Source organism: Rattus norvegicus, chromosome 15 (genome assembly GCF_021556685.1).
Source record: "Rattus norvegicus strain SHRSP/BbbUtx chromosome 15, alternate assembly SHRSP_T2T, whole genome shotgun sequence".
In the NCBI taxonomy this organism is placed as follows: Eukaryota; Metazoa; Chordata; class Mammalia; order Rodentia; family Muridae; genus Rattus; species Rattus norvegicus.
This window is the reverse complement of record NC_141548.1, coordinates 21,814,699-21,885,883: the sequence shown is the minus strand read 5'-3', so window position 1 is coordinate 21,885,883 and position 71,185 is coordinate 21,814,699. Positions and strand designations below refer to the sequence as shown.

General features: G+C 42.9%; 4 protein-coding genes across 5 annotated transcripts in view; all 4 read left to right on the top strand.

Annotated features, from left to right (window-relative positions):
* LOC148000889 (uncharacterized) overlaps positions 1 to 1,887 on the top strand; it is a 7,438-nt gene extending 5,551 nt beyond the window's left edge. The window contains exon 5 of the mRNA XM_087587194.1: positions 1,289 to 1,887. Coding sequence (XP_087443320.1) covers positions 1,289 to 1,373 — 85 coding nt within the window. The 3' untranslated portion in view covers positions 1,374 to 1,887. The remainder of the gene's footprint in view (positions 1 to 1,288) is intronic.
* An 11,961-nt stretch (positions 1,888 to 13,848) lies between these two features.
* On the top strand, positions 13,849 to 21,283 carry LOC134481950 (disks large homolog 5-like). Of its 2 annotated transcripts, XM_087587195.1 has the most exons (5): positions 13,849 to 14,020; positions 14,758 to 14,920; positions 16,061 to 16,192; positions 16,852 to 17,028; positions 20,692 to 21,283. In XM_087587195.1, exons 1-5 carry the CDS (start codon positions 13,870 to 13,872, stop codon positions 20,774 to 20,776), a joined length of 708 nt encoding a protein of 235 aa, XP_087443321.1. In that variant the 5' UTR covers positions 13,849 to 13,869; the 3' UTR covers positions 20,777 to 21,283. The 2 variants fall into 2 exon arrangements, with proteins under 2 accessions (XP_087443321.1, XP_087443323.1); XM_087587197.1 differs by lacking the exon at positions 16,852 to 17,028 and having other exon boundaries at positions 13,870 to 14,020.
* Positions 21,284 to 33,234: 11,951 nt separating this feature from the next.
* On the top strand, positions 33,235 to 37,803 carry LOC148000888 (disks large homolog 5-like). Its single transcript, XM_087586745.1, has 5 exons — positions 33,235 to 33,392; positions 34,136 to 34,298; positions 35,470 to 35,601; positions 36,060 to 36,236; positions 37,794 to 37,803. The coding sequence occupies exons 1-5, from the start codon at positions 33,242 to 33,244 to the stop codon at positions 37,801 to 37,803; spliced, it is 633 nt and encodes a 210-aa protein (XP_087442871.1). The 5' UTR covers positions 33,235 to 33,241.
* A 22,660-nt stretch (positions 37,804 to 60,463) lies between these two features.
* Positions 60,464 to 67,112, top strand: LOC108349347 (disks large homolog 5-like). Its single transcript, XM_087587193.1, has 4 exons — positions 60,464 to 60,614; positions 61,357 to 61,519; positions 62,669 to 62,800; positions 66,996 to 67,112. The coding sequence occupies exons 1-4, from the start codon at positions 60,464 to 60,466 to the stop codon at positions 67,078 to 67,080; spliced, it is 531 nt and encodes a 176-aa protein (XP_087443319.1). The 3' UTR covers positions 67,081 to 67,112.
* The last annotated feature ends 4,073 nt before the right edge of the window (positions 67,113 to 71,185 follow it).

Sequence of the window (71,185 nt, the reverse complement as noted above, 5' to 3'; positions counted from 1 at the left end):
GCCTTGTGCCCTTGCTAAGCAGTCTTGGCTAACAGGCCTAGATGTCACATTTCTAATTTCTGATTTTCAGGGGAATACACTTTATTGGCTGAGCTGTCTTTAGGCTATGCTCACTGTGTACTTACCCCATTCCAGGTTTTTTTTTTTTATGCCACAATAGTAGACTGGGTGATCTCTTCTATTACCATTAACTGGGAAACTAAGCACATTCTGCAAAATACTCTGCTTGTATGTGTGAACAAATATATTTGGGTGAGTTCAAAGGTGTGTATGTATGTCTGTCTGTCTGTCTGTCTGTCTGTCTCTGTATACATGCCTGTCTCCATGGACAATATAATCTTCTAATGACCAGGATGAGGAGAGAATGTAGGAAAGTCTGTAGGACGCCCTGAATCAGAACAAACTGTTCACTGAGCAAAAGGCCTTGGCTGGGAAGATGCGGCATCATTTCGGTGTCACTGAGATGATTTGAAAGCACAGGATGAGAGGACCCAAGTAGATTCCCTGTACTTATGAACTGTCTTATTGGGTGTGTGACTTTCATCATAGTTATCAGCATCTGTCAGCTAGGAGCAGCTCAGAATATTATTCCTGTCCATTTTAAAAGAAATTCCATCCATGAAGGGTATGTGATCCATAGAGATTCTGGCTATGGTGTACTGATCCCTCCAGTCTGAGCTCTCTTGTATTATCTGAGCCCAGTGCCTTTAAGTCTCCCCACAAAGAGTTTTTTGATACCCATAAACAAAGGAGTGGTATAGTTTATTTTCTGCATGAGTATCTCCTTTAGAGTTCAATGCCTACCCTTGGCAAGATTTCCATGCAGCATATTCTTGCCAAATATAATATCACTTCAGTGTGCATGTACTTCTTGAGATATTGTTTCTGTGGGTCTTTGCAGATATTGAGGTTGTAAGTGGACCCCAGGCATATTCCTGCACTGGAGGAATAATGATAGTCTTCATTTCAGTGATGGCCAGGCCTCCAAGGCCTTCCTATTGTTTTCTAGGTTGTTCACATGTCTCCTCATCTGACATTGAGACGCTGCTACATGATTTTAAAATATAATATATATGGACGATTGGAATTATCTGCTGTTCACTGTTCAATTTTTAGCAGTTTTAAAAGCTGGGAAAATATGCAGGCCTGTGGGGTCTCTTACCCTTCTCTCTTGGGCATGAGAAAATGACCTCAGATGAAAGATCATCCTGGATTATCCTGCTGAATTGTGCGCTATGTATGGGAGAAGTGACATGGCAGGTCCTCACCAGGCCTTTTCCACCCCTAGGTCTGAACACTCCAGCAGACGCTTGCCCATGGCCCAGACCAGGACTACAGCTCTCAGAGACAGACCTGTCCACCAGGAGCACTGAGGGTGCAAAGATTGATAACACCTCCCGCATCTCAGTCCTTGTAACCGTTCCAATCTTGGGCTGAATTTGAAAGACCTTGAGATGTGGCATGGAACACGCCTCACGTTTAACCCTTTGACGACTTGTCCATCAACAACCAACCACCCTGAATGAGGCGTCTACATTCCTCTTGAAGAGATTTTACCATCTTACCTGCCGTTCTGCTGTGTTTGCAAGGCCAGCAACAGGCTGGAGTTATATGTTGAAAAATCAGCAGGAATTGAATGCTGACTAATTTACTTGTTCTATTTGGTTTTTAGTTTGAAGTTTGGTTGTTTTATGCATTTGGTTTTATTTGTTTAAGTTTGAAGTTTTGTTATTCATTTGTTAACTTTAGTGTACTTAATTAATATTAATTAATTAATATTCCTAAGGCTATATACATTGAACTCATTGACTCCCCAATTTAAAATGTTCTTGAATAAATTAATGTTTGTCTATAAATAAAAATGTGACCTTTAACCCTTCACTCACAAGACCGTCCTGAGTCGTGTGTGGTTCTTCCTCCTGTAACAGCACAAGTGTAAGGCAACAGTGGTTTTCTGCAAGTCTCATGCAGCGTAGGCTTCATCATCAGTTCACAGCCAGCCAGAGCTGCACAGGAAATTGTGCTCTTGATGTAGACGGTGTGTCATGCTCTGTGGAACCCACCTTCATGATGAAAAATATCCTTGCTTTATCCCTGTACTCACAAATTTAGCTTCCTTTATAATGACAAAAAAGGAGAAACACAGAAGTATTTCTCTAATACATTAGAGGAAATAAAACAATTCAGTATGGGAATGTAAAATGTTCAGGACACACAGAGTTTGATGCCTATGGATTCCTTGAAATATAGCATCAACTATGACTGCACATTTAATGAATTCCACCAATTGTAGAGGAATGAACATTTTTAATATTTTTGTTGTTGGTTTGTTTGTTGTTATTGATAATGATGTTTTGCTGAGTTCATTTTGATATATATCATAGCTTCTTTTGGGTGGAGGTCTTACAGTTTTGAATTATTTCTTTTTTTGCAATTTGTAGTGGATATTTTTATCTATATTTCAAATATTCTGTCCCTTTCCAGGTTCATCCCATAAAATCCCTATTCTCTCCCCAGAATGCCTACCTCTATGTGGGTGCTACCCCACATGCCTGTTGTCTCCCTCCCACCTCCCCATATTCGTTTTCATGCAATTCTGCCAGCGGCCAGCAGAGGGCAGTGGATTTCACTGGGATGTGATGTGACAGAGAATTGTTAATTGCCCCTTAGGTCCTCTGGGATTCAAATTCTCAAACAGATGAGCCATGTCTCCAGTCCCTGTCCTGGACTTTTGTAATGAATTCTATTATTTACAACTTGTCTGCCAATTCTGTGAGTTCATTGAGAGAGCATTTTCTAATTTGTCATTAATGATTTTTTTAAATGGCCATTTACAGAAATTGTTAAACATTATTTCCCTGTGCACATTCACTAATGGGCTTATATTTGAAACAGATTTGAAAAACTAAAACACTATATTTAAAAAAACGTAATTCAAATGGGCTATATACATAAGCATAATACAGTTGAAGAAACTTAAATGACTTAGAAACTCATATTAAATATTTATCATCCTTGGACACTACAGAAATGCCAATCAAAATTATTCTGAGATATTTTTTCATACCTTTCATAACTTAGTTCAGTAACACATAAGAGAATTCCCTCCTACTGGGTATGGAGCAAGGGGAACATTGAGAGTCTCCTGTAGATTTGCAATGCAAATTTCTGTAGCAACTTTGGAAACCAGAATGCAGTTTCTTCAGGAAGGTGGTAATGGGTAAACCTCAAGATACAACACCAAGACCTATATCCTAATGTTGACTCATCCTAGTATAGACACCCTTTCTCCACCATGTTCAGTGAAGCTCTCTTATAATATTCAGAATTTGGAAATATTCAAGTGGTCCCTTACGAGATGAGTGCATAAAGAAAGCATGGTGCATTTCCAGACAGGATTGCTGATCAATAACTACAAAAGGAAAAAGGAAAGCATGTAATTTTCAGGACAATGAATGGGTCTTGTAAAATCATCCTGGATGAGGTGATCCAGATCAATGAGGACAAATGGGATACATATTCACTGTAATCTGAATGTTAATTGTTCGACCTGTGTAACTGTATGATCAGTTTAGTGTAAGGGTCAAGGGACGTGGGCCAGACTGTCCCCATTTCGGTGTTGTTTGCCTTAATCATACAGTCGTATGCCTTTCTGAAAGAGAAATGTATTCATTTTTATTTATATTGGTTAATTGTTCTTTGGCTGACTTTTGTCTGTGGTCCCTCTGCATGCAGTTCTCTCAGTGGCCAGGAGAGGGCAGGAGATATCCTGTTATAGATGATGGGTAAGAGCCCTATAGGTCCTCTGAGTGAGCAGCATATTTTGCATTGGATTCTGTTGTTTATGGTCCTGAGTTTGCCTCTCCCCAACTGGTTGTCTCTGGTGTTAATTGTCATGAGTGTCTCTGACTGGATCCAGCCTCATTGGAGGAATATAGAGCTCTGTGAGCTGGGTGACAGCTGATCTCCTGGGAGTCAGGTAATACTGTCTCTGTTTAGGGTGGGCCTCCTGGGTCTCTGGTTTGAGCAGGCCTCCAGGGTCCCTGGAAGTACAAACCCACAGGCCTCATAGAATTTTGAGAGAGTCTGTACTGTTATTTTCTAGCTTCCCTTCCCATTTCCTACATCTTCAATAGAGCACAGAGTTGACAACTATGAATTATATTTCCTAGGTGCCTCTCAAACCAAGAGTTTGCATGTGACTAAGTTTTGTTCAGAAACATATGAACGGAATCTATAGGCAAAATGTCTGCCGTTTTCTTCATGATGTTTACCCTCCGTAGTACTGAGGATCAAATTCCCATATTCTTAAAGTTAGTTGATTTATTCAATATCAAGAATGTATGTGTAAAGTATCAATATCCGGTGTTCATAATTGTCTTATTTTGGCTCCCAAAAAGCTGCACTTCCAGACCTGAGCGTCCCTGAGGGCTCCGAGTTGCCATTGCCAATGTTTGGACAGAAAGACAGAAGGACAGGGCAAGGGATTGGGAGGGAGTGGAGGATGAAGGGAATCACCATGATCCAGACTTAGAAGGGTCAGAGTAAGAGCTACAGGAGAGAAAGCAGCCTACAATGTAGGTGGAAGGGAATAGGACCCTATTGGGGAGTGGGGTGTTTCCCAGAAGGTAACAGGCAGCAAGATAAAACATAGATATAAAAGGTGTTAAACCTGGGATGCTGGGTGGAAGGGAGATGTATGGTAGCTGTCAGGAGGATTAGAAATGTCCAGACATTGATTGTGTGTGTGCCTGTGTGTGTGTGTTTCATTCTCAAAATCAGAGAACTCTTGGGCAGGTGCCATGACTGCACTAAGGAGCCAAAGCTGTTTAATTAATTCACTGCCACAGTCTGGTACATTGAGGTCCCATGTTAGGGAGGTATTAACCTGGACACGGGGTACACAGCCCAGTCAGCCAATGCACAGTTTATTCAGTTTCAACTTCTTTTAAAGACAAAGCAGGATAAAAGTTGCCCACTGTTTCTAGTTCTCTCCAGAAGCTGTTTCCCTAGCCATAGCATATCTTGAATCTTAGTGACCCCAACCTCCTTGCAGACTGAGAAACATGTCAGCCGTCCAACTCTTAGACGTGTTAGAGGTGCTGCTGTCTAATTAAGCTATAAAGAAAGTTACTTTCTCATGAGAAAATGACCATGAAGTCCACATCCTCAGGTTTGCAGCTTCCTTGGCAGACAGAGCACCAGGATCCTCTGCTTGAGGAAGTTGCCTCCTCTGTATCTCAGTGTGGTGAGAGTGAGCGAACCATCCTAGGGTGTCCTGCTGCTGGCAAGCTAGGAGCAGTCGCCTCATGACACTTCTCTACAGTACAGTAAAATAGTGTCAACCCCAAACCCTAGAGAATGGCTCAGCAGACAGAGGGACCTGTGGCCCCGAATAGCCAGAGAAATGCTGCCCTCTGTGGATTGGCTGCCTAATTTTGGGCTATCACAGGCAAGGGAAAAGTCTCAATATTTGCAGCCAATCCAGTCTTTTCCAATAGCTTTGCCTGTGCCGTAATTAACTTAAGAACACTTAACAATTTTAGTATTTGTAATTTATTCCACATTTCAGGTACATAATTCAGACTGTGCCTAAAACAGGAAAAGTGAAAGGAGGTAAATTCTTAGTAATCTCAGATGTAAGAATCAGGGACTTAGAGAATTATACAACCCTTGTTGTGTAGCTAAACCTTCAAGAAGTTCCTCTTCAACCTTGAGTGTGACCAAGCAAGACTAAGCCAAAAAGCCACATTCTGGTTCATTTTATACTAGACTCAAGGACAGTCATATGCAATACACACATCATTCACAGACATTTTATGTCCTATCCTGCTCAAATGGAAAGCCATGGAGCCAAAAAACTCAGATGATAAACTTCAGTCCAAACAAAAGAAACCAATTAAAATAACAACAAAAATAAACCTGGTTTGGTGGCACAAACCTTTGCTGGGGAGACAGAGACTCCATGTCCTCCCTAGCCAGCCAGCCCAGCTGACCTGTCCTATTCCAAGTCAATGAAAACTCCCGTTTTATAAAAATGGTGGACAGCACCTGAAGAGTAACAACCAAGGTTGTCCTCTGGCCTGCACACACGCAAGCTCACACATGCAGAGCCACAGGACCACACGAGCCTGTAAAAGGTTTTTCATGAGCCAGGAAGATAGCTCAATGGGGAAAGGCTCTTGTGTGGCCTAGCCTGACGTAATCAGTTCAATACCTGGGACCTACACAGAAACCTGACTCCTATCAGATGGCCCTGACCTTCATGCTTTGAGGTTTGGTCTGTTGCTCTGTAATGGAATGATAACTGCAGGCCTCCACGGCCTGATTGTCCCAGAGACAAGAGAGTCTACATGTTTACCCAAGTGATACTATGTAAACTTGTGTCACCAAATCTTTTCTGGTAGGTGAATAAAGATGCCAACAGTCAACAGCTGGGCACAGGCAGGGTTTAGCCTCCCAGGACTTCCCGCATCAGAAAAGAACCACAAGTGGGAAAGAAGGTGAAGGGAGGAGGAAGCCACCATGGGTCAGGTGGGTTGGCTAATTGGAGTTAAGAGAAGCCCAGACGAAACACAGCAAATTATACAGTGGGATTATTAGCTGGGAAACAGACATAACAGCCAGAGGATCCATATCTGCCCAGGTCTTTTGCTGATTAAGGCTTAATGTAAGCATAAAGCTTTTGGGTGTCTTTTACCTGGGAACTAAGTGGTCAGAGGCAGGGGAGAAACCCCAGGTTGGGATTAAATAATTTCTACAACATGTATACACACAATTACTGCCCCCCCCCACAAATAATAAATGTAACTTTTGAAATGGGGATAAGGAATTTGTCATCAACCATGAGGATCCAAGTTCTATCACTAAAACCCATGTGGTAGGAGGAGGACCCCCTCACTCATTGTCCTCTGACCTCCATATATGCACAATAACACATATAGACATATGCGCACAGAATACGACAATGGATTAATTAATGGATTACTTAATTAAAGGTTTTTCAAATCATCTGTTCTTGGCCACTGCTCACTTCTGTCTTTTGTTTACCATAACAGGATTTTTTGAGAACTTGATGCAGACATATGCACTTGGACCAGAATTATTGTTAATGTTGTCATTCATTCTAACCTCCACTGAGCCAAGCTTCCTGGGTAAGCCATCCCCAAACAGGACTTGCCAGCACCATTTCCACATCTAGATACCAGGATAAAGAGTCCCACTTTTAAATCCCCTGCCTGTGAGTTCAGAGCATTCCAGGGGTATCTGAAAAGATCTTCCCAGTACAGGCCCAACACCTCTGAGACTTTCTCATGCTCTCCCCACCCCAGCTTTAGTCCCCTGATGGTGGCCTGGGCCATTGAAAATGAAAGAAGTAAAAAGTTCTTGAGAAGCTGTGGCTCTTTGTTTAGCTTCTGGTACTTGCTGTCTTTGATGGAAAGCTAGATTATAGGAAAAGGATTTTGCACATGAATTTGGGATCATAGAATTCACATCCAACAAACTGGGAGACTGGGCTCAGAGCTGGAGAGGGGAGACTCAGGTGGAACTGAGAACTGTGCAAAGCTGCATCCCATTTCCCTTTGCCACTGCAAGAGCGGGAGAGACCCATTTCACAGTTGTGCTGTGTTGTGCTGTACTAGGCTTGGTAATGAGAAAGCACAGGGCCTCCCTTTGTAGCTTCAGACTCCAGCCTCTGCTGTCTCAGTTCCCCAAGCATCAGGAGGGCAGGTGTGGGCTGCCACAGCGCTAGCAGGAACAGGAAGATTTCTGTGTTCTGTTCTCTTCTTCATGGGCTGAGGCTGAGCCTGGAGTCTCCATGTCAGTAAGCATCCTTCAAGGCTGTTCCTCTGCAGCTCTGAAACCTTTTGTTGTTTTTGTTTTTGTTTTTTATGTAAACCAAGCTTATTTTTCCTTTTATGTTGTGTTTATGTAGCACTATAGCTAGGTAAACAATGTGAATTAGTATAACTCATCTCAAAAGCCAGAGTTTTGTTTTCGTTGTTTTAATTTTTTAATGAGTCGTTAAAAAGATGCATCCTATTCTAACAGGATAAATATTTTTAACCATTTCACTTTGAGTTAATGATGGCTCACAAATGAGCAACTCTCCTCATTGAGGAAAACAAAAAGCTGTTGTGGACAAGGGACAGCTCACACACACAAACAAAAAGAGCTGTGTAAAAATCACTAACTGTTCCCATATTAAACCTTAACCCCTGGGGAGATGCCCTGGGAGGTTCACTGTCAGAATATTCAAGTCCTGGGGGTCCCTCTAGAGGAACGACTTAAAAACCTTCAAAACTTCATTTGAAAATAACAAGAAAAATCTGACTTTACCTAAGCTATAAAATTTTAAGGCTCAGAGGTAGCATTTGAACTTTTTTAGTTGGAAACCTCTCTGGAAGGTGTCTTGCTCTAAAGCACCCATGAAATGGGCGCAGCCACTGTCTTTGCTACTGTTCCAGTCCTTTCTGCACAGCAACACAGGGACTATCCTCTCCAGTTTCTGAACTGCAGTCAGCTGTGAGCATTGCTCCAGTGTGGGACAGCTAGCTCTCCTCCAGTCCTTAGGGAGAGCATTCTTAACATTTGAATGCCTGTAGCATAGCTCACCTTTTGCCCTTCTTTGTTCCTTTTGTGGAGTGGAGGTGTCAGATTCTTCAGAAGTGTTGGGCAGCAAACCATCAAAGGAATTCATGAGGCTGTGGAACCTCTCAGGTTGTAAGACAATCAGAGTTCTTGACCTTTACATCCTTTCCAGCTCCAGGGGACTCCCAGACCACCAGAGCTTTAAGGTCTGGAGGCAAGATGGAGGTGTGTTAGTGGGAGTGGATTTTGAGGCGTCAAAGGCGCCCACCATTCCCAGGTAGCATTTGTTTCTTCTACTTCTTCATCAACACTGGAACTCTCAGCTGTTCATCCCACATCTTCTTGCTCTAAAACTATGAAATTGAAAGTCCCCAATTAAATATGTTGTTCTATATGTCACCTGGGTCACCTGTTTAGTCCTTCTCAGTTTTAGCATTCTGTTAATAGGAATAACAACAGAAACCAAGCTTTTTGAATTTTGTAGATTCTTTGTCAGGGCATGGTAAGACATGCTACCTTCTATGTGATGATTTTCTAGACTAAAGTGATTTCTAAATCTTGCTTTTCTCAAGACTGGATTGGTCACCTTGTCAATAACAGATGGCGCCTACTGATTCTTTTTACTAAGTCAGGTAATTTTGAAGGGCAAGAAAAGGACGCCCCAAACACCCAACTGCAATTAGCTGTGAACTTAGCTTTGCTGCACCTGGAGGCCATTCTGGGAAGAGAAAGCATCCATTCCAGGCCGTCCAATGAGAGGAGGTGATTGGTTTCATCCAGAGAATAGGTTGAGTAGAGTTAAAATTTGCATTTCTGAGAATTCCCAGGTAATGAAGCTACAGGTGCTTGTCCAGGTCACAGTTTCAGAAGTGTTGGTCTAGCATGCCTGACTGGTAAGTTAGGAGGTTGTTCAGGTTTTGATATTTATGGAATTTCTACTTTCCTGAACTTCTAGGAGTACATGGCAAGAAGGCTTGAGTCTAAATGAAGAACTCGTCTTCATAGTTTGCATGGTGGTCAACTTGACAGCACCTGGAATCTCCCTGGAGACACAGCTCTAGGCACCCAAGTGGAAGATCATTTGATTATTAGCTCTATTATATAAGGCATTACTAGATGTAGGTTAGCCTCGGGACATGCTGTGCTGAACTCTTCTGATTAGACTAATTGAAGTGGGAAGACCCACCCCCTGTGGTTGACTGGGACAGTGGACTGGATAAGAGGGATGAAGTGATCTGAAGACCAGCATCTTCCTCTGCTCTCTGCCTGCAGTCAGTACAACAGCTCTCAGGCTCCTGCTGTCCTGACTTTCCACTGTGGTGCATCTTGCAACTATAAAACAAAGTAAACTTCTCTCCCTTAACTTTTGCTTTTGTACACATATTTAATCACAGCAACAGAGAAGTGACAAAGCCAATCAACTGTCACTTAAGCTCCTGAACATCCACAGGAATCTCAGCCAGGAGTCATAAGCTATTGTCCAGGAAAACTGGAAATTTAGGGGAAGAGACACTCTTTCACCATGCTTCTCCATTCATAAGCATTTTATGGGAACACAGATACTCAGAGACAAAAAGTGGTCAAATGCAATGGAACTTAAAGTACACAGACCCCAATGACATGGTGGATCCCATGAGTCACGTGGTAGATGCCATGAGTCACATGGTGGTTCCCATGAGTCACATGGTGGTTCCCATGAGTCAGATGGTAGATCCCATTAGCTCTGCTTCCTAAGCTATTGTGTACTTACCTCCTTTTCCCCTGCTACCTGAATCCAGCTCTATCTTGCCTGAATCTTTCTGCCATGTGTCATGGTATTACCACTTTGATTTCCCATGATTCTGTGCTCTTCCCTTTGTATTCTGATGGCCATGGTGCTTGTTCAAAAACCACCAGCTGTGATGGATTTACTCCTGGTACTATCCTATAGCCACATAGTTGAATTCAATCATTACCCTTAGTGGTTTGAATTCTGCTGTGCCTAACACTAGTTTTTGTTCACATTTAGAGGACAGAGCCTTTGACTCCTTTTTATCTTTGAGGGGAGTCTTTCAACTAAGCTTCTCTGCCCCTGCACATAGAGTCTCTATGTCCCCTTGCAAGTACATAAATCATAAAATAACCCTCCCTCCGATTCGGTTGGTTTCAAGGCATGAAAAACCAGGGCCAGGCTGTTTACAGATTCATTACTTCCTGACCTTGTCCAGTACAAAGACTGCAGCACTGTATCAGGTGTAACACATGCTCTCATGCACCCTGTTGCCCCTGCCCTCCCTGGTCAGAGTCCACATCCCAGTGTGAGCCCCCAACTCCATCTATCAAACCGCCCTCATTTAAAAGCCCCCAGTTATAAAAAGGCAGGGCCTGCCAGTACTCTAGCTCCTATTGCTGACCCACCCATTACTCCCCAGTGTGAAAACTGCCACTCTTGCAGCACCTTCTCTGTGAGGTTTGGGTCATGAATCCACACTTGGGACAAGATGAAGCTCCTAAGCCTGCTGTCCTCATTCATGTCTGCCTGCCTCTGCACATTCTGATGCCTCAGACCCAAAGCTCACCCTGGTTGCCTTTTCTTCCTATTTTCTCAGTTTACTTCTAGACACTTTTTCAAATGAACTTTCTTGTAAAAGGAATACTTATTCTCTCAAATCTTGGAAAACATAAAGAATTATGGACAAGAGCAACTGTGATTCATGCTTTTGATTTATTTTTGCAAGACATTATCTTTGTAGACATATTTATTATTCCCATCTGTAAGTAGTTTGTATATAAATGTGTGTTTGAATTTGTTTGTTTAGTCCTTATCCTGGTACTATCTTTCATTTCTTTCTTTTCTTCTACTTAATGTAAGGCTACCATTATTTAAAATGTAATTTTGACAACATCTCTAGTTCTTCTTTTGGGATGGAATTTCAGGTTGGAAATGCTGGCACCCTAGGACTTTTTAGGCTCTTAGTGTATCTGTAGCAAGGCTGTTATCCAGGAAGGATGTAGAAATTGACAAACTTCCCAGAGGATCGTGAATATTTACATCTCAATAACCTCCCTGTAAGTCACAGAGTTTTGCTTGGCCGTCCATCATTTAATTCAGCGTCTGTATGTCTGTGATTAGGCTGCATGGTTTTCTACATTTCTCAAGGATATGTGTTCCTTCTTCTGTGCACTGTCTTTGAACGTGCTGTCAGTTTTCAGGTGTCCCGTGCACCCCCTTTCAGTGCTTTAAGGAAACACCTGCTCCCTGAGAAGTTCTTCAGACAGGTTTGCTCTGCTGGGGACATCTTAGCACTGCAGGAGCCCATTGCTACTGAGAATCTCCATTTACATTAAACCATTCAGGCTTGTCTCCCTCTAGTGGACAAGGAGCAAAGTGCACCCAGCCAACTGCTGTGCATGAGGTCTGTGACAGGGATTTAATACTTTACTGATCAACCAGTGAGGATCCCTGCCCAGTGGACTGTAACTGGACATGGCTATCGTCAGAGCAGTTTATCAGCATTTCATGTAAAACAAACAGGAACTCTAAGCTCTTGGATAAGCCTAGGAAATTTTGTTTAGGTAATATTAAGACCTACTTTGGAAAATCTACACTTGCATAGCTAGAGATTGAAATATTGATGCCAATTCTTTGCTCATAGAAACAATATCAGATGCTTTTCTTTTACATAAAAAACATCATTCTTTGAAAACCTTATAAAATTACATTTATGGATTCATCTGGCGCTTTATTAAATTCTCTAGCAAATACCATAGCACAGCTTCTGACAGTAGGACACAAAAGGTACACCTACTCAGACAAGAAGAAAGATTCTTCTTTACATTAAACATAGAAATACAAGTTAAACCAAAACCAAGAACTTTTTTCAACTGTGTCATACTCTCAATTTATTTTTCCTTCATTCCTAGTTTGGCTTTTTGAGTTTTGCCATATTTACGTACATACATACATACATACATACATACACACATACATGAATACATACACACACCCACATACATACATACATACATACATACATACATACATACATACATACATACATACATACATACATACGTTAAGTTAATACTATCTCTGAGGCTTCAGGCAAACCAGAGTCAGTGTCATCCAGGGAGGGCTTGTAGCCACAAGGGACCACTACTGACCATTACCTCATCCCAAATGAGGTTGGTCCTCTTTTTGGGATGGATGCCCTTAAAGCTCTGCTCACTACTGCTACCAGCAAGGGAGAGCTCTTGGCCAGGCAGTGGCTTCCTGCGGGGAAGGCCTGTGACAGGCTCCTGCAAGCACACTACCACCGCCTCCTCCATGCCTTGGTCAGCAGCTTCCACAGCTGGTTGATGAGATGTTCTGGGTTTTCCCACTCCAGGGCACACAGCTCGGCCTCCAGCAAGGCCCTGGTCTGGCACAGCACCATCGAGGGGTTGCTGTCAGAAGCCAGCAGGTTGCCCAGGTAGAACTCCAGTTCTAGCTCCCTGTACACCATGATGTGCTACAGCTTCTCTGCTTCTTCCTGCTCATTCTTGGCCAGCAGCACCTCTGCATTCTGCCCCTCCATGGCTCTCGCTTGCGTTTCAGTTCCCTCATTTTTGGCGATTTTAACTTTTAAGAATGGACAGAAAGTTTACAGTTTGATGTTTGCCCTATACCTGAGCACCTATGTTTTCAGGAAACAGGAGTTTTCATTGCACAAAATGGGATTGTAAGACAGGGATTTCAGGAAAAAACATGGGTGAATACATTGAAACCATGCCCCCTCCCAAGGCACAGTCCATGAAACAATGTACTCCAACTTGCATACATTAAAGGTGTAGGAACAAATATTGGCCTCCTGGGAACAGTAAAAACTGTGGAAATTGGACTATATGTGACATCCATGGACCCTGGGGTATACATTTCAGGGAGAAGAATCTCCCTCACCCAGGGTCTTTAGATTTTTGGCTGTTAACAAAGATGTTCTATCCAAATCAAGGCTTTAACCAACTCTCCCTGTCCTCAGAACTGAGCTGTAATGAAGCAGTGAGAACTTTGAAGTTGTGGAAGGAGAGTGTGCGAATGGGTGTTCCCTAGCTCAAAAGTGAGTCCTTGGAAAAGCCACTGCAGAACCTGGTCAGTCTGGGTAGAGGTAGTTAGCAAGTAAGCTATGGCATTTCCCAGTGATATCACCGGTGGTGTCTTCCCTCGAAATTCTCTTGTATCCAGGAGACACTAGAATGTTCTGTGATGTCACCAGTGTTGTGGTGACACCAACTGCCTGAGCCATTTCCCTTAATTTCCTAATGGGTTCCCGAGGAGGCATGTTCTCCAGGATCCTCAGTCTCTTTCGGAGGGACAATCATATCTATGCAGAGACAAGACCAAGGCAGAGGGAGGCCAGCCTTCTATCACGTTGGAGAACAAGACGAATGGAAAGGTCCTTGAGGAGGTCAAGTGAGTACTGGGCAGGGCAAGGGGAGCTTCCTGGAGGAGGTTGGCTTGAGCTGGTCCTTCCAGGAGTATGACGTATGATTTAGAGCCTCAGTCTTCCTAAATGGCTGACCCAGACTCAACAATTTCTGATCATTAGTTTGACAGAGAACCAAGACCTGTTATATGTCAAGGGCTTTCCTTGGATCTCTTTAGTGTCATAGGCAGTGTCAAAGAATACCAGGATGAGCCTCTGTAAGAATAACAAAGTGTCTCTCAGGATAGGCTGTGGAAGCACTTCCTCTCAGCAGTGTCCTGTAGATTATGTGGGTCATTGATGCCAAGAGGGATACTCTCCTGGTCATATATCAAGGTCTCAGTTACTTTGTCCTTGAACACACGTGACTAGGGATTCAAGATGTTAAGCAGTTTGGACTCAAGGACTTACCGGCCTCACATCAGACATTAGCTGAGAAGGTCCTCCAATTCTTCTTGTTTAGGCCAGCTTTAGAATTTGAGTGCAGAAGAATGGCTGTAGGAGGTGTGGTCTATATCTATGATGGCATATGTCACCATATGTGTATGATGGTGGGGAACAGGGACTGAGCTGAGTTCAGCTTAAAGATCGCTTTCTTGCTCTGTCAGGGAGTCACTGTATCTGTAGACTGTTCATCCTCAGACTTCTGTTTTAGAGTAAGCATAGTTTTTCTTGACACTATGTCCACATATATGCCTGTTTACTGGTGTTTATCTACCTACAGAGTCTGATCAGAAAGCATCATCCCAACCCTCCACGACACCTGTTGAAGAGGAGAGAATGAAGCGTTTGGAGAACCTCAAAATTGCTCTCCACAAGGTGCAGAAGGAGAGAGATGAACTCAGGAGAATCCTGGCCGATTACCCTGGAAAGAATTTAAATGACAGGTAGTCACAGTGCAAGTTCTGTTAAATCCACATTTCCTCACATCACAGTAGGCTACAACTCCAGGGTGTCCTCATGGTCAAAATCACTTTCCTGATTGCATCAGAATGTGAAGATCAGATGGGAATGAGATGGTGGTGGCACAGGCTATTTTGATTCCTACAAACGTAAATCATAGCCTGTGGCCTGAATTACAGTCTGGGAATGAGGGTAGTAGTGTGTGAGTTCTCATTGTGTGGTTTAAGTAGCCTGGACAGGTGTTGGGTTGTGGGAATTTCTAGGTGCTCTGATTATGAGCAATCATTGTTGCAATTGACGTGGAGGTGCTTTGGGTTCAATAGGTCCTGTGAAGAGCTGGAGGGGCCTAATCCCTCTTGCTGCCTCACAGTGTGTGACTGGACTGTCAACAGGGTATCATTGTTGTTCTCTGATTTTATTCATTGTATTTTGAGATAATGCCACATTCTTGTATTTATTTGGCATTCTAATTGTATGAAAGAGAGAGAGAGAGAGAGAGGGAGAGTTTTGTGTGAGTTTGTGTGTGTGTATGCATGTGTGAGTGCGTTTGTGTGTATAACTTAAGATCTGGGTATTCTGTGTTCTGATTTGGCCTGAGAATTATCCTGTGTCAATTTCCATGGCATGATAATGATGTGGGTGAGAGCCTCACTTTGAACAGTACAACATTTCACATCTGCTCAGGTGGACACACATGGGAATCTCCTGGTGTGTGCTATAAATTCTTTTCCCTGTAAATACTGTCCATGTTTCTTTGGGTTTTCATGTAGCAATAGATATTATGATTGAGAATTGTTACCTAAGAACAGGAGAATAGTCTTCATGGGTTTAAGTTGGAGCCTGGATGGTGGCACAGGACGCTCGAAAGTTCTTGGCAAGCTAGTCTATTCCTTCAAACCCTCTCAGGGAGCTCAAGCAAATCAGCTCCCTGCTTTTGTTTCCTGGCACTGCTGTCCCTGTGTTCATAATAATAAACTGAATAAATACCAAATGCACCCAGTACCAAGGAGTAAGGGCGTGGCATGTCCTAGGCTGGGGTAGTTCAGGATTCAGTCTGAATTCATGTAATTCTTGAATCCTTCATTCATAATGTTATTTGATCCTTGGACCACGCCCTGTCACAGGAACAAGTTTGAGTCCGAGATGCTCATGATGCAGCACGAGGAAGTGATGACCGACATGAAGAAAATGAGCGAGCAGATCAATACCGCTTTGGTCAAATGTAAAAACCTTACACTGGAAAATGACTGGTACTGGTGAGTAACATACAAGGTTGTGACCCCAGCACTAGGCACAGCATGTGTCAGCCCATTCTTATCTTTGAAGTAAAGTGAGGATCAGGCTTTATAGTGTTTGAAGCAGACCAGGAAGCCTGTCTCTAAGGAAGGCTCTAGGATTTTTACCGCTTGTAGATAGTTTGAACAAATGGAAAGAGACTGTGAGATTCATCAGTCATTGTCCTTCCCAAATAGGGATCCTGTACATAGAAAATGTGTGCACAATGATGGAGTCATCAATCAATCCTGATGCTCTGGGGCTCTGACAGGACACACACACACACACACACACACACACACACACACACACACACACACACACACAGGACACATAGAAAGATTGGCCTCCAAGGGACATTCTAATAAAATGGACATATAAGCACACATAACGATTAAGTCCACTTCTAGGAAAAACTTGAATCAATGGTGTCAGGTTTTTGAGAAGTGCCCTGAGTCTTCTGGAATGTTGCTCTTTTCTCCATTTGACCTGTCTCTAGGTTATGCTCCATGGCTACTGTGGACGTGGACTATAATCTGGGGCTCTCTTCTGATCAGGACCCTAGAAGGAGGAATGGACTTGGAGAAGTGGAGGAAGTTGGAGCCTGGCTGGGATTCACCATTTTTTCTTTGTGTCTCAGCCGCAGCTTCTGCCCCCTCCTAACTGAGTGTTTTGAGCTGAAGAACAATGCCCAGAGAGCATGGAATGAGTACAAAGGGCTTCTAAGGGATCAGATTGCACTGGAAGAATCCATTAAGGAAACAACAAGGTTCTGTGGGGACACCAGTATGAAAATCCGTGTAACAAGCAGCCTCAGGTAGGATGAATGAAGCATCAAGGGCAGGTTTTCCTGATATCTAAGCAGAAACCAAGTCAAACCAATTTAACCTTCTCCAACTTATCCAGACACTCTCCTAGGTCTCATCCAGTTGTTCATTTCTTTGCCCATTTACAAAACTTTCTGTGATTCTAGCTTCATGCAAGAAACTGGAGGATTGACAACCAAATCCTCCTGCTCAACTAGAAAATGCATTTCCTTAAGTGGGATCTGTTGATCACACATTGCACACTTACATGCTAGAGGGATGCCATGTGGTAGCCGTCTTTGTAGTGCCCAGAACTGATTAGAGTTCAGTTCACTTGCTGAAAGAATGGTTATCATTGTCAATTATGATGGGGCTTGTGGACTTTCTCTCCTTTTCCCTGTACATTGAAAATGGTCCCTTCTGCCTTTCCAAATGGTGGTTCATAGTGACGGAGCTTGAGAAGCGGTTTGTCAGTCCTGTTCTAGTGTTTTAGTGTTCTTTCCTGTGGCTTATGTCCTGGAGCTGACTGGATGAACAGGGATGTAAGAAAGACTTCTCTCAGGGTGAGGGTTTGTGTGAGATATGTGAGGGTTAGAGGGAAATTTTTCTCCAACTCTCTCAACCTAGTGTGCCCAAGAAGTGCATTCCCCACACAGGTTTACTCTATAAGGGATGGAGAGCAGTGTCTACGCTCTCACTGACACATTTCCTTTGCCTAATCTGTATTCAACAACTGTGCTTCCAGAAGGATGGCCTCCCCATTCTTTTCTGCTTCTCACTTATGATTTCTGTCCTCTCTCTCTCTCTCTCTCTCTCTCTCTCTCTCTCTCTCTGTCTTTCTCTCTCTCTCCCCTCCCTCCTTCCCTACCTCCCCCTCTCCATTTCTCTCTGACTCTGTGTGTGTGTGTATGTGTGTGTGTGTGTTTGTGTCGTTGGGCACAGATGTGTGAACATGGTTATGGCTATGGTACATATGTTACATTGGGAGTTGCTTGTTTTAAGTGTTTGAGGTATGGGTGCTTACATATAGAAGTGTGTGTATATGTGTGTTCGTGCATATGTGTGTGTGTGTGAACTCATCAAGTTTCTGAACACAGACACATATTTATATATATTGTATTAGTCTATATGTACACATATAGAAGCATGTAAAAGTATATATATATACATATATATACATATATATATAAAGAGAGAGAGAAAGAGAGAGAGAGAGAGAGAGAGAGAGAGAGAGAGAGAGAGAGAGAGAGAGAAAGAGGAAACACAATTTTTCCAATTAGTTTTTTTAAACTGTTCTTAATGGGGTTTTGATTACTATTGAAATTATTACAGTGGGAAAACTGTTCATCAACATTGACAGTACTTGGAGAAATCTCAGGAATAGGGTACAGGGATTTGAGGAGAGGCTGCTGTGTGAAATCCATGTACCTGAGTGTGGAAAGTGCTGACTCAGGGCTCTTTTGCCTCCTTTGCTCTCGGTGTGCAGTAACACTGGAAGGTCACGTGCTTGTTGTGTCTTCTCAACATCCTGGTTATGTTAATCGTTACCTGCCACCACTTTCTTTCTAGATCGGCCTAAACTTGATTGAATATACATTGGCTTTGGAGTTTGCTCTGGAAATTGTTAATTGAAAGATTAATTTGCTTAGAGTTGAATCTGCAGGCAGAAGATGTCCAGGAGTTATGCTGAGGTGGAATCACATCTTTGCCTCAGACAGAACCTTAGGGTCAAAATAGTCCACAGCACTCACCCTGTGTTGGGTCTGTAGCACTCTTAACTATTGTTATTCAAAATCATTTGTTCTGAGTGAAAATCATCTGTAAGGAGGGTTTAGAAAAGTGATGACCCTCAGACATTGCTGGAGGTGTCAAATGGGTAGCCCTGTGAGAAGCCATGTACAACTCTTGTGAAAGTTCAACCTTTGACACAGCGATTCCAGAACAAGAAGTAGGTGTCAGCAGAGAAACTGTGGCACATTAGTGTTGTAGTGGTTCACCTCAGAGCAGCCATGAAGCAAAACTATCCAGAAGTCCACCAGTCAGAAAGTGGAAAGGTACAATGTTGTCCAGCCCTTCCATGGACTGTGGCTGAGTTTGATTATACCTGCTAGCATTTGACTTTGAATCAGTCAGCCTTATCTCACTCGAATTATATCTGATAGCATCCCATTACAAGTTTTACCTTGGATTGTGGTTATGGAGATTTCCTAGCTGTTTGTGCTGGTAGTTTGGCTCCCCTGTCAGGTACTGTATCCTAAAGGGACCTCATATTGAAAAATGCAGCTCACTTTGCATGCACTGGGAAACAGTGAGCAGAGGACAGAAGAGGCTCACCTGCCCCCACCCAGTGCTCTGTTGCCTGAAATCAGCCTCCTGTGCACAGCCTTGTGACCTTGCTAAGCAGGCTTGGCTAACAGGCCTAGATGTCACATTTCTAATTTCTGATTTTCAGGGGAATACACTTTATTGGCTGAGCTGTCTTTAGCCTATGCTCACTGTGTACTTACCCCATTCCAGGTTTTTTTTTTTTATGCCACAATAGTAGACTGGGTGATCTCTTCTATTACCATTAACTGGGAAACTAAGCACATTCTGCAAAATACTCTGCTTGTATGTGTGAACAAATATATTTGGGTGAGTTCAAAGGTGTGTATGTCTGTCTGTCTGTCTGTCTGTCTGTCTGTCTGTCTCTGTATACATGCCTGTCTCCATGGACAATATAATCTTCTAATGATCAGGATGAGGAGAGAATGTAGGAAAGTCTGTAGGACGCCCTGAATCAGAACAAACTCTTCACTGAGCAAAAGGCCTTGTCTGAGAAGATGCGGCATCATTTCGGTGTCACTGAGATGATTTGAAAGCACAGGATGAGAGGACCCAAGTAGATTACCTGTACTTATAAACTGTCTTATTGGGTGTGTGACTTTCATCATAGTTATCAGCATCTGTCAGCTAGGAGCAGCTCAGAATATTATTCCTGTCCATTTTAAAAGAAATTCCATCCATGAAGTGTATGTGATCCATAGAGATTCTGGCTATTGTGTACTGATCCCTCCAGTCTGAGCTCTCTTGTATTATCTGAGCCCAGTGCCTTTAAGCCTCCCCACAAATAGTTTTATGATAACCATAAACAAAGGAGTGGTATAGATTATTTTCTGCATGTGTATCTCCTTTAGAGTTCAATGCCTACCCTTGGCAAGATTTCCATGCAGTATATTCTTGCCAAATATAATATCACTTCAGTGTGCATGTACTTCTTTAGATATTGTTTCTCTGGGTCTTTGCAGATATCGAGGTTGTATTTGGACCCCAGGCATATTCCTGCAGTGGAGGAATAATGATAGTCTTCATTTCAGTGATGGACAGGCCTCCAAGGCCTTCCTATTGTTTTCTAGGTTGTTCACATCTCTCCTCAACTGACGTTGAGACATTGCTACATGATTTTAAAATATAATATATATGGACGATTGGAATTATCTGCTGTTCACTGTTCAATTTTTAGCAGTTTTAAAAGCTGGGAAAATATGCAGGCCTGTGGGATCTCTTACCCTTCTGTCCTGGCCATGAGAAAATGACCTCAGATGAAAGATCATCCTGGATTATCCTGCTGAATTGTGCGCTGTGTATGGGAGAAGTGACATGGCAGGTCCTCACCAGGCCTTTTCCACCCCTAGGTCTGAACACTCCAGCAGACGCTTGCCCATGGCCCAGACCAGGACTACAGCTCTCAGAGACAGACCTGTCCAGCAGGAGCACTGAGGGTGCAAAGATTGACAACACCTCCCGCATCTCAGTCCTTGTAACCTTTCCAATCTTGGGCTGAATTTGAAAGACCTTGAGATGTGGCATGGAACACGCCTCACGTTTAACCCTTTGACGACTTGTCCATCAACAACCAACCACCCTGTATGAGGCAGGTCTACATTCCTCTTGAAGAGATTTTACCATCTTACCTGCCGTTCTGCTGTGTTTGCAAGGCCAGCAACAGGCTGGAGTTACATGTTGAAAAATCAGCATGAATTGAATGCTGACTAATTTACTTGTTATATTTGGTTTTTAGTTTGAAGTTTGGTTGTTTTATGCATTTGTTTTTATTTGTTTATGTTTGAAGTTTTTTATTCATTTGTTAACTTTAGTGTATGTAATTAATATTAATTAATTAATATTCCTAAGGCTATATACATTGAACTCATTGACTCCCCAATTTAAAATGTTCTTGAATAAATTAATGTTTGTCTATAAATAAAAATGTGACCTTTAACCCTTCACTCACAGGGCCGTCCTGAGTCGTGTGTGGTTCTTCCTCCTGTAACAGCACAAGTGTAAGGCAACAGTGGTTTTCTGCAAGTCTCATGCAGCGTAGGCTTCATCATCAGTTCACAGCCAGCCAGAGCTATGCAGGAAACTGTGCTCTTGATGTAGACAGTGTGTCATGCTCTGTGGAACCCCCCTTCATGATGAAATATATCCTTGCTTTATCCCTGTGCTCACAAATATAGCTTCCTTTATAATGACAAACAAAGGAGAAACACAGAAGTATTTCTCTAATACATCTAATTGGAAATAAAACAATTCAGTATGGGAATGTAAAATGTTCAGGACACACAGACTTTGATGCCTGTGGATTCCTTGAAATATAGCATCAACTATGACTGCACTTTAATGAATTCCACCAATTGTAGAGGAATGAACATTTTTACTATTTTTGTTGTTGGTTTGTTTGTTGTTATTGATAATGATGTTTTGCTGAGTTCATTTTGATATATATCATAGCTTCTTTTGGGCGGAGGTCTTACAGTTTTGAATTATTTCTTTTTTTGCAATTTGTAGTGGATATTTTTATCTATATTTCAAATATTCTGTCCCTTTCCAGTTTCATCCCATAAAATCCCTATTCTCTCCCCAGAATGCCTACCTCTATGTGGGTGATACCCCACATGCCTGTTGTCTCCCTCCCACCTCCCCATATTCGTTTTCATGCAATTCTGCCAGCGGCCAGCAGAGGGCAGTGGATTTCACTGGGATGTGATGTGACAGAGAATTGTTAATTGCCCCTTAGGTCCTCTGGGATTCAAATTCTCAAACAGATGAGCCATGTCTCCAGTCCCTGTCCTGGACTTTTGCAATGAATTCCATTATTTACAACTTGTCTGCCAATTCTGTGAGTTCATTGAGAGAGCATTATCTAATTTGTCATTAATGATTTTTTTTAAATGACCATTTACAGAAATTGTTAAACATTATTTCCCTGTGCACATTCACTAATGGGCTTATATTTGAAACAGATTTGAAAAACTAAAACACTATATTTAAAAAAACGTAATTCAAATGGGCTATATACATAAGCATAATACAGTTGAAGAAACTTAAATGACTTAGAAACTCATATTAAATATTTATTATCCTTGGACACAACAGAAATGCCAATCAAAATTATTCTGAGATATTTTTTCATACCTTTCATAACTTAGTTCAGTAACAGATAAGAGAATTCACTCCTACTGGGTTATGGAGCAAGGGGAACATTGAGATTCTCCTGTAGATTTGCAATGCAAATTTCTGTAGCAACTTTGGAGATCAGAATGCTGTTTCTTCAGGAAGGTGGTAATGGGTAAACCTCAAGATACAACACCAAGGCCTATATCCTAATGTTGACTCATCCTAGTATAGACACCCTTTCTCCACCATGTTCAGTGACGCTCTCTTATAATATTCAGAATTTGGAAATATTCAAGTGGTCCCTTACGAGATGAGTGCATAAAGAAAGCATGGTGCATTTCCAGACAGGATTGCTGATCAATAACTACAAAAGGAAAAAGGAAAGCATGTAATTTTCAGGACAATGAATGGATCTTGTAAAATCATCCTGGATGAGGTGATCCAGATCAATGAGGACAAATGGGATATATATTCAGTTTAAACTGAATGTTAATTGTTCCACAAGTGTAACTGTATGATCAGTTTAGTGTAAGGGTCAAGGGACGTGGGCCACAGTGTCCCCATTTTGGGTGTTGTTTGCCTTGATCATACATTTGTATGCCTTTCTGAAAGAGAAATGTATTCATTTTTATTTATTTTGTTGAATTGTTCTTTGGCTGACTTTTGTCTGTGGTCCCTCTGCATGCAGTTCTCTCAGTGGCCAGAAGAGGGCAGGAGATATCCTGTTATAGATGATTGTTAAGCGCCCTATAGGTCCTCTGAGTGAGCAGCAGATTTTGCATTGGATTCTGTTGTTTATGGTCCTGAGTTTGCCTCTCCCCAACTGGTTATCTCTGGTGTTAACTGTCGTGAGTGTCTCTGACTGGATCCAGCCTCATTGGAGGAATGTAGAGCTCTGTGAGCTGGGTGACAGCTGGTCTCCTGGGAGTCAGGTAGTACTGTCTCTGTTTAGGGTGGGCCTCCTGGGTCTCTGGTTAGAGCAGGCCTCCAGGGTCCCTGGAGTACAAACCCACAGGCCTCAGAGAATTTTGAGAGAGTCTGTACTGTTATTTTCTAGCTTCCCTTCCCATTTCCTACATCTTCAATAGAGCACAGAGTTGACAACCATGAATTATATTTCCTAGGTGCCTCTCCAACCAAGAGTTTGCATGTGACTAAGTTTTGTCCAGAAACATATGAACAGAGTCCATAGGCAAAATGTCTGCCATTTTCTTCATGATGTTTACCCTCCGTAGTACTGAGGATCAAATTCCCATATTCTTAAAGATAGTTGATTTATTCTATATCAAGAATGTATGTATAAAGTATCAATATCTGGTGTTCATAATTGTCTTATTTTGGCTCCCAAAAAGCTGTACTTCCAGACCTGAGGGTCCCTGAGGGCTCCGAGTTGCCATTGCCAATGTTTGGACAGAAAGACAGAAGGACAGGGCAAGGGATTGGGAGGGAGTGGAGGATGAAGAGAATCACCATGATCCAGACTTAGAAGGGTCAGAGTAAGAGCTACAGGAGAGAAAGCAGCCTACAATGTAGGTGGAAGGGAATAGGACCCTATTGGGGGAGTGGGGTGTTTCCCAGAAGGCAACAGGCAGCAAAGATAAAACATAGATTTAAAAGGTGTTAATCCTGGGATGCTGGGTGGAAGGGAGGTGTATGGTAGCTGTCAGGAGGATTAGAAATGTCCAGACATTGACCGTGTGTGTGCCTGTGTGTGTGTGTTTCATTCTCAAAATCAGAGAACTCTTGGGCAAGTTCCATGACTGCACTAAAGCTGTTTAATTAATTCACTGCTACAGTCTGGTACATTGAGGTACCAGGTGAGGGAGGTATTAACCTGGACACGGGGTACACAACCCAGTCAGCCAATGCACAGTTTATTCAGTTTCAACTACTTTTAAAGACAAAGCAGGATAAAAGTTTCCCACTGTTTCTAGCTCTCTCCAGAAGCTGTTTCCCTAGCCATAGCATATCTTGAATCTTAGTGACCCAAACCTCCTTGCAGACTGAGAAACATGTCAGCTGTCCACTCTTAGACGTGTTAGAGGTGCTGCTGTCTAATTAAGCTATAAAGAAAGTTACTTTCTCATGAGAAAATGACCATGAAGTCCATGTCCTCAGGTTTGCAGCTTCCTTGGCAGACATAGCACCAGGATCCTTTGCTTGAGGACGTTTTCCTCCTCTGTATCTCAGTGTGGTGAGAGTGAGCGAACCATCCTAGGGTGCCCTGCCGCTGGCAAGCTAGGAGCAGTCGCCTCATGACATTTCTCTACAGTACAGTAAAATAGTGTTAACCCTAAACCCTAGAGAATGGCTCAGCAGACAGAGGGACCTGTGGCCCCGAATAGCCAAAGAAATTCTGCCCTCTGTGGATTGGCTGCCTAATTTTGGGCTATCACAGGCAAGGGAAAAGTCTCAATATTTGCAGCCAATCCAGTCTTTTCCAATACCTTTCCTGTGCCCTAATTAACTTAAAAACACTTAACAATTTTAGTATTAGTAATTTATTCCACATTTCAGGTACATAATTCAGACTGTGCCTAAAACAGGAAAAGTGAAAGGAGGTAAATTCTTAGTAATCTCAGATGTAAGAATCAGGGACTTATAGAATTATACAACCCTTGTTGTGTAGCTAAACCTTCAAGAAGTTCCTCTTAAACCTTGACTGTGACCAAGCAAGACTAAGCCAAAAAGCAACATTCTGGTTCACTTTTATACTAGACTCAAGGACAGTCATATGCAATACACACATCAGTCAGACATTTCATGTCCTCTCCTGCTCACATGGGAAGCCATGGAGTCAGAAACTCAGATGATAAACTTCAGTCCAAACAAAAGAAACCAATTAAAATAACATCAAAAATAAACCTGGTTTGGTGGCACACACCTTTGCTGGGGAGACAGAGACTCCATGTCCTCCCTAGCCAGCCAGCCCAGCTGAGCTGTCCTATTCCAAGTCAATGAAAACTCCCGTTTTATAAAAATGGTGGACAGCACCTGTAGAGTAAACCCCAAGGTTGTCCTCTGGCCTGCACACATGCAAGCTCACACATGCAGAGCCAGGGGACCACACTAGCCTGTAAAAGGCTTTTCATGAGCCAGGAAGATAGCTCAATGGGTAAAGGTTCTTATGTGGCCAAGCCTGACGTAATCAGTTCAATTCCTGGGACCTACACAGAAACCTGACTCCTACCAGATGGTCCTGACCTCCATGCTTTGGTTTGGTCTATTGCTCTGTAATGTAATGATAACTGCAGGCCTCCACAGCCTGATTATCCCAGAGACAGGAGAGTCTACATGTTTACCCAAGTGATACTATGTAAACTTGTGTCCTCAAATTATTTCTGGTAGGTGAATAAAGATGCCAACAGTCAACAGCTGGGCACAGGCAGGGTTTAGCCTCCCAGGACTTCCCGCATCAGAGAAGAACCACAAGTGGGAAAGAAGGTGAAGGGGGGAGGAAGCCACCATGGGTCAGGTGGTTGGCTAATTGGAGTTAAGAGAAGCCCAGACAAAACACAGCAAGTTATACAGTGGGATTATTAGCTGGGAAACAGACATAACAGCCAGAGGATCCATATCTGCCCAGGTCCTTTGCTGATTAAGGCTTAATGTAAGCATAAAGCTTTTGGGTGTCTTTTACCTGGGAACTAAGTGGTCAGAGGCAGGGGAGAAACCCCAGGTTGGGATTAAATAATTTCTACAACATGTATACACACAACTACTGCCCCCCACACACAAATAATAAATGTAACTTTTGAAATGGGGATAAGGAACATGTCATCAACCATGAGGATCCAAGTTCTATCACTAAAACCCATGTGGTAGGAGGAGGACCTCCTCACTCATTGTCCTCTGACCTCCATATATGCACAGTAACACATATATACATATGCGCACAGAATACGAGAATGGATTAATTAATGGATTACTTAATTAAAGGTTTTTCATATCATCTGTTCTTGGCCCCTGCTCACTTCTGTCTTTTGTTTACAAATGGACCATAAAAGTATTTTTTGAGAACTTGATGCAGACATTTGCACTTGGACCAGAATATTGTTAATGTTGGCATTCATTCTACACTCCACTGAGCCAAGCTTCCTGGGCAAGCCATCCCCGAATAGGACTTGCCAGTGCCATTTCCACATCTAGATACCAGGATAAAGAGTCCCACTTTTAAATCCCCTGCCTGGGAGTTCAGAGCATTCCAGGGCTATCTGAAAAGCTCTTCCCAGTACAGGCCCAATACCTCTGAGTCTTTCTCATGCTCTTCCCACCCCAGCTTTAGTCTCCTTGATGGTGGCCTGGGCCCTTGAAAATGAAAGAAGTAAAAAGTTCTTGAGAAGCTGTGGCTTTTTGTTTAGCTTCTGGGTCTTAGTGTCTTTGATGAAAAGCTGGATTATAGGAAAAAGATTTTGCACATGAATTTGGGATCATAGAATTCACATCCAACAAACTGGGAGACTGGGCTCAGAGCTGGAGAGGGGAGACTCAGGTGGAACTGAGAACTGTGCAAAGCTGCATCCCATTTCCCTTTGCCACTGCAAGAGCGGGAGAGACCCATTTCACAGTTGTGCTGTGTTGTGCTGTACTAGGCTTGGTAATGAGAAAGCACAGGGCCTCCCTTTGTAGCCTCAAACCCCAGACTCTCCTGTCTCAGTTCCCCAAGCATCAGGAGGGCAGGTGTGGGCTGCCACAGCGCTAGCAGGAACAGGAAGATTTCTGTGTTCTGTTCTCTTCTTCATGGGCTGAGGCTGAGCCTGGAGTCTCCATGTCAGTAGCATCCTTCAAGGCTGTTCCTCTGCAGCTCTGAAACCTTTTGTTGTTTTTGTTTTTTGTTTTTTTTTTATGTAAACCAAGTTTATTTTTCCTTTTAAGTAGTGTTTATTTAGCACTATAGCTAGGTAAACAATGTGAATTAGTATAACACATCTCAAAAGCCAGAGTTTTGTTTTCGTTGTTTTAATTTTTTAATGAGTCGTTAAAAAGATGCATCCTATTCTAACAGGATAAATATTTTTAAGCATTTCACTTTGAGTTAATGATGGCTCACAAATGAGCAACTCTCCTCATTGAGGAAAACAAAAAGCTGTTGTGGACAAGGGACAGCTCACTCACACAAACAAAAAGAGCTGTGTAAAAATCACTAACTGTTCCCATATTAAACCTTGACCCCTGGGGAGATGCCTGGGGAGGTTCACTGTCAGAATATTCAAGTCCTGGGGCTCCCTCTAGAGGAACGACTTGAAAACTTTCAAAACTTCATTTGAAAATAACAAGAAAAATCTGACTCTAGCTAAGCTATAAAATTTTAAGGCTCAGAGGTAGCATTTGAACTTTTTCAGTTGGAAACCTCTCCGGAAGGTGTCTTGCTCTAAAGCACCCATGAAATGGGCGCAGCCACTGTCTTTGCTACTGTTCCAGTCCTTTCTATACAGCAACACAGGGACAATCCTCTCCCGTTTCTGAACTGCAGTCAGCTGTGAGCATTGCTCCAGTGTGGGACAGCTAGCTCTCCTCCAGTCCTTAGGGAGAGCATTCTTAACATTTGAATGCCTGTAGCATAGCTCACCTTTTGCCCTTCTTTGTTCCTTTTGTGGAGTGGAGGTGTCAGATTCTTCAGAAGTGTTGGGCAGCAAACCATCAAAGGGAATTCATGAGGCTCTGGAACGTCTCAGGTTGTACAACAATCGGAGTTCTTGACCTTTACATCCTTTCCAGCTCCAGGGGACTCCCAGACCACCAGAGCTTTAAGGTCTGGAGGCAAGATGGACGTGTGTTAGTGGGAGTGGATTTTGAGGCGTCAAAGGCCCCCACCATTCCCAGGTAGCATTTGTTTCTTCTACTTCTTCATCAACACTGGAACTCTCAGCTGTTCATCCCACATCTTCTTGCTCTAAAACTCTGAAATTGAAAGTCCCCAATTAAATATGTTGTTCTATATGTCACCTGGGTCACCTGTTTAGTCCTTCTCAGTTTTAGCATTCTGTTAATAGGAATAACAACAAAAACCAAGCTTTCTGAATTTTGTAGATTCTTTGCCAGGGCATGGTAAGACATGCTACCTTCTATGTGATGATTTTCTAGACGAAAGTGATTTCTAAATCTTGCTTTTCTCAAGACTGGATTGGTCACCTTGTCAATAACAGATGGCGCCTGCGGATTCTTTTTACTAAGTCAGGTAATTGTGAAGGGCAGGAAAAGGACGACCCAAACACCCAACTGCAATTAGCTGTGAACTTAGCTTTGCTGCACCTGGAGGCCATTCTGGGAAGAGAAACCATCCATTCCAGGCCGTCCAATGACAGGAGGTGATTGGCTTCATCCAGAGAACAGACTTAGTAGGGTTAAAATTTGCATTTCTGATAATTCTCAGGTAATGAAGCTACTAGTACTTGTCCAGGTCACAGTTTCAGAAGTGTTGGTCTAGCATGCCTGACTGGTAAGTGAGGAGGTTGTTCAGGTTTTGATATTTATGGAATTTCTACTTTCCTGAACTTCTAGGAGTACATGGCAAGAAGGCTTGAGTCTAAATGAAGAACTCGTCTTCATAGTTTGCATGGTGGTTAGTGTTTCTTGATCATCAACTTGACAGCACCTGGAATCTCCCTGGAGACACAGCTCTAGGCACCCAAGTGGAAGATCATTTGATTATTAGCTCTATTATATAAGGCATTACTAGATGTAGGTTAGCCTCAGGACATGCTGTGCAGAACTCTTCTGATTAGACTGATTGAAGTGGGAAGACCCACCCCCTGTGGTTGACTGGGACAGTCGACTGGATAAGAGGGATGAAGTGATCTGAAGACCAGTGTCTTCCTCTGCTCTCTGCCTGCAGTCAGTACAACAGCTCTCAGGCTCCTGCTGTCCTGACTTTCCACTGTGGTGCATCTTGTAATCATAAAACAAAGTAAACTTCTCTCCCTTAACTGTTGCTTTTGTACACATATTTAATCACAGCAACAGAGAAGTGACAAAGCCAATCAACTGTCACTTAAGCTCCTGAAAATCCACAGGAATCTCAGCCAGGAGTCATAAGCTAATGTCCAGGAAAACTGGAAATTTAGGGGGAAGAGACACTCTTTCACAGTGCCTATCCATTCACAAGCATTTTATGGGAACACAGACACTCAGAGACAAAAAGTGTTCAACTGCAACGGAACTTAAAAGACACAGACTCCAATGACAAGGTGGATCTCATGAGTCACGTGGTAGATGCCATGAGTCACATGGTGGTTCCCATGAGTCAGATGGTAGATCCCATTAGCTCTGCTTCCTAAGCCACTGTGTACTCAACTCCTTTTCCCCTGCTACCTGAATCCAGCTCCATCTTGCCTGAATCTTTGTGCCATGTGTCAGGGTATTACCACTTTGATTTCCCATGATTCTGAGCCTTTCCCTTTGTATTCTGATGGCCATGGTGCTTGTTCAAAAACCACCAGCTGTGATGGATTTCCTCCTGGTGCTATCCTATAGCCACATAGTTCAATTCAATCATTACCCTTAGTGGTTTCAATTCTGCTGAGCCTAACACTAGTTTTTGTTCACATTTAGAGGACAGAACCTTTGACTCCTTTTTATCTTTAAGGGGAGTCTTTCAACTAAGCTTCTCTGCCCCTGCACATAGAGTATCTATGTCCCCTTGCAAGTACATAAATCATAAAATACCCCTCCCTCCGATTTGGTTGGTTTCAAGGCATGAAAAACCAGGGCCAGGCTGTTTACAGATTCATTACTTCCTTACCTTGTCCAGTACAAAGACTGCAGCACTGTATCAGGAGTGACACATGCTCTCATGCTCCCTGGTGCCCCTGCCCTCCCCAGTCATAGTCCACATCCCAGTGTGAGCCCCCAAGTCCATCTATCAGACTGCCCTCATTTCAAAGCCCCCAGTTATAAGCAGGCAGGGCCTGCCAGAACTCTAGCTCCTACTGCTGATCCCCCCATTACTCCACGGTGTGAAAACTGCCACTCTCGCAGCGCCTTCTCTGTGAGGTTTGGGTCATGAATCCACACTTGGGACAAGATGAAGCTCCTAAGCCTGCTGCCCTCCTTCATGCCTGCCTGCCTCTGCACATTCTGATGCCTCAGACCCAACGCTCATCCTGGGTGCCTTTTCCTCCTATTTTCTCAGTTTAGTTCTAGACACTTTTTCAAATGAACTTTCATGTAAAAGGAATACTTATTCTCTCAAATCTTGGAAAACAAAGAATTATGTTCAAGAGCAACTGTGATTCATGCTTTTGATTTATTTTTGCAAGACATTTTCTTTGTAGACATATTTATTATTCCCATCTGTAAGTAGTTTGTATATAAATGTGTGTTTGAATTTGTTTGTTTAGTCCTTATCCTGGTAGTATCTTTCATTTCTTTCTTTTCTTCTACTTAACATAGGGCTACAATTTTTTAAAATGTAATTTTGACAATATCTCTAGTTCTTCTTTTGGGATGGAATTTCAGGTTGGAAATGCTGGCACCCTAGGACTTTTTAGGCTCTTAGTGTATCTGTAGCATGGCTGTTATCAAGGAAGGGTGTAGAAATTGACAAACTTCCCAGAGGATCATGAATATTTACATCTCAATAACCTCCATGTAAGTCACAGAGTTTTGTTTGGCCGTCCATCATTTAATTCAGCGTCTGTATTTCTGTGATTAGGCTGCATGGTTTTCTACATTTCTCAAGGATATGTGTTCCTTCTTCTGTGCACTGTCTTTGAATGTCCTGTCAGTTTTCAGTTGTCCTGTGTAGCCATTCTCAGTGCTTTAAGGAAACACTTGCTCCCTGAGAAGTTCTTCAGACAGGTTTGCTCTGCTGGGGACATCTTAGCACTGCAGGAGCCCATTGCTACTGAGACTCTCCATTTGCATTACAACCATTCAGTCTTGTCTCCCTCTAGTGGACAAGTAGCAAAGTGCACCCAGCCAACTGCTGTGCATGAGGTCTGTGCCAGGGATTTAATACTTTACTGATCAACCAGTGAGGATCCCTGCCCAGTGGACTGTAACTGGACATGGCTATCATCAGAGCAGTTTATCAGCATTTCATGTAAAACAAACAGGAACTCTAAGCTCTTGGATAAGCCTAGGGAATTTTGTTTAGGTAACATTAAGACCTACTTTGGAAAATCTACACTTGCATAGCTAGAGATTGAAATATTGATGCCAATTATTTGCTCATAGAAACAATATCAGATGCTTTTCTTTTACATAAAAAACATCATTCTTTGAAAACCTTATAAAATTACATTTATGGATTCATCTGGCACTTTATTAAATTCTCTAGCAAATACCATAGCACACCTTCTGACAGTAGGACACAAAACGTACACCTACTCAGACAAGAAGAAAGATTCTTCTTTACATTGAACATAGAAACACAAGTTAAACCAAAACCAAAAACTTTTTTCAACTGTGTCATACTCTCAATTTATTTTTCCTTCATTCCTAGTTTGGCTTTTTGAGTTTTGCCATATTTACGTACATACATACATACATACATACATACATACATACATACATACATGCATGCATACACACATACATACATACATACATACATACATACATACATACATACATACATACATACATACGTTAAGTTAATACTATCTCTGAGGCTTCAGGCAAACCAGAGTCTGTGTCATCCAGGGAGGGCTTGTAGCCATTCACCTCATCCCACATGAGGTTGGTCCTCTTCTTGGGATGGATGCCATTAAAGCTCTGTTCACAACTGCTACAAGCAAGGGAGAGCCCTTGGCCAGGCAGTGGCTTCCTGCGGGGAAGGCCTGTGTCAGGCTCCTGCAAGCACACTACCACTGCCTCCTCCATGCCTTGGTCAGCAGCTTCCACAGCTGGTTGATGAGATGTTCTGGTTTTCCCCACTCCAGGGCACACAGCTGGGCCTCCAGCAAGGCCCTGGTCTGGCACAGCACCATCGAGGGGTTGCTGTCAGAAGCCAGCAGGTTGCCCAGGTCAAACTTCAGTTCTAGCTCCCTGTGCACCATGATGTGCTACAGCTTCTCTGCTTCCTCCTGCTCTTCCTTAGCCAGCAGCCCCTCTGCATTCTGCCCCTCCATGGCTCTCACTTCCCTCACTTTTGGGGATTTTAACTTTTAAGAATGGACAGAAAGTTTACAATTTGATTTTTGCCCTATACCTGAGCACCTATGTTCCACGGAAAAGGGAGTTTTCATTGCACAAAATGGGATTGTAAGACAGAGATTTCAGGAAAAAACATGGGTGAATATATTGAAACCATGCCCCCTCCCAAGGCACAGTCCATGAAACAATGTACTCCAACTTGCATACATTTAAAGGTGTAGGAAAAAATGTTGGCCTCAGGGGAACAGTAAAAACTGTGGGAATGAGAGTATATGTCACATGCATGGACCCTGGGTTTATACATTTCAGGGAGAAGAATCTCCCTCACCGAGGGTCTTTAGATTTTTGGCTGTTAACAAAGATGTTCTATTTATATCAAGGCTTTAACCAACTCTCCCTCTCCTCAGCAACTGAGCTGTAATGAAGCAGTGAGAACTCTGAAGCTCTGGAAGGAGAGTGTGCGAGTGGGTGTTCCTGGCTCAAAAGTGAGTCTCTGGAAAAGCCACTGCAGAACCTGGTCAGTCTAGGTGGAGGTAGTTAGAAAGTAAGCTATGGCATTTCCCAGTGACATCACCGGTGGTGTCTTCCCTGGAAATTCTCTTGTATCCAGGAAACACTAGAATGTTCTGTGATGTCAGCAGTGTTGTGGTGACACCAACTGCCTGAGCGATTTCCCTTCATTTCCTAATGGGTTCCCCAGGAGGCATGTTCTCCAGGATCCTCAGTCTCTTTCGCAGGGACAATCATATCCATGCAGAGAGCAGACCAAGGCAGAGGGAGGCCAGCCTTCTATCACGTTGGAGAACAAGACGAATGGAAAGGTCCGGAAGGAGGTCACGTGAGTACTGGGCAGGGCAAGGGGAGCTTCCTGGAGGAGGTTGGCTTGAGCTGGTCCTTCCAGGAGTAGGACGTATGATTTAGAGCCTCAGTCTTCCTAAATGGCTGACCCAGACCCAACAATTTCTGATCATTAGTTTGACAGAGAACCAAGAACTGTTATATGTCAAGGGGCTTTCCTTGGATCTCTTTAGTGTCATGGGCAGTGTCAAAGAATACCAGGATGTGCCTGTGTAAGAATAACAAAGTGTCTCTCTCAGGATAGGCTGATGAAGCACTTCCTCTCAGCAGTGTCCTGCAGATTACGTGGGTCATTGATGCCAAGAGGGATACTCTCCTGGTCATATATCATGGTCACAGTTACTTTGTACTTGAATACATGTGACTAGGGATTCACAATCTTAAACAGTTTGGACTCAAGGACTTACCTGCCTCAACATCAGACATTAGCTGAGAAGGTCCTCCAATTCTTCTTGTTTAGGCCAGCTTTAGAATTTCAGTGGCAGAAGAATGGCTGTAGGAGGTGTGGTCTGTATCCATGATGGCATATGTCATCATATGTCTATGATGGTGGGGAACAGGGACCTAGCTGAGTTCAGCTTAAAGATAGCTTTCTTGCTCTGTCAGGGATTCACTGTATCTGTAGAACTGTTCATCCTCAGACTTCTGTTTTAGACTAAGCATAGTTTTTCTTGACACTATGTCCACATATATGCCTGTTCACTGGTGTTTATTCACCTACAGAGTTTGATCAGAAGGCATCATCCCAACCCTCCACGACACCTGTTGAGGAGGAGAGAATGAAGCGTTTGGAGAACCTCAAAAATGATCTCCACAAGATACAAAAGGAGAGAGATGAACTCAGGAGAATCCTGGCGGATTACCCGGGAAAGAATTTAAATGACAGGTAGTCACAATGCAAGTGCTGTTAAATCCACATTTCCTCACATCACAGTAGGCTACAACTCCAGGGTGTCCTCATGGTCAAAATCACTTTCCTGATTGTATCAGAATGTGACGTTCAGATGGGAATGAGATGGTGGCACAGGCTATTTTGATTCCTACAAACGTAAATCATAGCCTGTGGCCTGAATTACAGTCTCGGAATGAGGGTAGTAGTGTGTGAGCTCTCAGTGTGTGGTTGAAGTAGCCTGGACAGTTGTTGGGTTGTGGGAATTTCTAGGTGCTCTGATTATGAGCAATCATTGTTGTAATTGACGTGGAGGTGCTTTGGGTTCAATAGGTCCTGTGAAGAGCTGGAGGGGCCTAATCCCTCTTGCTGCCTCACAGTGTGTGACTGCACTGACGACAGGGGATCATTGGTGTTCTCTGATTTTATTGATTGTATTTTCAAATAATGCCACATCCTTGTATATATTTGGCATTCTAATTGAGAGAGAGAGACAGACAGAGAGAGAGAGAGAGAGAGAGAGAGAGAGAGAGAGAGAGTGAGAGAAGAGAGTTTTGTGTGAATTTGTGTGTTTATGCATGTGTGAGTGTGTTTGTGTGTATCACTTAAGATCTGGGTATTCTATGTACTGATTTGGCCTGAGAATGATAATGTGTCAATTTCCATGGCATGATGATGATGCGGCTGACAGCCTCACTTTGAGCAGTAGAACATTTCACATCTGCTCAGGTGGACACACATGGGAATCTCCTGGTGTCTGCTATAAATTCTTTTCCCTGTAAATACTGTTCATGTTCCTTTGGGTTTTCATGTAGCAATAGATTATATGATTGAGAATTGTTACCTAAGAAGAGGAGAATAGTCTTCATGAGTAAAAGTTGGAGCCTGGATCGTGGCACAGAATCCTCAAATGTTCTTTTCAAGCTAGTCTATTCCTTCAAACCCCATCAGGGATCCCAAGGAAATCAGCTCCCTCCTTTTGTTTGCTGGCACTGCTGTCTCTGTGTCCATAATAATAAACTGAATAAATATCAAATGGACCCAGTACCAAGCAGCAAGGGCATGGCATGTCCTAGGCTGGGATAGTTCAGGATTCAGTCTGAATTCATGTAATTCTTGAATCCTTCATTCATAATGTTATTTGTCCTTGGACCATGCCCTACCACAGGAACAACTTTGAGTCCGAGATGCTCATGAGGCAGCACGAGGAAGTGATGACCGACATGAAGAAAATGAGCGAGCAGGTCAATAGAGCTTTGGTCAAATGTAAAAACCTTACACTGGAAAATGACTGGTACTGGTGAGTAACTTACAAGGTTGTGACCCCAGCACTAGGCACAGCATGTGTCAGCCCATTCTTATCTTTGAAGTAAAGTGAGGATCAGGCTTTATAGTGTTTGAGGCATACCAGGAAGCCTGTCTCTAAGGAAGGCTCTAGGACACACAGGACACAGAAAGATTGGCCTCCAAGGGACATTCTAATAAAATGGACATACAAGCACACATAACAATTAAGTCCTCTTCTGGGAAAAACTTGAATCAATGGTGTCAGGTTTTTGAGAAATGCCCTGAGTCTTCTGGAATGTTGCTCTTTTCTCCATTTGACCTGTCTCTAGGTTATGCTCCATGGCTACTGTGGACTTGGACTATAATCTGGGACTCTCTTCTGATCAGGACCCTAGAAGGAGGAATGGACTTGGAGAAGTGGGAGGAAGTTGGAGACTGGCTGGGATTTACCATTTTTTCTTTGTGTCTCAGCCACAGCTTCTGCCCCCTCCTAACTGAGGTGTTTGAGCTGAAGAACAATGCCCAGAGAGCAAGGAATGAGAACAGGGAGCTTCTATGGGATCAGATTGCACTGGAAGAGTCCATTAAGGAAACAACAAGGTTCTGTGGGGAAGCCAGTATGAAAATCCGTGTACCAAGCAGCCTAAGGTAGGATGAATGAAGCATCAAGGGCAGGTTTTCCTGATATCTCAGCAGAAACCAAGTCAAACCAGTTTAACCTTCTCCAACTTATCCAGACACTCTCCTAGGTCTCATCCAGTTGTTCATTTCTTTGCCCATTTACAAAACTTTCTGTGATGTTAGCTTCATGCAAGAAACTGGAGGATTGACAACCAAATCCTCCTGCTCAACTAGAAAATGCATTTCCTTAAGGGGGATCTGTTGATCACACATTGCACACTTACATGCCATTATGCTAGAGGGATGCCATGTGGTAGCCGTCTTTGTAGTGCACAGAACTGATTAGAGTTCAGTTCAATTGCCAAAAGAATGGCTCTCATTGTCAGTTATGATGGGGCTTGTGGACTTTCTCTCCTTTTCCCTGTACATTGAAAATGGTCCCTTCTGCTTGTCCCAATCGTGGTTCACAGTGACGGAGCTTGAGAAGCAGTGTGTCAGTCCTGTTCTATGTCAGTGTTTTAGTGTTCTTTCCTGGGGCTTCTGTCCTGGAGCTGACTGGATGAACAGGGATGTAAGAAAGACTTCTCTCAGGGTGAGGGTTTGTGTGAGATATGTGAGGTTTAGAGGGACATTTTTCTCCAACTCTCTCAACCTCGTGTGCCCAAGAAGTGCATTCCCCATACAGGTTTACTCTATAAGGGATGGACAGCAGTGTCTACGCTCTCACTGACACATTTCCTTTGCCTAATCTGTATTCAACAACTGTGCTTCCAGAAGGATGGCCTCCTCATATTTTTCTGCTTCTTACTTATGATTTCTGTTCGTTCTCTCTCTCTCTCTCTCTCTCTCTCTCTCTCTCTCTCTCTCTCTCTCTTTCTCTGTCTCTCTGACTCTGGGTGTGTGTGGGGGTGGTGTGTGTGTGTGTGTATGTGTTTTTTTGTGTGTTTGTGTCTGTGGGAACAGATGTGTTAGCATGTTTATGGCTATGGTGCATACCGTACATTGGGAGTTGCTTGTTTTAAGTGTTTGCTGAATGGGTGCTTATATATAGAAGTGTGTGTATATGTGTGTGTTTGTGAATGTGTGTGTGTGTGTTAGAACTCATCAAGTTTCTGAACACAGACGAATATATTTAGATATATTTTATTAGTCTATATGTACATATATAGAAACATGTAAAAGTATATATATATGTATATATGTATATATATGTGTGTGTATATATACATACATATATATATATATATATAGAGAGAGAGAGAGAGAGAGAGAAGAGTAAACATAATTTTTGCAATTATTTTTAAACTGTTCTTAATGGGGTATTGATTACTATTGAAATTATTACAGTGGGAAAACTATTCATCAACATTGACATTACTTGGAGAAATCTCAGGAATAGGGTACAGGGATGTGATGAGAGGCTGCTGTGTGAAATCCATGTACCTGAGTGTGGAAACTGCTGACTCAGGGCTCTTCTGCCTCCTTTGCTCTCGGTGTGCAGTAACACTGGAAGGTCATGTGCTTGTTGTGTCTTCTCAACATCCTGGTTATGTTAATCGTTACCTGCCACCACTTTCTCTCCAGAATCGCCTAAACTTGGTTGAATATACCTTGGCTTTGGAGTTTGGTCTGGAATTTGTTAATTTAAAGATTAATTTGCTTAGAGTTGAATCTGCAAGCAGAAGATGTCCAGGACTTATGCTGAGGTGGAATCACATCTTTGCTACAGACAGAACCTTAGGCTCAAAATAGTCCACAGCACTCACCCTGTGTTGGGTTGTGGCACTCTTAACGATTGTTATTCAAAATCATTTGATCTGAGTGAAAACCATCTGCAAGGAGGGTTTAGAAAGTGATGACTCTCAGACATTGCTGGAGGTGTCAAATGGGTAGCCCTGTGAGAAGCCATGTACAACTCTTGTGAAAGTTCAACCTTTGACACAGCGATTCCAGAACAAGAAGTAGGTGTCAGCAGAGAAACTGTGGCACATTAGTGTTGTAGTGGTTCACCTCAGAGCAGCCATGAAGCAAAACTATCCAGAAGTCCACCAGTCAGAAAGTGGAAAGGTACAATGTTGTCCAGCATTTCCATGGACTGTGGCTGAGTTTGATTATACCTGCCAGCATTTGACTTTGAATCAGTCAGTCTTATCTCACTTGAATTATATCTGATAGCATCCTAGTCCAAGTTTTACCTTGGATTGTGGTTATGGAGATTTCCTAGGTGTTTGTGCTGGTAGTTTGGCTGCCCTGTCAGGTACTGTATCCTAAAGGGACCTCATATTGAAAAAATGCAGCTCACTTTGCATGCACTGGGAAACAGTGAGCAGAGGACAGAAGAGGCTCACCTGCCCCCACCCAGTGCTCTGTTGCCTGAAATCAGCCTCCTGTGCACAGCCTTGTGAACTTGCTAAACAGGCTTGGCTAACAGGCCTAGATGTCATTTCTAATTTCTGATTTTCAGGGGAATACACGTTATTGGCTGAGCTGTCTTTAGCCTATGCTCACTGTGTACTTACCCCATTCCAGGTTTTTTTTCTTATGCCACAATAGTAGACTGGGAGATCTCTTCTATTATCATTAACTGGGAAACTAACCACATTCTGCAAAATACTCTGCTTGTATGTGTGAACAAATATATTTGGGTGAGTTCAAAGGTGTGTATGTCTGAGTGTCTGTCTGTCTGTCTCTGTATACATGCATGTCTCCATGGGCAATATAATCTTCTAATGACCAGGATGAGGAGAGAATGGAGGAAAGTCTGCAGGACGCCCTGAATCAGAAAAAACTGGTCACTGAGCAAAAGGCCTTGGCTGGGAAGATGCGGCATTATTTCCGTGTCACTGAGATGATTTGAAAGCACAGGATGAGAGGACCCAAGTAGATTCCCTGTGCTTCTGAACTGTCTTATTGGGTGTGTGACTTTCTCCATAGTTCTCAGCATCTGTCAGCTAGGAGCAGCTCAGAATATTATTCCTGTCCATTTTAAAAGAAATTTCATCCATGAATTGTATGTGATCCATAGAGTTTCTGGCTAGTGTGTACTGATCCCTCCAGTCTGAGCTCTCTTGTATTATCTGAGCCCAGTGCCTTTAAGTCTCCCCACAAATAGTTTACGATATCCATAAACAAAGGAGTGGTATAGTTTATTTTCTGCATGAGTATCTCCTTTAGAGTTCAATGCCTACCCTTGGCAAGATTTCCATGCAGCATATTCTTGCCAAATATAATATCACTTCAGTGTGCATGTAGTTCTTGAGATATTGTTTCTCTGGGTCTTTGCAGATATTGAGGTTGTCAAGTGGACCCCAGGCATATTCCTGCACTGGAGGAATAATAATAGTCTTCATTTCAGTGATGGCCAGGCTTCCAAGGCCTTCCTATTGTTTTCTAGGTTGTTCACATCTGTTATCCTCTGACATGGAGACATTGCTACATGATTTTAAAATATAATATGTATGGACGATTGGAATTATCTGCTGTTCACTGTTCAATTTTTAGCAGTTTTAAAAACTGGGAAAATATGCAGGCCTGTGGGATCTCTTACCCTTCTGTCTTGGGCATGAGAAAATGACCTCAGATGAAAGATCATCCTGGATTGTCCTGCTGAATTGTGCTGCTGTGTATGGGAGAAGTGACATGGCAGGTCCTCACCAGGCCTTTTCCACCCCTAGGTCTGAACACTCCAGCAGACGCTTGCCCATGGCCCAGACCAGGACTACAGCTCTCAGAGACAGACCTGTCCACCAGGAGCACTGAGGGTGCAAAGATTGACAACACCTCCCGCATCTCAGTCCTCGTAATCATACAACAACCAACCAACCCGAATGAGGCGTCTACATTCCTCTTGAAGAGATTTTTACCATCTTACCTGCCGTTCTGCTGTGTTTGCAAGGCCAGCAAGAGGCTGGGGTTATATGTTGAAAAATCAGCAGCAATTGAATGCTGAGTAATTTACTTGTTATATTTGGTTTTTACTTTGAAGTTTGGTTGTTTTATGTATTTGGTTTTATTTGTTTAAGTTTGAAGTTTTGTTATTCATTTGTTAACTTTAGTTTTTCTTAATTAATATGCCATATTCCTAAGGCTATATATATTGAACTCATTGACTCCCCAATTTAAAATGTTCTTGAATAAATTAATGTTAGCCTATAAATAAAAATGTGACCTTTAACCCTTCACTCACAAGGCCGTCCTGAGTCGTGTGTGGTTCTTCCTCCTGTAACAGCACAAGTGTAAGGCAACAGTTTTTTTCTGCAAGTCTCATGCAGCGTAGGCTTCACCATCAGTTCACAGCCAGCCAGAGCTGCACAGGAAACTGTGCTCTTGATGTAGACAGTGTGTCATGCTCTGTGGAACCCCCCTTCATGATGAAAAATATCCTCGCTTTATCCCTGTGCTCACAAATTTAGCTTCCTTTATAGTGACAAACACAGAAGTATTTCTCTAATACATTAGAGGACATAGAAACATTGATTATGGGAATATAAAATGTTCAGGACACACAGAGTTTGATGCCTGTGGATTCCTTGAAATACAGCATCAGCTATGACTGCACATTTAATGAATTCCACCAATTTTAGAGGAATGAACATTTTTACTATTTTTGTTGTTGGTTTGTTTGTTGTTATTGATAATGATGTTTTGCTGAGTTCATTTTGATATATATCATAGCTTCTTTTGGGCGGAGGTCTTACACAGTTTTGAAATATTTCCTTTTTGTAATTTGTTGTGATATTTTTATCTATATTTCAAACATTATGCCCCTTTCCAGTTTCATCCCATAAAACCCCTATTCTCTCCCCAGAATGCCTACCTCTATGTGGGTGCTACCCCAAGTGCCTGTCCTCTCCCTCCCACCTCCCCATATTCGTTTGCATGCAATTCTTCCAACGGCCAGCAGAGGGCAGTGGATTTCACTCAGACCTGAGGTGACAGAGAATTGTTAATTGCCCCTTAGGTCCTCTGGGGTTCAAATTCTCAAACAGATGTCTCCAGTCCCTGTCCTGGACTTTTGTAATGCATTCTATTATTTACAACTTGTCTGCCAATTCTGTGAGTTCACTGAGAGAGCATTATCTAATTTGTCATTAATAATTTTTTAAATGACCATTTACAGAAATGGTAAACATTATTTCCTTGTGCACATTCACTAATGGGCTTATATAAAACAGATTTGAAAAACTAAAACACTATATTTAAAAAAACGTAATTCAAATGGGCTATATATATAAGCATAATACTCACAGTTGAAGAAACTTAAATGACTTAGAAACTCATATTAAATATTTATCATTCTTGGACACTACAGAAATCCAAATCAAAATTATTCTGAGATATTTTTTCATACCTTTCATAACTTAGTTTAGTAACACATAAGAGAATTCACTCCTACTGGGTTATGGAGCAAGGGGAACATTGAGATTCTCCTGTAGATTTGCAATGCAAATTTCTGTAGCAACTTTGGAGATCAGAATGCTGTTTCTTCAGGAAGGTGGTAATGGGTAAACCTCAAGATACAACACCAAGGCATATATCCTAATGTTGACTCATCCTAGTATAGACACCCTTTCTCCACCATGTTCAGTGACGACCTCTTATAATATTCAGAATTTGGAAATATTCAAGTGGTCCCTTACGAGATGAGTGCATAAAGAAAGCATGGTGCATTTCCAGACAGGATTGCTGATCAATAACTACAAAAGGAAAAAGGAAAGCATGTAATTTTCAGGACAATGAATGGATCTTGTAAAATCATCCTGGATGAGGTGATCCAGATCAATGAGGACAAATGGGATATATATTCAGTTTAAACTGAATGTTAATTGTTCCACAAGTGTAACTGTATGATCAGTTTAGTGTAAGGGTCAAGGGACGTGGGCCAGACTGTCCCCATTTCGGTGTTGTTTGCCTTGATCATACAGTTGTATGCCTTTCTGAAAGAGAAATGTATTCATTTTTATTTATATTGGTTAATTGTTCTTTGGCTGACTTTTGTCTGTGGTCCCTCTGCATGCAGTTCTCTCAGTGGCCAGAAGAGGGCAGGAGATATGCTGTTATAGATGATTGTTAAGAGCCCTATAGGTCCTCTGAGTGAGCAGCAGATTTTGCATTGGGTTCTGTTGTTTATGGTTTGCCTCTCCCCAACTGGTTATCTCTGATGTTAACTGTCATGAGTGTCTCTGACTGGATCCAGCCTCATTGGAGGAATATAGAGCTCAGTGAGCTGGGTGACAGCTGGTCTCCTGGGAGTCAGGTAATACTGTCTCTGTTTAGGGTGGGCCTCCTGGGTCTCTCATTAGATCAGGCCTCCAGGGTCCCTGAAGGTACAAACCCACAGCCTAACAGAATTTTGAGAGAGTCTGTACTGTTATTTTCTAGCTTCCCTTCCCATTTCCTACATCTTCAATAGAGCACAGAGTTGACAACTATGAATTATATTTCCTAGGTGCCTCTCAAACCAAGAGTTTGCATGTGACTAAGTTTTGTTCAGAAACATATGAACAGAGTCCATAGGCAAAATGTCTGCCATTTTCTTCATGATGTTTACCCTCCGTAGTACTGAGGATCAAATTCCCAAATTGTTAAAGATAGTTGATTTATTCAATATCAAGAAGGTATGTGTAAGGTATCAATATCCAGTGTTCATAATTGTCTTATTTTGGCTCCCAAAAAGCTGCACTTCCAGACCTGAGGGTCCCTGAGGGCTTCGAGTTGCCATTGGCAATGTTTGGACAGAAAGACAGAAGGACAGGGCAAGGGATTGGGAGGGAGTGGAGGATGAAGGGAATCACCATGATCCAGAGTTAGAAGGATCAGAGTTTAGAGCTACAGGAGAGAAAGCAGCCTACAATGTAGGTGGAAGGGAATAGGACCCTATTGGGGGAGTGGGGTGTTTCCCAGAAGGTAACAGGCAGCAAAGATAAAACATAGATTTAAAAGGTGTTAATCCTGTGATGCTGGGTGGAAGGGAGGTGTATGGTAGCTGTCAGGAGGATTAGAAATGTCCAGACATTGACCTTGTGTGTGCCTTTGTGTGTGTGTTTCATTCTCAAAATCAGAGAACTCTTTGGCAGGTGCCATGACTGCACTAAGGAGCCAAAGCTGTTTAATTAATTCACTGCTACAGTCTGGTACAATGAGGTACCAGGTGAGGGTCATATTAAACTGGACACGGGGTACACAGCCCAGTCAGCCAATGCACAGTTTATTTAGTTTCATTTCTGTTAAAGACAAAGCAGGATAAAAGTTTCCCACTGTTTCTAGTTCTCTCCAGAAGCTGTTTCCCTAGCCATAGCATATCTTGGATCTTAGTGACCCAAACCACTTTGCAGAATGAGAAACATGTCAGCCGTCCAACTCTTAGACGTGTTAGAGGTGCTGCTGTCTAATTAAGCTATAAAGAAAGTTACTTTCTCATGAGAAAATGACCATGAAGTCCACGTCCTCTGGTTTGCAGCTTCCTTGGCAGACAGAGCACCAGGATCCTCTGCTTGAGGACGTTCACCTCCTCTGTATCTCAGTGTGATGAGAGTGAGCGAACCATCCTAGGGTGCCCTGCCTCTGGAAAACTAGGAACAGTCGCCTCACAGCATTTCTCTACAGTACAGTAAAATAGTGTCACCCCTAAACCCTAGAGAATGGCTCATCAGACAGAGGGACCTGAGACCCTGAATAGTCAGAGAAATGCTGCCCTCTGTGGATTGGCTACCTAATTTTGAGCTATCACAGGCAAGGGAAAAGTCTCAATATTTGCACCAGATCCAGCCCTTTCCAATAGTTTGGCCCTAATTAATTTAAGAACACAATTATTTTAGTATTACTAATTTATTCCCCATTTCATCTACCTAATCCAGACTGTACCTAAATCGGGGAAAATGAAAGGAAGTAAATTCTTAGTCATCTCAGATGTCAGAGTCAGGGACTTAGAGAATTATACAACCTTTGTTGTGTAACTAAACCTTCAAGTAGTTCCGCTTAAACCTTGAGTGTGACCAAGCAAGACTAAGCCAGAAAGCCACATTCTGGTTCACTTTTATACCAGACTCAAGGACAATCATATACAATACACAGTCAGTCAGACATTTCATGTCCTCTCCTGCTCACATGGGAAGCCATGGAGTCAGAAACTCAGACGATAAACTTCAGTGCAAACACAAGAAGCCAATTAAAACAACAACCACAACGAAGAAACCTGGTTTGGTGGCACACACCTTTGCTGGGGGGACAGAGACTCCATGTCCTCCCTAGCCAGCCAGCCCAGCTGACCTGTCCTATTCCGAGGCAATGAAAACTCCTGTGTTATAAAAATGGTGGACGGCACCTGAAGAGTAACACCCAAGGTTGTCCTCTGGCCTGCACACGTGCAAGCTCACACATGCAGAGCCACAGGACCACACGAGCCTGTAAAAGGTTTTTCATGAGCCAGGAAGATAGTTCAATGGGGAAAGGTTCTTGTGTGGCCAAGCCTGACGTAATCAGTTCAATACCTGGGACCTACACAGAAACCTGACTCCTACCAGATGGACCTGACCTCCATGCTTTGAGGTTTGGTCTGTTGCTCTGTAATGTAATGATAACTGCAGGCCTCCACGGCCTGATTGTCCCAGAGACAAGAGAGTCCACATGTAGACCCAAGTGATACTGTGTAAACTTGTGTCCCCAGATCTTTTCTGATAGGTGAATAAAGATGCCAACAGTCAACAGCTGGGCACAGGCAGGGTTTAGCCTCCCAGGACTTCCCGCATCAGAGAAGAACCACAAGTGGGAAAGAAGGTGAAGGGGGGAGGAAGCCGCCATGGGTCAGGTGGTTGGCTAATTGAAGTTAAGAGCAGCCCATACGAAACACAGCAAATTATATAGTGGGATTATTAGCTGGGAAACAGACATAACAGCCAGAGGATCCATGGCTGCCCAGCTCCTGTGCTGATTAAGGCTTAATGTAAACATAAAGCTTATGGGTGTCTTTTATCTGGGAACTAAGTGATCAGAGGCAGGGGAGAAACCCCAGGATGGGCTCACATAATTTCTACAACATCTACACACACAACTACTGCCCATCTACACACACAAATAATAAATATAACTTTTAAAATGGGGATAAGGAACTTGTCATCATCCATGAGGATCCAAGTTCAATCACTAAAACCCATGTGGTAGGAGGAGGACCTTCTCACTCATTGTTCTCTGACCTCCATATGTGTGCAGTGACACATATAGACATATGCGCACAGAATACAACAATGGATTAATTAATTACTTAATTATAGGTTTTTCATATCATTTGTCCTTGGCCCCTGCTCACTTCTGTCTTTTGTTTACAAATGGACCACAAAAGGATTTTTTGAGAACTTGATGCAGACATTTGCACTTGGACCAGAATTATTGTTAATGTTGGCATTCATTCTACACTCCACTGAGCCAAGGTTCCTGGGCAAGCCATCCCCAAATAGGACTTGCCAGCGCCATTTCCACATCTAGATACCAGGATAAAGAGTCCCACTTTTAAATCCCCTGCTTGTGAGTTCAGAGCATTCCAGGGGTATCTGAAAAGATCTTCCCAGTACAGGCCCAATACCTCTGAGACGTTCTCATGCTCTCCCCACCCCAGCTTTAGTCCCCTGATGGTGGCCTGGGCCCTTGAAAATGAAAGAAGTAAAAACTTCTTGAGATGCTGTGGCTTTTTGTTTAGCTTCTGGTTCTTGGTGGCTTTGAGGAAAAGCTAGATTATAGGAAAAAGATTTTGCACATGAATTTGGGAACATAGAATTCACATCCAACAAACTGGGGACTGGGCTCAGAGCTGGAGAGGGGAGACTCAGGTGGAACTGAGAACTGTGCAAAGCTACATCCCATTTCCTTTTGCCACTGCAAGAGCGGGAGAGACCCATTTCACAGTTGTGCTGTGTTGTGCTGTACTAGGCTTGGTAATGAGGAAGCACAGGGCCTCCCTTTGTAGCCTCAGACTCCAGCCTCTGCTGTCTCAGTTCCCCAAGCATCAGGAGGGCAGGTGTGCACTGCCACAGCGCTAGCAGTAACAGGAAGATTTCTGTGTTCTATTCTCTTCTTCATGGGCTGAGGCTGAGCCTGGAGTCTCCATGTCAGTAGCATCCTTCAAGGCTGTTCCTCTGCAGCTCTGACACCTTTTTTTTTCAATGTAAACCAAGTTTATTTTTCCTTTGAAATAGTGTTCATATAGCACTACAGCTAGGTAAACAATGTGACATAGTACAAGTCTTCTCAAAAGCCAGAGTTTTGTTTTCTTTGCTGTTTTTTAGTGAGCTTTTTAAAAGATGCAGCCTATTCTAACAGGATAAATATTTTTAACCATTTCACTTTGAGTTAATGATGGCTCACAAATGAGCAACACTCCTCATTGAGGAAAACAAAGAGCTGTTGTCCACAAGGGACAGCTCACTCACCCAAACAAAAAGAGCTGTGTAAAAATCACTAACTGTTCCCATATTAAACCTTGACCCCTGGGGAGATGCCTGGGGCGGTTCACTGTCAGAATATTCAAGTCCTGGGGCTCCCTCTAGAGGAACAACTTGAAAACCTTCAAAACTTCATTTGGAAATAACAATTAAAATCTGATTTTAACGAAGCTATAAAATTTTAAAGCTGAGAGGTAACATTTGAACATTTTTAGTTGGAAACCTCTCCGGAAGGTGTCATGCTCTAAAGCACCCATGAAATGGGCACAGCCAGTGTCCTTGCTACTCTTCTAGTCCTTTCTGTACAGCAACACAGGGACAATCATCTCCAGTTTCTGAACTGCAGTCAGCTGTGAGCCTTGCTCCAGTCTGGGACAGCTAGCTTTCCTCAAGGTCTTAGGGATAGCATTATTCACATTTGAATGCCTGCAGCATCGCTCACCTTTGGCCCTTCTTCCTCCCTCCTTCCTGTCCTTCTATTTGTCTTTGCTAGACAAGGTTCTGCCATTAGACTGTCACCCCACATCTGAGTTTTTCACAGGATTAAACCACCAAATCATATAAAGTGACATCCCCTGAGATGACAGCTTGTTTCCTTGTCACTTCCTTGTGACTGTTCTCTTGAGAAAGGCTCTCAATGCACAGCCCAGGCTTAACACAACCAAGAGACCCTCCTGCCTCTGCTCCCAGTCCACATCGCTTTCTTCTTAAATGAGATTCAAAGCTCAAATTTCAACATATCTCCCTAGTACTGGGAACTTTCTCTCTTGAAGACGGTCTGATAATTTAGTGGGCCAGCATTGATTTGAATCAGTTTGGCTTTGGGTTGGTAAAAATTTTCACTGACTTCATGGACTTCATTTCTTCTCTTTGAGAGTCTCTGAGAACCTGGTTCTTATTTTGTTCTTCAGGGCCCAAGAGTCCAGAGATTAGAAATATTGCAAAGGTGAAGATTCTAGTAAGAAACCTTGCCCCCGGGCTGGACAGATGGCTCAGCAGTTAAGAGCACTGAATGCTCTTCTAGAGGTCCTGAGTTCAATTCCCAGCAACCACATGGTGGCTCACAACCATCTGTAATGGGATCTGATACCCTCTTCTGGTGTGTCTGAATTTACAGTGTACTCATATACACTGAAAAAATATATAAAGATTTATGTATTTATAAAATAAATAAATATATCTTTAAAAAAAGAAACCTTGTCCCATAAACTCAGGCTTAAAGGAAAGGCTAAGGAATTAGGAGTAAAGACAACGTATTTTTACACTCTGTTCATGGGGAGAATAAAAATCAGTAAGATAGACAGAAAGAGGACACTAAAGAAAACAGAGCCCTGCCCATGAGACCTTACAGGTACCTGTTGGTTGGGGTTCTCTGTGAGCTTCTAGCCCCAACATCATCTCACCTGGATGTTCTACTAACATCATGCCTGGTTGAGTTACAGTTGTTTAAGATCAGACATAGTACCAGTGTCGTAGTCAATGTTCTATTGGTATGAAGAGACACCATGACCATGACAACTCTTACAAAGGAAAATTTTCAATTGGGACTGGCTTAACATTTTCAGGGGTCCAGTCTTTTATTGTCATAGGGAGCGGGGGAGGGGGGCTCGCAGGAAGTCATGGTACTGGAGAGACAGCTGAGAATTCCACAGTCCAGTCAGCAGGCAGCAGGAAGGGAGCAAAGACATTGGGCCTAGCTTGTCATTGTCATTTTCTCTTTTTGATCAGCAAGAAACAAATAGATTTAGATCTGTGGAGTTTTCCTGTTTCAGGCAAATGTGGTGGTTAGGCCCTATAATTCTAACACCCTGGAGACAGAGGATCAGTCATGTTGAAGACCAACTTCAGCCCATAGTGAGACCCTGTCTCAAAGAAACACACACACACACACACACACACACACACACACACACACACACACACACACAAGAAAAACAAAAAAAGAAGAGCCTGAGGAAATGGACCACACCTTGATTATATAACCTTCTGGATACCCTGAGAGATTACTGGGGTCAGGCTAGTTGCACAATAAATCTTAACAGTGAACAGCACTGATCAATCAATAGGCCTTGACTGAATATGAAGAGAAAGGGAGTGGACCATAAGCATTCATTGCTCTCTGAGTTCTCAGGGTGGATACCATATAGACAGCTGCTCAACCTGTCATGGTGAACTGTGGCCTCCAATTGCTTGCGAACATACACCCCTTCATTAAGTTGATTCTCAGGCATGTGTTTTAGGAATGGGGAAGGAATTCATGTGGTAGGACATGTACAAATCAGCGTGAAAAGGCAAGCATGTTAAAAGTAGGGAAAGGATCCAGAGGAAGCTTCATAAACAAAAAAAATCTCCAAATTGCAGTCCTTAAGTATACTGTATGTACAACACCAACATACACAAGTAAAACACATCCATATTTCAAGGAGAGACATTCTAGTCATGTTGGCACATGTGTGTAATCCCAGCACTTGTGAAGATGAGGCAGGAGGATCTCTGTGAGTTTGGTTCAGCCAGGACTACATAGTCAGTTCAAAGCCAGCTTAGAGTTTGTCTAAAAAGAAATTTTTTTCAGTGAGATAACAAGTCCAGAATAGATAAACAGAAACGTCCAGCAATAGAAGTGTTACTGAGGACGCAGACTGATAGGAAGCACCCAAAATCCTGGGATGTGGTGTAAGTTGGAAAACATTTTTATGCCAATAAAACTAGGTGTTCCCATCCCCTGTGATCCTGAAGTCACATGCGTGTGTACACTGCATTAGAGGATCTGCCTTCTCAGACCCAAAACCTGCATTTCAAGATGCAGGAAGCAGAGCCACACTGGCTGCAGGGTGAGTCTGCAGGGTGAGTCCGCAGCCATAAGTGTTGTGGATACCCCTCAGTCCTGCAATTCTTGAGGGAACCAGCTACTAATGGTCCAGATTTGGCTCCTCAACCCTTGGTTAAGTCGTTAGTGTGAGCAGGCTATGTAGTCTCTGGGGCCTGGAAAACATTTGACTGTCATTCTTGGAATTAATCTGCTGTGCTTGGCTAAAACATCTTCACCCAGTAACTACTAGCCGATATTTTGGTGACATTAAACATGTACTCTTTGCCTGGAGATTCCCCGGGGTGACCTTAGATTGGTCCCATTTCTAGCTGATTGAATTGGAGGTAGAGCTTAAATTGGCTATGAGCTCCCTGCTTCTGATCTTTTGGATTATCAGGGTTTAATGTCTGTCCTACAAACAGAGACAACGTAAGAAAACTACAGTTTATTGAGGTTGGAAGCCCACTCTGGCTGGCATCATTGCCATGGCACCATTCTGTGAATGGCATATAAAACTGGGCTCTAGCATTCATGTGGTAATTTGTGCTAAACCAAGTTTGCTGAGTGATCAAGACAAGAGAGATGAAGAAGTAGAAAATATTTGGTAACTTAACATACGATTTTATAGTTTTAAGCTTGGAAAGTTGTTATAATCATACCAATACTATTTTAAAATGTTTTATGTGTTCAAACATGTATGAATTAATTAAACGATTAGTGAAACATAAATCTAAAGAAAATAAGAAGACTATCATTATAAGAACTGTGTCTGTGTTATCTTTAGTGTGTTTGAGACTCTGGTGGTGACCTATATTCTGTAGCCCCGTTTAGCTGGGTGTGGTGACAGTGGGTGCTGAGGACCACAATGTATGGGCTTTCACTGTTGGTTTCAAGCTCTGTGTCAGGATCCTCTCTGTCCACATAAGGTTTCCAGTCTGGAACATTTGGTCAAGCTCAGACATGAGCAAGGGTTCAGCCTTGTGAATAGTCCTCTGGGTCTGTTGCAGGGTCTCCAAGAATGTGATGGGGGAACGGCTAGTAACGTTTATCTAGTGAACATCTCAATATGGGGGGCATCTGACCCTTAGGAGGTTAGCATAATTTTCATTGGTCTCATGGACACATTTATTTTACTGTTCCTGAGTTTTGCAGCTTCTAGGCACAATGTAATTTTAGATAAACATTTAGGGCCTTTGCCAGATTTAGGGGAAACTTTGGTCATGAAGGTGAGGGCATTGTCAAATCTCAGAGGTAGAGGCAACCCATATACAGAATTTTTTGTCTTCTGAGTATGTGTCTCTTGTTCAACAAGAACTGCCATCCATTTGCCTCCTGTTTCTTTTTGTCACTTGGTCTTCTTTCTGTCAAGGTGAGGAGTCCCTTCTCTCTAAAAAGGGCCCATGGACACTGGCATTGGCAAATGCATGTCAACTGTTTGCAGTATGCATGTCTTTGCCCTTCTCCCAGCAAAATGAATGGGATGAAGCCAGAAGGTCAGCCCTTTGTGCTGAAGTCCATTGGCTGAGGGACTGGGCCTGTACCATCCTGGGTCGGTGACCACTGCAACCTAGTGTACCTGATTCCATGTTGAAGAAAACTGCTCCATATAAACCTCTCCATGTGTGACATTGGACCGCATCAGTCAATTTTAGGAAGGGCAGAGTGCAGTGCAGTGGAGCCCAGAGTGGAAGCCAGAGGCTCCAGCCAGCCCCAGAGCAGAGCAGGATGCAGCAGCCACAACTGCAGAGGTAGCAGCAATCAGACCTGGCTGGGTTCCTGCTTAAGACGGGAGATGAAACTGCTCATATCCACCTTCTACCACAGCTATGGTTGTTTCTGTATTGTCAGACCCTGCCTGCAGGATCTGAGCTTTGAGCTCCTGTTGATCAGAACTGGAGGGGCCAGAGCCAGAGCAGTTCCTGGAGTTCATTTCCCCTCATGAGGGTTGTTATTGGGCCTCTCCACATCCACGGCTATGTCCCTCCTCTGTTCGGTGGAGTCTGATGACCTGAACTTGGCTGCTGTCTTGTAGTGGCTCCATTGGGTTATCATGTGGTAATGGGCTGGCTGGGCTGACGGCTGTCGTTTTTTTTAAGTCAGATATGGGTCTGGCCCAGAAGACGTGCCTCATAATGGGTTATTTCAATGTCATGCATCCACTTCCTGCGGTTCTCCTCAGGAGGATGATGAAGGTGTAAGTTAATAACAGTTCCTGGCACAAAGTCAATGTATTTATTAGTGTGGTTGTAGCCACAACAGCTCACAAAAAAGCAGGCCAAACAGGATCAAGTCTTTTGGATAGAGAGGCTATCACTAGCCTCCTCCAGGATCACAGTGCCTGAGACATCCATCATAGCCATCCTACTCCATAAAACCCCTTCTGGGCCTGTGTCCATCACCCACAATACTACTCAGGAGCTCCTACTGCTAGCATCATCATAGCAACAGTAGCACCGGCTTGCAGCCACAGTTGCTGCCAGAAGAGGGGTACAGCATGGATGGGCCAGCATGACCTATGAGCCTATGGGAAGTTGTGAATCATCCCAGGGGCAGCAGTAGCTGTTGTCATAGGAGGGCTCACTTCCCTTCTTTTTTGGATCTTTGTCTCCAATCCATAGAAGTGACAGAAATATACAGAGAGATAGATACATAGAGAAAATTATTACGGTCTCATTCATACATTCATGCACCTGAAGAGACCATATGGATCCCAGTCATAGATCCTCACCACCTGCATCTCATTGGCCTCCTAAACAGAAGGTGCCTTAACCAGACTTAACTCTAGAGGTGACAAACCAGACAACGTTCAATTTTGATCCTTTTTTGGACTGGAGGTGTCAGATTCTTTTAAAGCATTGGCCATCAAAGAGATTTCATGAGCAACATCTCAGGTTGTACAACTCTTGGAGTTCTTTCTTTCTAGCTCCAGAGGACTCCAAGACAACCAGTGTTTCAGGGTCTGGACCAGAGATGGCAGTGTGTTACTGGGAGTGGATTTTGAGGTTGCAAAGGCCCCCACCATTCTCAGTTGGCATTTGTTTCTTCTACTTCTTCATCAACACTGGAAGTCTCAGCTGTTCATGCCACATTTTCTTGCTCTAAAACTCTGAAATTGCAAGTCCCCAATTAAATATGTCGTTGTATATGTCGCCTGAGTCACCTGTTTAGTCCTTCTTAGTTTTAGCATTCTGTTAATAGAAATAACAACAAAAATCAAGCTTTCTGAATTTTTTAGATTCTTTGCCAGGGCATGGTAAGACCTAGCAACCTTCATTGTGATGATTTTGAAGACTATAGTGATTTCTAAATCTTGCTTTTCTCAAGACTGGATTGGTCACCTTGTCAATAACAGATGGGGCCTGCTGATTCTTTTTACTAAGTCAGGTAATTGTGAAGGGCAGGAAAAGGAAGCCCCAAACACCCAACTGTAATTAGCTGTGAACTTAGCTTTGCTGCACCTGGAGGCCATTCTGGGAAGGGAAAGCCATCCATTCCAGGCCGTCCAATGAGAGGAGGTGATTGGCTTAATCCAGAGAATAGGTTGAGTAGAGTTAAAATTTGCATTTCTGATAATTCCCAGGCAATGAAGCTACTGGTGCTTGTCCAGGTCACAGTTTCAGAAGTGTTGGTCTAGCATGCCTGACTGGTAAGTGAGGAGGTTGTTCAGGTTTTGATATTTATGGAATTTCTACTCTCCTGAACGTCTAGGAATACATGGCAAGTAGGCTTGAGTCTAAATGAAGAACTTGTCCTCATAGTTTCCATGGTGGTTAGTGTTTCTTGATCATCAACTTGACAGCACCTAGAATCTCCCTGGACACACACCTCTAGGCACCCAAGTGGAAGATCATTTGATTATTAGCTCTATTATATAAGGCATTACTAGATGTAGGTTAGCCTCGGGACATGCCTGTGCAGAACTATTTTGATTAGACTAATTGAAGTGTGAAGACCCACCCTCTGTGGTTGACTGGGACAGTGGACTGGATAAGAGGGATGAAGTGATCTGAAGACCAGCGTCTTCCTCTGCTCTCTGCCTGCAGTCAGTACAACAGCTCTCAAGCTCCTGCTGGCTTGACTTTCCACTGTGGTGCATCTTGCAACTATAAAACAAAGTAAACTTCTCTCCCTTAACTGTTGCGTTTGTACACATATTTAATCACAGCGACAGAGGAGTGACAAAGCCAATCAACTGTTACTTAAGGTCCTGAAAATCCACAGGAATCTCAGCCAGGAGTTATAACATTTTGTCCAGGAAAACTGGAAATTTAGGGGGAAGAGACACTCTTTCACACTGCTTCTCCATTCACAAGCATTTTATGGGAACACAGACACTCAGAGACAAAAAGTGGTCAACTGCAATGGAACTTAAAAGACACAGACTCCAATGACATGGTGGATTCCATGAGTCACATGGTAGATCCCATGAGTCACATGGTAGATCCCATGAGTCACATGGTAGGTCCCATGAGTCACATGGTGGTTCCAATGAGTCAGATGGTAGATCCCATTAGCTCTGCTTCCTAAGCCACTGTGTACTTATCTCCTTTTCCCCTGCTACCTGAATCTAGCTCTATCTTGCCTGAATCTTTCTGCCATGTGTCATGGTATTACCACTTTGATTTCCCATGATTCTGTGCTTTTCCCTTTGTATTCTGATGGCCATGGTGCTTGCTCAAAAACCACCAGCTGTAATAGATTTACTCCTGGTGCTATCCTATAGCCACATAGTTGAATTCAATCATTAACCTTAGTGATTTGAATTCTGCTGTGCCTAACATTAGCTTTTGTTCACATTCAGAGGACAGAGCCTTTGACTCCTTTCTATCTTTGAGGGGAGCCTTTCAACTAGGCTTCTCTGCCCCTGCACATAGAGTCTCTATGTCCCCCTTCAAGTACATAAATTCTATAATAACCCTCCCTCCAATTCGGTTGGTTTCATACCATGAAAAACCAGGGCCAGGCTCTTTACAGATTCATTACTTCCTTACCTTGTCCAGTACAAAGATTGCAGCACTGTATCAGGTGTGACACATGCTATCGTGCTCCCTGGTGCCCCTGCCTTCCCCAGTCATAGTCCACATCCCAGTGTGAGCCCCCAAGTCCATCTATCAGACTGCCCTTATTTCAAAGCCCCCAGTTATAAACTGCCAGAACTCTAGCTCCTACTGCTGACCCACCCATCACTCCCCAGTGTGGAAACTGCCACTCTTGCAGCGCCTTCTCTGTGAGGTTTGGGTCATGAATCCCACACTTGGGACAAGATGAAGCTCCTAAGCCTGCTGCCCTCCTTCATGCCTGCCTGCCTCTGCTCATTCTGATGCCTCAGACCCAAAGCTCACCCTGGGTGCCTTTTCCTCCTATTTTCTCAGTTTAGTTCTCAAGACTTTTTCAAATACACTTTCATGTAAAAGGAATACTTCTCATCTCAAATCTTGGAAAACATAAAGTATTATGGACAAGAGCAACTGTGATTCATGCTTTTGATTTATTTTTGCAAGATATTTTCTTGTAGACATATTTATTATTCCCATCTGTAAGTAGTTTGTATATAAATGTGTGTTTGAATTTGTTTGTTTAGTCCTTATCCTGGTAGTACCTTTCGTTTCTCTCTTTTCTTCTACGTATTGTAAGGCTACAATTTTTTAAACTGTAATTTTGACAATATCTCTAGTTCTTCTTTGGAATGGAATTTCAGGTTGAAAAAGCTGGCACCCTAGGTCTTTTTAGGCTCTTAGTGTATCTGTAGCACGGCTGTTGTCTAGGAAGGATGTAGAAATTGACAAATGTCCCAGAGGATCATGAATATTTACATCTCAATAACCTCCATGTAGGTCACAGAGTTTTGCTTGGCCGTCCATCATTTAATTCAGCGTCTGTATTTCTGTGATTAGGCTGCATGGTTTTCTACATTTCTCAAGGATATGTGTTCCTTCTTCTGTGCACTGTCTTTGAATGTCCTGTCAGTTTTCAGTTGTCCTGTGTAGCCATTCTCAGTGCTTTAAGGAAACACCTGCTCCCTGAGAAGTTCTTCAGACAGGTTTGCTCTGTTGGGGACATCTTAGCACTGCAGGAGCCCATTGCTACTGAGAGTCTCCATTTACATTAAACCGTTCAGGCTTGTCTCCCTCTAGTGGACAAGGAGCAAAGTGCACCCAGCCAACTGCTGTGCATGAGGTCTGGGCCAGGGATTTAATACTTTACTGATCAACCAGTGAGGATCCCTGCCCAGTGGACTGTAACTGGACATGGCTGTCATCAGAGCAGTTTGTCAGCATTTCATGTAAAACAAACAGGAACTCTAAGCTCTTGGATAAGCCTAGGGAATTTTGTTGAGGTAATATTAAGACCTACTTTGGAAAATCCACACTTGCATAGCTAGAGATTGAAATATTGATGCCAATTCTTTGCTCATAGAAACAATATCAGATGCTTTTCTTTTACATAAAAAACATCATTCTTTGAAAACCTTATAAAATTACATTTATGGATTCATCTGGCGCTTTATTAAATTCTCTAGCAAATACCATAGCGCACCTTCTAACAGTAGAACACAAAAAATTACACCTACTTGGAAGTCTTCTTCAGCTCTGTCCACAAGTTTAAAGGTTTCATAGTAAGAATGGTAATGTTGGGGAGAAAAATCATCCCACAGATAAAGATAAAGGCTTTCAGAAGGAAGGAATTTCATTATTTTGTTTGTCTCATCCTGAAATTTTCACCCTGTGGCTGATGGATATGGACAAGGAGCCTGTAAAGAGAAGCCTGAGGAACATCAGGGAGACGCAGCTTACTGACTCCCTCGAGGCCTGCATTCTCAGATCAAAGATCCCAGGCTTCCCCACACACATCTTTTGGTTTTATATTTTTACTTTTGTATTAGTTACTTTATTTACATTTCTAATGGTATCTCCCATCCTGGTTTCCCCTCCACAAGCCCCCATCCCACCCTTTAGCCCCATGCCCCTGCTCCCCCACCCACCCACCCTCTTCTGCCTCACTCTCTAGCATTCTCCTACCTTGGCCCCTCAAACCCACACAAAATCTTTAGCTAGTGTCCTCATATGCATACTTTATTCAGTCCTGTTTAGCTTCTATCCACTATTATTTGTTTGCTTAAAAGTAACTAGCAGAGACATGGACACACCAGTGAATTGGGATTTTGAGTAGAAGTAAAAAGATAGGAAGCATGATTATTAAAATTTAGGAGGTGATCAGATGAAAGACCTGGCCATCTCATGTGAATTAGTCTTTTGCTTAAGGTAGATTCTATATAAGGTGGGAGTAGGAGGTATGCTAAAGATAGACCCCTACTTTCCTGTGTCAGCCTCCATCTATGCCCTCATGTCACTTGTGTCCCTGTAGTTTCCTCAGAGCTCTGTGAGGTGCCTCAAATCATGACTCTCTCTGCTGCCTTTCAGGTCACATTGCTACCGAGATCAGAACAACCCCAGACCACCATTCTGAGACTAGATACTTTTTCTTACGGCCTTAGACCTCCCATACCTACTAGATTCTAAATCCACAATGAAACAAATTGACCCTAATGGGACACAAACTTCAGAAATCATTATCAGTAGGAGTAACTGTGGTTAAGATCACTGAAGGCCACCCAGGAACATCTCTCAGAAAAGACGCACATTCCTAGAAGGAATCTCCTTAGCCTCTGCCTCCAATCTCCACAGCAGTCAGTGTCTTGGTTATTTCAGTCCAGAGCATGAGGAACTTGACTTCCATTAGACTCATCTCTCACCTGTCACTGCTGTGTGGACACCGTCTCTCTCATTCCTGCTTCACGATGCCAACAGTAATGGTGGTGACCGTGACCACTTAGACCCTTCACTTCCCTGGCACAGTCCTGTGGCTTTTAACGTTTTCATGTTCTTATACAAAAGACTTGTGGGTAAACAGTCATTGTCTTCATTTTACAAACCTAGAAATGCATTAAACAGCCAAACAGCACTGTCCTTCAAGTCAGCTTAAATATCACCCTTTTTAGGAGTCTCTTTGAGATGGTGTCTAAAGGTCTAAGTGTCCAGGTTAGAATCCTCTCTTCAGAGTCGTGGCTTTCAGGGAAGATGGAGACATCTACATCTAGTTTTCCTAGTTTTATGGAAAGTCACTGCTCCTGCTTCCCATGATTCTGAAGCCGGAATGCGATGGAGTGAAGATGGCTTCAAGAACAGGTTCTGGGATATTATAAACACTTGATAATTAACTCGTGTATCATTTGCTCAGCAGGAGGTGCCCCTTTAATCTGCCAAGCTCTCCATTAGCCTTAATCATTCTTCTCCCTTACAGTCTGTGCAGATGCATATGATGTTTTTCTCATTGTGTTTCTCACTCAGCTACAGTGTGCTGGATGAGGTAGGTAGGATGAGGTCTGATGTCTACTGAATGGATAGGACTCAGACCACAACCTTAAATTGATTTAGAACCAAACATTTCACAGATGTGGGATATATTTCTTGGTTATGTCCTCAGAGAGAGGTGCGGTGAAATGTAATTCCAACCAAAATTCCAACCATGTAAGAATGGTTGATAAAGGAATGGTTCTTGTACAACTAAAAGAAACAGTATACTTTTAAATTAAAAATATATTTATTTATTTTATATGTTTAGGGTTAGAAGCATCACTGTACACATGTGGAAATCAGAAGTTAACTCATGGGAGTTCGTTCTCTCCTTTCTACATGTGCATTTTCAAATCATTTGTACATGTCTCTGTGTGTGTGTGTGTGTGTGCCCGTAAATTCATGCACACTCATATATATGCATGTAATTAATAATATTCTGAATATAAACAGAGCACTTGTTTGAGAGAGTGCCCTATGGTGGGTTCAACACTTATTGAGTAAAAGTTTTTGTTGTCAACTTGATGATGCTTTACAAGGATGATGGGGATTCAAACTCTGGTCCTCACTTTTGCATGGCAAGCGATTCACTAACTGCGCCTTCTCCCCAGTACCCTACAACTACATTTTATAAGCTTCCTATGTTTACTATATGATTAGTAGACAGATTCAGGTACTATTCATTTAGATTCATGAAGTATGAGTCCTTAGTGATTTTTGAGAACATTAAGAGGTCCTTAGATGCCTGCAGTTGTGGCTCATCTCTTCAATCCCAGCACTCGGGAGGGAGAGGCAAGTGGATCTCTGAGTTTCAGGCCAGCCTCGACTATGACCTTGTCTTCAAAACAAAACAAAAGAAAGAAAGAGAGAAAAAAAAGGAAAGAAAAAAGAGGTCGTCAGAAACAAGTCTGCAGACTGCTGCCTTCGGCTAGCATGAAGTCTCCTGAGGAGGTCAGACTCCTGATAATTTGCTATAATCACGAGGTACTAATAATAAACGAGAGCCACTGTTAGTAACCATGCTGATATTAATTAGTGAGGCCAAGCACTGTGTTCTGTGGTGTACATATACACAAGCACACAGGCATGCACATACACTCACACGCTCATAGGTGAACAAATACATATTTACTCCTAATTGTTTGGAACTAGAAAACCTTTTATTTTTCCCCAGAATGTGGAATATGTGTATACCCAGGAGACCTGGTAGAACAGAACCCTCCTGGAAGTGTCCCAAGGAAGCTTTGGAGACATTGGACACTTGCATGGTGCAGCCCAGCTCCCCCTTACTCTGGTGTCAGGAAGGTGCAGGCCAGCCAAGCTGGGCATCTGCATCTTGTGCATGCAGGCCAGTTCCACAGATGGTTCAGCTAGTTCTTGGCCATGCATTCTTCTTGGCCTGAATCCTTTTTGGAGAACTGGTCTTCCATGGAGTTAGCGCTCCCAGGGACCTCCATCAGCCACTCCTCAGAATCATCCTGGTAAGGCTTGTAGCCACAAGGGCATCACTACTGGCCATTCACATCGTCCTACATGAGGTTGGTCCTCTTCTTGGGATGGATGCCCTTAAAGCTCAACAACTGCTACCAGCAAGTGAGAGCCCTTGGCCAGGCAGTGGCTTCCTGCGGGGAAGGCCTGTGTCAGGCTCCTGCAAGCACACTACCACCGCCTCCTCCATGCCCTTGGTCAGCAGCTTCCACAGCTGGTTGATGAGACGCTCTGGGTTTTCCCACTCCAGGGCACGCAGCTCGGCCTCCAGCAAGGCCGTGGTCTGGCACAGCACCATCGGGGGTTGCTGTCAGAAGTCAGCAGGTTGCCCAGGTCGAACTCCAGTTCTAGCTCCTTGTGCACCATGATGTGCTACAGCTTCTCTGCTTCCTCCTGCTCTTCCTTGGCCAGCAGCACCTCTGCATTCTGCCCCTCCATGGCTCTCGCTTGGGTCTCAGGTCCCTCACTTTTGGGGATTTTAACTTTTAAAAATGGACAGAAAGTTTACAATTTGATGTTTGCCCTAGATGTGAGCACCTATGTTGCCAAGAAAAGTGAGGTTCCATTGCACAAAATGGGGTTGTAAGACAGAGATTTCAGGAAAAAACATGGGTGAATATATTGAAACCATTCCTCCTCCAAGGCACACTCCATGAAACAACATTCTCCAACTTGCATACATTTAAAGGTGTAGGAAAAGAAATATTGGCCTCTAGGGAACAGAAAAAATTGTGGGAATTGGATTATATGTCACATGCATGGACCCTGGATCCTGGGTTTATACATTTCAGGAAGAAGAATATTCATCATCCAAGGTCTTTAGATCTTTGGCTGTTAACAAATATGTTCTATCCATTTCAAGGCCTGATACAACTCTCCCTCTCCTCAGCAACTGAGCTGTAATGAAGCAGTGAGAACTCTGAAGCTCTGGAAGGAGAGTGTGCGAATGGGTGTTCCCTCGCTCAAAAGTGAGTCTCTGGAAAAGCCACTGCAGAACCTGGTCAGTCTGGGTGGATGTCGTTAGCAAGTAAGCTATGGCATTTCCCAGTAACATCACCGGTAGTGTCTTCCCTGGAAATTCTCTTGTATCCAGGAGACACTAGAATCTTCTGTGATGTCAGCAGTGTTGTGGTGACACCAACTGCCTGAGCGATTTCCCTTCATTTCCTAATGGGTTCCCGAGGAAGCATGTTCTCCAGGATCCTCAGTCTCTTTCGGAGGGACAATCATATCCATGTAGAGACCAGACCAAGGCAGAGGGAGGCCAGCCTTCTATCACGTTGGAGAACAAGACGAATGGAAAGGTCCTTGAGGAGGTCAAGTGAGTACTGGGCAGTGAAAGGGGAGCTTCCTGGAGGAGGTTGGCTTGAGCTGGTCCTTCCAGGATTAGGACGTATGATTTAGAGCCTCAGTCTTCCTAAATGGCTGACCCAGACCCAACAATTTCTGATCATTAGTTTGACAGAGAACCAAGAACTGTTATATGTCAAGGGGCTTTCCTTGGATCTCTTTAGTGTCATGGGCAGTGTCAAAGAATACCAGGATGTGCCTGTGTAAGAATAACAAAGTATCTCTCTCAGGATAGGCTGTTGAAGCACTTCATTCTCAGCTGTGTCCTGTAGACTACGTGGGTAATTGATGTCACGAGGGATACTCTCCTGGTCATATATCATGGTCACAGTTACTTTGTACTTGAACACACGTGACTAGGGATTCAAGATGTTAAACAGTTTGGACTCAAGGACTTACCTGCCTCACATCAGACATTAGCTTAGAAGGTCCTCCAATTCTTCTTTTTTAGGCCAGCTTTAGAATTTCAGTGCAGAAGGGTGGCTATAGGAGGTGTGGTCTATATCTATGATGGCATATGTCACCATATGTCTATGATGGTGGGGAACAGGGACTGAGCTGAGTTCAGCTTAAAGATAGCTTTCTTGTTCTGTCAGGGAGTCACTGTATCTGTAGAACTGTTCATCCTCAGACTTCTGTTTTAGAGTAAGCATAGTTTTTCTTGACACTATGTCCACATATATGCCTGTTTACTGGTGTTTATCTACCTACAGAGTCTGATCAGAAGGCATCATCCCAACCCTCCACGACACCTGTTGAGGAGGAGAGAATGAAGCGTTTGGAGAACCTCAAAATTGCCCTCCACAAGATGCAAAAGGAGAGAGATGAACTCAGGAGAATCCTGGCGGATTACCCAGGAAAGAATTTAAATGACAGGTAGTCACAGTGCAAGTTCTGTTAAATCCACATTTCCTCACATCACAGTAGGCTACAACTCCAGGGTGGGCTCATGGTCAAAATCACTTTCCTGATTGCATCAGAATGTGAAGATCAGATGGGAATGAGATGGTGGCACAGGCTATTTTGATTCCTACAAATGGAAATCATAGTCTGTGGCCTGAATTACAGTCTGGGAATGAGGGTAGTAGTGTGTGAGCTCTCAGTGTGTGGTTTAAGTAGCCTGGACAGTTGTTGGGTTGTGGGAATTTCTAGGTGCTCTGATTATGAGCAATCATTGTTGAAATTGACCTGGAGGTGCTTTGGGTTCAATAGGTCCTGTGAAGAGCTGGAGGGGCCTAATCCCTCTTGCTGCCTCACAGTGTGTGACTGGACTGACCACAGGGTATCATTGGTTTTCTCTGATTTTATTGATTGTATTTTGAGATAATGCCACATTCTTGTATTTATTTGGCATTCTAATTGTATGAGAGAGAGAGAGAGAGAGAGAGAGAGAGAGAGAGAGAGAGTTTTGTGTGAGTTTGTGTGTGTGTATGCATGTGTGAGTGCGTTTGTGTGTATAACTTAAGATCTGGGTATTCTGTGTTCTGATTTGGCCTGAGAATTATCCTGTGTCAATTTCCATGGCATGATAATGATGTGGCTGAGAGCCTCACTTTGAACAGTACAACACTTCACATCTGCTCAGGTGGACACACATGGGAATCTCCTGGTGTGTGTTATAAATTCTTTTCCCTGTAAATACTGTCCATGTTCCTTTGGGTTTTCATGTAGCAATAGATTCTATGATTGAGAATTGTTACCTAAGAACAGGAGAATAGGCTTCATGGGTTTAAGTTGGAGCCTGGATGGTGGCACAGGACCCTCGAATGTTCTTGGCAAGCTACTCTATTCCTTCAAACCCTGTCAGGGAGCTCAATCAAATCAGCTCCCTGCTTTTGTTTCCTGGCACTGCTGTCCCCGCGGCCATAATAATAAATTTAATAAATACCAAATGGACCCAGTACCAAGGAGCAAGGGTGTGGCATGTCCTAGGCTGGGGTAGTTCAGGATTCAGTCTAAATTCATATAATTCTTGAATCCTTCATTCATAATGTTATTTGATCCTTGGACCACGCCCTGCCACAGGAACAAGTTTGAGTCTGAGATGCTCATGATGCAGCACGAGGAAGTGATGACCAACATGAAGAAAATGAGCGAGCAGATCAATACCGCTTTGGTCAAATGTAAAAACCTTACACTGGAAAATGACTGGTACTGGTGAGTAACTTACAAGGTTGTGACCCCAGCACTAGGCAAGCATATGTCAGCCCATTCTTATCTTTGAAATAAAGTGAGGATCAGGCTTTATAGTGTTTGAAGCAGACCAGGAAGCCTGTCTCTAAGGAAGGCTCTAAGACATACAGGACACAGAAATATTGGCCTCTTAGGGACATTCTAATAAAAAGGACATATAAGCACACATAATGATTAAGTCCTCTTCTGGGAAAAACTTGAATCAATGGTGTCAGGTTTTTGAGAAGTGCCCTGAGTCTTCTGGAATGTTGCTCTTTTCTCCATTTGACCTGTCTCTAGGTTATGCTCCATGGCTACTGTGGACGTGGACTATAATCTGGGGCTCTCTTCGGATCAGGATCCTAGAAGGAGGAATGGACTTGGAGAAGTGGGAGGAAGTTGGAGACTGGCTGGGATTCACCATTTTTTCTTTGTGTCTCAGCCGCAGCTTCTATCCCCTCCTAACTGAGTGTTTTGAGCTGAAGAACAATGCCCAGAGAGCATGGAATGAGTACAAAGGGCTTCTAAGGGATCAGATTGCACTGGAAGAATCCATTAAGGAAACAACAAGGTTCTGTGGGGAAGCCAGTATGAAAATCCATGTAACAAGCAGCCTCAGGTAGGATGAATGAAACATCAAGGGCAGGTTTTCCTGATATCTCAGCATAAACCAAGTCAAACCAATTTAACCTTTCTCTAACTTATCCAGACACTCTCCTAGGTCTCATCCAGTTGTTCATTTCTTTGCCCATTTACAAAACTTTTTGTGATCCTAGCTTCATGCAAGAAACTGGATTGACAACCAAATCCTCCTGCTCAACTAGAAAATGCATTTCCTTAAGGGGGATCTGTTGATCACACATTGCACACTTACATGCCATTATGCTAGAGGGATGCCATGTGGTAGCCGTCTGTGTAGTGCACAGAACTGATTAGAGTTCAGTTCAATTGCTAAAAGAATGGCTCTCACTTTCAATTATGATGGGGCTTGTGGACTTTCTCTCCTTTTCCCCGTACATTGAAAATGGTCCCTTCTGCCTGTCCAAATCATGGTTTACAGTGACAGAGCTTGAGAAGCAGTGTGTCAGTCCTGTTCTATGTCAGTGTTTTAGTGTTCTTTCCTGTGTCTCATGTCCTGGAGCTGACTGGATGAACAGGGATGTAAGAAAGGCTTCTCTCAGGGTGAGGGTTTGTGTGAGATATGTGAGGGTTAGAGGGAAATTTTTCTCCAACTCTCTCAACCTCATGTGCCCAAGAAGTGCATTCCCCATACAGGTTTACTCTATAAGGGATGGACAGCAGTGTCTACGCTCTCACTTGACACATTTCCTTTGCCTAATCTGTATTCAACAACTGTGCTTCCAGAAGGATGGCCTCCTCATTCTTTTCTGCTTCTCACTTATGATTTCTGTCCTCTCTCTCTCTCTCTCTCTCTCTCTCTCTCTCTCTCTCTCTCTCTCCCTCCCTCCCTCCCGCCCTCCCTCCTTCCCTCCCTCCCCCTCTCCATTTCTCTCTGACTCTGTGTGTGTGTGTATGTGTTTGTTGTGTTTGTGTCATTGGTCACAGATGTGTGAACATGGTTATGGCTATGGTACATATGTTACATTGGGAGTTGCTTGTTTTAAGTGTTTGAGGTATGGGTGCTTACATATAGAAGTGTGTGTATATGTGTGTTTGTGCATATGTGTGTGTGTGTGTGTGTGAACACAACAAGTTTCTGAACACAGACACATATTTATATATATTGTATTAGTCTATATGTACACATATAGAAATGTAAAAGAGAGAAGAAGAGGAAACACAATGTTTCCAATTAGGTTTAAACTGTTCTTAATGGGGTTTTGATTACTATTGAAATTATTACAGTGGGAAAACTATTCATCAACATTGACATTACTTGGAGAAATCTCAGGAATGGGGTACAGGGATGTGAGGAGAGGCTGCTGTGTGATGTCCATGTACCTGAGTGTGGAAACTGCTGACTCAGGGCTCTTCTGCCTCCTTTGCTCTCGGTGTGCAGTAACACTGGAAGGTCATGTGCTTGTTGTGTCTTCTCAACATCCTGGTTATGTTAATCGTTACCTGCCACCACGTTCTGTCCAGAATCGCCTAAACTTGGTTGAATATACCTTGGCTTGGAGTTTGGTCTGGAATTTGTTAATTTAAAGATTAATTTGCTTAGAGTTGAATCTGCAAGCAGAAGATGTCCAGGAGTTATGCTGAGGTGTAATCACATTTTGCCTCAGACAGAAACTTAGGCTCAGAATAGTCCACAGCACTCACCCTGTGTTGGGTTGTGGCGCTCTTAACTATTGTTATTCAAAATCATTTGACTGAGTGAAAATCACCTATAAGGAGGGTTTAGAAAGTGATGACCCTCAGACATTGCTGGAGGTGTCAAATGGGTAGCCCTGTGAGAAGCCATGCACAACTTTTGTGCAAGTTCAACCTTTGACACAGCGATTCCAGAACAAGAAGTAGGTGTCAGCAGAGAAACTGTGGCACATTAGTGTGGTAGTGGTTCACCTCAGAGCAGCCATGAAGCAAAATTATCCAGAAGTCCACCAGTCAGAAAGTGAAAAGGTACAATGTTGTCCAGCCCTTCAATGGACTGTGTCTGAGTTTGATTATACCTGCCAGCATTTGACTTTGAATCAGTCAGCCTTATCTCACTCGAATTATATCTGATAGCATCCCATTAGAAGTTTTACCTTGGATTGTGGTTATGGAGATTTCCTAGCTGTTTGTGCTGGTAGTTTGGCTCCCCTGTCAGGTACTGTATCCTAAATGGACCTCATATTGAAAAATGCAGCTCACTTTGCATGCACTGGGAAACAGTGAGCAGAGGACTGAAGAGGCTCACCTGCCCCCACCCAGTGCTCTGTTGCCTGAATCAGCCTCCTGTGCTCGGCCTTGTGACCTTGCTAAGCAGGCTTGGCTACCAGGACTAGATGTCACATTTCTAATTTCTGATTTTCAGGGGAATACACTTTATTGGCTGAGCTGTCTTTAGCCTATGCTCACTGTGTACTTACGCTATTCCAGGCTTTTTTTTTTTTCTTATGCACAATAGTAGACCGGGTGATCCCTTCTATTATCATTAACTGGGAAACTAACCACATTCTTCAAAATACTCTGCTTGTCTGTGTGAACAAATATATTTGGGTGAGTTCAAAAGTGTGTATGTCTGGGTGTCTGTCTGTCTGTGTCTGTATACATGCATGTCTCCATGGACAATATAATCTAATGACCAGGATGAGGAGAGAATGGAGGAAAGTCTGCAGGACGCCCTGAATCAGAACAAACTGGTCACTGAGCAAAAGGCCTTGGCTGAGAAGATGCAGCATCATTTTGGTGTCACTGAGATGATTGAAAGCACAGGATGAGAGGACCCAAGTAGATTCCCTGTGCTTATAAACTGTCTTATTGGGTGTGTGACTTTCTCCATAGTTCTCAGCATCTGTCAGCTAGGAGCAGCTCAGAATATTATTCCTGTCGATTTTAAAAGAAATTTCATATGAAGTGTATGTGATCCATAGAGACTCTGGCTATTGTGTACTGATCCCTCCAGTCTGAGCTCTCTTGTATTATCTGAGCCCAGTGACTTTAAGTCTCCCCACAAATAGTTTTACGATACCCATAAACAAAGGAGTGGTTTATTTTCTGCATGAGTATTTCCTTTAGAGTTCAATGCCTACCCTTGGCAAGATTTCCATGCAGCATATTCTTGCCAAATATAATATCACTTCAGTGTGCATGTACTTCTTGAGATGTTGTTTCTCTGGGTCTTTGCAGATATTGAGGTTTTAACTGGACCCCAGGCATATTCCTGCACTGGAGGAATAATGATAGTCTTCATTTCAGTGATGGACAGGCCTCCAAGGCCTTCCTATTGTTTTCTAGGTTGGTCACATCTCTCCTCATCTGACGTTGAGACATTGCTAAATGATTTTAAAATATAATATGTATAGACGTTTGGAATTATCTGCTGTTACTGTTCAATTTTTAGCAGTTTTAAAAGCTGGGAAAATATGCAGGCCTGTGGGATCTCTTACCCTTCTACCTGGCCATGAGAAAATGACCTCAGATGAAAGATCATCCTGGATTATCCTGCTGAATTGTGCGCTGTGTATGGGAGAAGTGACACGGCAGGTCCTCACCAGGTCTTTTCCACCCCTAGGTCTGAACACTCCAGCAGACGCTTGCCCATGGCCCAGACCAGGACTACAGCTCTCAGAGACAGACCTGTCCACCAGGAGCACTGAGGGAGCAAAGATTGACAACTCCTCCCGCATCTCAGTCCTTGTAACCGTTCCAATCTTGGGCTGAATTTGAAAGACCTTGAGATGTGGCATGGAACATGCCTCACGTTTAACCCTTTGATGACTTGTCCATCAACAACCAACCACCCCAAATGAGGCATCTACATTCCTCTTGAAGAGATTTTACCATCTTACCTGCCGTTCTGCTGTGTTTCCAAGGCCAGCAACAGGCTGGAGTTATATGTTGAAAAATCAGCAGGAATTGAATGCTGACTAATTTACTTGTTATATTTGGTTTTTAGTTTGAAGTTTGGTTGTTTTATGCATTTGGTTTTATTTGTTTAAGTTTGAAGTTTTGTTATTCATTTGTTAACTTTAGTGTATTTAATTAAGATTAATTAATCAATATTCCTAAGGCTACATACATTGAACTCATTGACTCCCCAATTTAAAATGTTCTTGAATAAATTAATGTTTGTCTATAAATAAAAATGTGACCTTTAACCCTTCACTCACAAGACCGTCCTTAGTCGTGTGTGGTTCTTCCTCCTGTAACAGCCCAAGTGTAAGGCAACAGTGGTTTTCTGCAAGTCTCATGCAGCGTAGGGTTCATCATCAGTTCACAGCCAGCCAGAGCTGCACAGGAAACTGTGCTCTTGATGTAGACAGTGTGTCATACTCTGTGGAACCCCCTTCATGATGAAAAATATCCTTGCTTTATCCTTGTGCTCACAAATTTAGCTTCCTTCATAATGACAAACAAAGGAGAAACACAGAAGTATTTCTCTAATACATTAGAGGACATACAAACATTCAGTACGGGAATATAAAATGTTCAGGGCACACAGAGTTTGATGCCTCTGGATTCCTTGAAATATAGCATCAACTATGACTGAACATTTAATGAATTCCACCAATTGTAGAGGAATGAACATTTTTACTATTTTTGTTGTTGGTTTGTTTCTTTTATTGATAATGATGTTTTGCTGAGTTCATTTTTATATATATCATAGCTTCTTTTGGGCAGAGGTCTTACAGTTTTGAATTATTTCTTTTTTTGCAATTTGTAGGGGATATTTTTATCTATATTTCAAATATTCTGTCCCTTTCCAGTTTCATCCCATAAAATCCCTATTCTCTCCCCAGAATGCCTACCTCTATGTGGGTGCTACCCCACATGCCTGTTGTCTCCCTCCCACCTCCCCATATTCGTTTTCATGCAATTCTGCCAGGGGCCAGCAGAGGGCAGTGGATTTCACTGGGATGTGATGGGACAGAGAATTGTTAATTGCCCCTTAGGTCCTCTGGGATTCAAATTCTCAAACAGATGAGCCATGTCTCCAGTCCCTGTCCTGGACTTTTGTAATGAATTCTATTATTTAAAACTTGTCTGCCAATTCTGTGAGTTCATTGAGAGAGCATTTTCTAATTTGTCATTAATGATTTTTTTTAAATGGCCATTTACAGAAATTGTTAAACATTATTTCCCTGTGCACATTCACTAATGGGCTTATATTTGAAACAGATTTGAAAAACTAAAACACTATATTTAAAAAAACGTAATTCAAATGGGCTATATACATAAGCATAATACAGTTGAAGAAACTTAAATGACTTAGAAACTCATATTAAATATTTATTATCCTTGGACACTACAGAAATGCCAATCAAAATTATTCTGAGATATTTTTTCATACCTTTCATAACTTAGTTTAGTAACACATAAGAGAATTCACTCCTACTGGCTTATGGAGCAAGGGGAACATTGAGATTCTCCTGGTGGCAATGCAAATTTCTGTAGCAACTTTGGAAACCAGTATGCTGTTTCTTCAGGAAGGTGGTAATGGGTAAACCTCAAGATACAACACCAAGGCATATATCCTAATGTTGACTCATCCTAGTATAGACACCCTTTCTCCACCATGTTCAGTGAAGCTCTCTTATAATATTCAGAATTTGGAAATATCCAAGTGGTCCCTTACGAGATGAGTGCATAAAGAAAGCATGGTGCATTTCCAGACAGGATTGCTGATCAATAACTACAAAAGGACAAGGGAAAGCATGTAATTTTCAGGACAATGAATGGGTCTTGTAAAATCATCCTGCATGAGGTGATCCAGATCAATGAGGACAAATGGGATACATATTCACTGTAATCTGAATGTTAATTGTTCGACCTGTGTAACTGTATGATCAGTTTAGTGTAAGGGTCAAGGGACGTGGGCCAGACTGTCCCCATTTTCGGTGCTGTTTGCCTTGATCATACATTTGTATGCCTTTCTGAAAGAGAAATGTATTCATTTTTATTTATATTGGTTAATTGTTCTTTGGCTGACTTTTGTCTGAGGTCTCTCTGCATGCAGTTCTCTCAGTGGCCAGAAGAGGGCAGGAGATATCCTGTTATAGATGATTGCTAAGCACCCTATAGGTCCTCTGAGTGAGCAGCAGATTTTGCATTGGGTTCTGTTGTTTATGGTTTGCCTCTCCCCAACTGGTTATCTCTGATGTTAACTGTCATGAGTGTCTCTGACTGGATCCAGCCTCATTGGAGGAATATAGAGCTCTGTGAGCTGGGCAACAGCTGGTCTCCTGGGAGTCAGGTAGTACTATCTCTGTTTAGGGTGGGCCTCCTGGGTCTCTGGTTTGAGCAGGCCTCCAGGGTCCCTGGAAGTACAAACCCACAGGCCTCAGAGAATTTTGAGAGAGTCTGTACTGTTATTTTCTAGCTTCCCTTCCCATTTCCTACATCTTCAATAGAGCACAGAGTTGACAACTATGAATTATATTTCCTAGGTGCCTCTCAAACCAAGAGTTTGCATGTGACTAAGTTTTGTTGAGAAACATATGAACAGAGTCCATAGGCAAAATGTCTGCCATTTTCTTCATGATGTTTACCCTCCGTAGTACTGAGGATCAAATTCCCATATTCTTAAAGATAGTTGATTTATTCAATATAAAGAATGTATGTGGGGTTGGGGATTTAGCTCAGCGGTAGAGCGATTGCCTAGCGAGCGCAAGGCCCTGGGTTCGGTCCCCAGCTCCGATAAAAAAAATGCTGACCCCTAACACTGTGTATAAAAGTACAAAATGTAAATAAACAATACAAACAAATTTTCCTTTAAAAAAAAAGAATGTATGTGTAAAGTATCAATATCCGGTGTTCATAATTGTCTTATTTTGACTCCCAAAAAGCTGTACTTCCAGACCTGAGGGTCCCTGAGGGCTCCGAGTTGCCATTGCCAATGTTTGGACAGAAAGACAGAAGGACAGGGCAAGGGATTGGGAGGGAGTGGAGGATGAAGGGAATCACCATGATCCAGACTTAGAAGGGTCAGAGTAAGAGCTACAGGAGAGAAAGCAGCCTACAATGTAGGTGGAAGGGAATAGGACCCTATTGGGGGAGTGGGTTGTTTCCCAGAAGGTAACAGGCAGCAAAGATAAAACATAGATTTAAAAGGTGTTAATCCTGGGATGCTGGGTGGAAGGGAGGTGTATGGTAGCTGTCAGGAGGATTAGAAATGTCCAAACATTGACCGTGTGTGTGCCTGTGTGTGTGTGTGTTTCATTCTCAAAATCAGAGAACTCTTGGGCAGATGCCATGACTGCACTAAGGAGCCAAAGCTGTTTAATTAATTCACTGCTACAGTCTGGTACATTGAGGTACCAGGTGAGGGTCGTATTAAACTGGACTCGGGGTATACAGCCCAGTCAGCCAATGCACAGTTTATTGAGTTTCATTTCTGTTAAAGACAAAACAGGATAAAAGTTTCCCACTGTTTCTAGTTCTCTCCAGAAGCTGTTTCCCTAGCCATAGCATATCTTGGATCTTAGTGACCCAAACCTCCTTGCAGACTGAGAAACATGTCAGCCGTCCAACTCTTAGACGTGTTAGAGGTGCTGCTGTCTAATTAAGCTATAAAGAAAGTTACTTTCTCGTGAGAAAATGACCATGAAGTCCACGTCCTCAGGTTTGCAGCTTCCTTGGCAGACAGAGCACCAGGATCCTCTGCTTGAGGACGTTCACCTCCTCTGTATCTCAGTGTGGTGAGAGTGACCGAACCATCCCAGGGTGCCCTGCCTCTGGAAAACTAGGAACAGTCGCCTCACG

Excerpts from the sequence above, each read along its gene's own strand:
- LOC134481950 (XM_087587195.1), top strand. The coding sequence starts at position 13,870 with ATGGGTTCCCGAGGAGGCATGTTCTCCAGGATCCTCAGTCTCTTTCGG. Across the intron at positions 14,921-16,060 it reads GGAAAGAATTTAAATGACAG|GAACAAGTTTGAGTCCGAGA; the intron begins GTAGTCACAGTG and ends GCCCTGTCACAG. Across the intron at positions 16,193-16,851 it reads CTGGAAAATGACTGGTACTG|CCGCAGCTTCTGCCCCCTCC; the intron begins GTGAGTAACATA and ends TTTGTGTCTCAG.
- LOC148000888 (XM_087586745.1), top strand. The coding sequence starts at position 33,242 with ATGGGTTCCCCAGGAGGCATGTTCTCCAGGATCCTCAGTCTCTTTCGC. Across the intron at positions 33,393-34,135 it reads AAGGTCCGGAAGGAGGTCAC|AGTTTGATCAGAAGGCATCA; the intron begins GTGAGTACTGGG and ends ATTCACCTACAG. Across the intron at positions 35,602-36,059 it reads CTGGAAAATGACTGGTACTG|CCACAGCTTCTGCCCCCTCC; the intron begins GTGAGTAACTTA and ends TTTGTGTCTCAG.
- LOC108349347 (XM_087587193.1), top strand. The coding sequence starts at position 60,464 with ATGGGTTCCCGAGGAAGCATGTTCTCCAGGATCCTCAGTCTCTTTCGG. Across the intron at positions 60,615-61,356 it reads AAGGTCCTTGAGGAGGTCAA|AGTCTGATCAGAAGGCATCA; the intron begins GTGAGTACTGGG and ends ATCTACCTACAG. Across the intron at positions 61,520-62,668 it reads GGAAAGAATTTAAATGACAG|GAACAAGTTTGAGTCTGAGA; the intron begins GTAGTCACAGTG and ends GCCCTGCCACAG.